Below are 72,089 nucleotides of genomic sequence, written 5' to 3'. Positions count from 1 at the left end.
ATTGAAAAATGCAATTCTAATTTTTAAGACTGAACTACTTTAAGATTATCCATGCACAGATTTATTAAATATAACATTATTCTTAATGACTAAATGGTTTGAATATTCAAACAATATCAATTCTGTTCATTAATACAAAATGTGCTAATTAAAATTCCTTAAAAGTAAATAATCAATAGACAAATCTGGAATGCATATCTTGGGTATTGCAAATAAATTAATTAAAAAATTACTCAACTAAGCAAGGACAGTGCATTTTCTAAGCAAAGATAATAATAGAGAATTCATTTTATAGCTGCATCATTCCGTAAAATTATCAACAATTTATATAAAAAAATGCAAGCTAATTTTTTGCTTACCTCCAAAGCCAATTCTCTCATTAGATTTTCATAGCAGCCTTTCTGTCTACGTCTAAGCAGCCATTTCCGAGACCACAATTTTCTTTTCGGTTTCTCTTTTTCTTTCAGCACTGTTCCCAGGATAATGCACAATAGCGCTGTCTCAGCAAAATCCATTTTGCACCGAGCAATTCAACAGAATCCAACAACTCTAGCAACAGAATCCAACGAGATATGAATGAGAAAACTGTAGGTATTCACTAAGTAGAAGCAGTGCAAAAAAGAGCGATAAATACACCATAAAGTAAACCTTTCTTTTTAGGTTTACCAGACAGCAAATGCTCAAATGACGTACACTTCGTCTACACTTTCGTGGTCGTTTGTAAACGAAAGTGCTGACGGTATTTGGCCGTGTGATAAGGCCTTAAGAAGTCCTTTTAACCATTCATTCAGTACCAAAGAAATAGCTCAAATTAAATTTGCATGTTGCGGTTGATGTCCTGCCATTCAGTTCGATGTTAAAATTTTTCTGCGTCCGTTTTAAAACTTTGTGAGGAAGGCTTCCCATTGTCAATCCTTAAAAATACATGCGAGCAAGTTTTTAAAGATGGATTTACATAAAACCTTGTTTTACCATGTGCAGATATCGCTACAGGATTTAATTCACACATCGTATTTCGAAGGCCATCGACAAAGATGTAATCACAAGATGGAATAACAAACCACTTCAGTGGTGACTTTCGGACTGCGTATGAGTAGAATGAATCGCATTTGAACTCTTGTTCATCAGGAAAATATGCGCATCTAAGCGTTTCCATTTCTTTTGGATCTACTTTCGTTTGGTGGATTTTTAGTTTCGGTTCTTAAATAATTTTCTTTGCGAATTCCTCGCAGTTGTCTACTTGCTTGGGACTAAAGGATTTCATGCAACCTGTCTGAGGTAAGTGCAGTGCAAATACCGATCTATAATAGATCGGATCTTGGTTTATTATGTGCGAAAGCACATTTAAATTAGCTGTTCCTAAACCCATTACAGAATCTGTGACGAAATAGAACTACGTTGTTTCCCACTTGCCGCCTGAGGTCGCGTCAGTTGTGCGGGATATTTTAATGACACCTGATATCGAAGATCCGTACTCTCATTTAAAAACAGAACTCACAAATCAATCTAATGAAATAAAATAAGTGGCAAGAAACCTTCCGAATTATTGATGTCCCAGAAAAATTCATGCTAGAATTATTTTTACAGCGTCTACCAACATCGGTACACATAATCTTAGGTGCCGTCACAGACTTAACATTAGATAAAGCAGCTTTAATTTTTGATAAGTCCTGCTTCGAAATAACGGTACGAGTGTATGCAGATCAGTGGATACAGGCGTCTACATTATTGAACTACTTCTCTTCTCTTTACACGAGACATATGTGACAGAATTCCCAGGGGAAAACGAAAACCCAGAACCTAAACAAGTGGAAGGCCTTGCGTCATCTGTGGCTTCGGTCGCAGCGAGCAAGTCCAGTGACTCCTCGTGCGGAAACGGTAAGAATCGAGAGTACTCTCGAGCTAGAACCGACCACTAGAGAGTGTAAACATGAAGCGGTGCAAGAGCTGACCGAGAGCTGGAGATATGTCGTTAAAATGACAGAAAGATTGATCAAGAGTATTCAGATGTCAGGGCCAAAAGCCCAAGATTGCAAGCCTAACCGAAAGGGATGCAAGCAACGAGTGGGTAAGCCGTCCTACTGTCAGATACATAAAAGCCGTTTTGCCGAAGTGCAAGAATTGTGGGACATTGCTCGTGACAAACTCATGACCACGATCATCGACGACGCCAATACCCGGATAACGCCGGACCTCAAGACAGCTGAAAAGCACTTTAAGGCACTCTTTGAAACGCGCAATGACTTGTGCGGCCAGCTTGAATACGCAGGGAGAAGCAAATGCACCCTTCCGCCTGAATTTACACCGGATGAGAAAAAGCGCGTCATCACAAGATGTCGCCTCCATGGAGCGAGTGAGCCGGATGGCCTACATCCCGTGAGCCACAAGCGGGTTCTTAAACGGGTCGTGGAGCGTGAGCTGACCATCCTCTTCAATATGTGGTTGAGGTTCCGTAAGGTGCCCATATTTCAGTGCGAGCACAGAACGGTCCTCATCCCGAAGGCGGGTGCGACGCGACACCACAGGACATTGCCAAATGGAGGCCGATTACCGTCGATAATCTGCTTCTAAGGGTCTTCTGTAGTGCGATTGCAAAGAGACTCTCTTGTAGAATGCTTATCAATGAGAATCAGCGCGGGTTTGCGCTATGTGACGGCATAGGAGAGAACAATTTTCTATCCGCCCGTTTGCTAAGAGAAGGGAATGTGTCAAATCCTGAGACGGCGATAGTACCCCTTGACTTCGCCTGCGTATTCGACTCAGTAGGACATGTCCACTTGTTCAGTGCTCTGGAACGCTTAGGGGTATGCAAAGCGTACCAAAGGGTTTTTCCGTTTCTCTATAGTACTAGTACTACTCGTATCCAAGTGGGACTCGAGTTCTCTCAGCTGATCTGTTTCGTGGTGGATATTATGCAGGATATCTCGACTAGTACGGAGTTATTCAAAGCAGTCCTGGAGCCGCTCATATGCAGGTTGCAACGTAGTGGTTTGGAGTTATGCTAAGTGGGACTTCCCAGCGACTGAGTTGCCTCTGTTTTGCCGACGACATGAAAATGAATGTTGTCGAAACCAATTAAGTATCCCACTTTCCTAACCGTCAAAAGAGCTGCGGAAGCGACCGGTGTTTCGACTAGAACTGTTAATCTTGTAAAGCGGGAAGAAAAGAATACTGGCAATGTAAAAGTCTCCCTCGAAACGAAGACGCATCAGAAAATTAATTTTTTAATCTACCAGTTTTTATGATTTTGACTTTTGTGTTAAAAGACAATCTGTCAGCGGATTTCATGCCAGAAATTAAGTGCCTTCTCTACGAACTCTTCTGCCAGCTGTTAAGGAAATGATCAATTTTCCCTGAAAAGTGGAAACACAAAGACCTGTTCTACAGAAAATTGGATTTAAATGGATTTAAAACCAGGAGTTGAGTGGAGTTAAACAGGGGTGTCCGTTGAGCGGCATTCTGTTCAACTTGGCCATCGACCCGGCAATAAGAAGACTCCAAGAAGACAGCAACCGCCACAGAGTGCTCGCCTTCGCAGACGACATCGCCCTGATTGAAGACACCCCGGCTCTCCTCCAGGCTAAGCTCGACGAACTTTTTCAAGAACTGTCCAGGATACAGCTCGAGCTTAACCCGGCGAAGTCGGTAGCTCTCCACCTTTCCGGACGCACGCCCGTTGGAACAAGAGATACTTCCTTCTCCATAGGCGGTGTTCCACTCGTCTCCCTAAAAGACTTCGACAGCCACCGTTTCCTGGGCAAGCCAGTGGGCTTCAACGTGCTCCCCGAGTTCGCCTCGCTTAACGAAGTGGCCAAAATTGGCACCAAACTGGTTGAGTCGGCGCTTCCACCATGGCAGCGGCTGGATGCGTTGAAGAGCTTCTTCCCGTCCACGCAGTTCGCCATGCGCACGGCCCAGTTCAAGAAGACCAATTGGGAAGTTGTTGACAAAGCGCTCAGGCCTGGAATCAAGAATACCCTCAATCTGCCTGAGAACGCCGCAAATGAATACATCTATGGGAACAGAAGCTTGGGATGCTGCGGGATCCCAATTGCAGCTGAAGAGTCGGACCTAAACCTTATTGACACGGCCTTCAAGCTCCTCACTTCCAAAGATGACTGCGTCGCCCGCCTCACCCTAGAACAGCACACCGCAACTGTTCGCCACCGGATAAGAAGGAACCCCTCGGACTTACGAGCTCGGCGACTCCTGCGGAACTGTTCGATAAAACAGAAAAAAAATTTCAAAAGAATTAGTTTCTTCAAAGAAAAAACCGGGGGATATGGTCTTAAAATTCTGCAAAGGAATGACTGCATTATGCTGGAAAGACAAAAGAGATGTATGTATGCTTAGTAACATGTACACTGCGTAAAAAATGTAGAAGAACAATGTCTTTTTGCAATTTAATATCTCTTTATTTTCTCCTAACTACCAGATATTTATGCAGATTTAGTTTAATGGCCCTTGTTTTCATTTTAGGCAAAAATTAAACATCTACCACTAATATTATTAAGAAAATTATTATATATAATTTCCGATGCGTAAAAAAAGTAGGACACTTACTAATATATTTAATTTAGTGAGTTGTTCTTTATTTAAATAGTGATTTTGTACTTTGTTTATCCTTTTCTGTCAAAAAAATCTAATTTGTTTAAAAGTTAGGTTGTTTCTCCGTTCTCAGAAATGCCTAAAGGAATACCTTTGAACGATTTGCAAAAAGGGCAAATTTCCGCATATCAAAATGATGGTAAAGGTGTCAGAGAGATTGCTCGATTGTTGCAGGTGAACCCCAATACAGTTTCAAACTTTATCGGAAATCCTTATAAAAATGGAAATAAAAAGAAGACTGGTAGACCGAAGAAGTTAACAACACGTGATGAACGAAAACTTGCTCGTGTGCTGAAGAACAAAGGAAGTGTTTCAAAGGCAAGAAATCGAGCAGGACTTAATCATGTGGCGAAACAAACAGTTTACAACTGTATTAAAAGATCAAAAAAATTCATTTTCAAAAAACGGAAACATCATCCTAAGTGGAAACAAGCTCATATTGATACCCGTTTAGCGTGGGCTAAGGAGCACATGTCCTGGACTACAGAATGGACTTCTGTGATATTTTCCGATGAAAAGAAATTTAACTTAGACGGTCCAGACGGATATCAGCACTACTGGTATTGTCTGGGGACTGAAGGCGAATACTATTCAACACGACAAATGGGAGGAGGGAGTTTAATGGTTTGGTTGGCTGTTGAAGGACAAGTCTGGTTTTCTTAAATGGTAGGCAAAAACATACAGACTACATTCAAGTGCTGAATTCCGAGCTTCTTCCTTATGCCTCTGACTTGGGGGGTGAAGAGTGGAGTTTCAGCAAGACGGAGCTTCCATTCGCACCGCGACTGGAGTCAAAAATTGGTTCCTAACAAATAATGTGGATGTTTTACCATGGCCAGCCACAAGTCCTGGTCTTAATATAGTGGAAAACATCTGGGCAATGCTAGTTCGTCGAGTTTATGCTGATGGAAGGCAATTTGATTCGCAAATTCAGTTTCGAGAAGCATTGAATGACTCGTGGGACAATTTTTGTCAAACTGAAATTCAAACTCTATACAATTCACTTCCAAACAGAATATTTGAAGTTATAAAGGCCAATGGGAAGACCATTCCTTATTAAAATCACTATTTTTTCATTCATTATAATGCTGTCCTTCTACTTTTTTTACAAAGTTTCAAAAATGTGAAACTATTTTTGTTGCCATTAATATTTTATGTTTGAACATCATAATTCTGATGTTAAAATTGTATTTTTGAAATATTTGTTAAATGTTTCTAATAAAAAATTTTAGTAAAAATAAAATATTTTTCGGTTATTGTTACAAAATCAAGTGTCTTACTTTTTTTACGCAGTGTATATGCCTCAAAAAGAGTTTGAAGGGGGAAAAAAGCAACAAGAGAAAATTCGAGGACGATAGGAGTACTTCCTTCAAACGGTAAAAGGTTTTACCCGAGCCAAAAATAGTCGTTTATCTTCGCATGGGTTATGTAAATTTCGGTGACAGAATGAGTACTAGCTAATCAATGAACCGAAGGACACAAAAATAGACTAAAAAGCTCTTCTTTCATTTGTTAGACTTGACAATAATAAATGCGTCTATTCTCTTCAAAAAAGTTACTCTCAAAAAGGTAACGCACAAAGAATTCAGGATGAACTTAATTACAACTTTGATTGGAAGTAATCCGCAAATACCTCGCAATGCTGTAAACAATTGTCATTGGCCGTTTGATGAAAAAAAAGAGAAAGTGCCTTATGTGTAAAATGGCCTGCAAAGACGCTCAACAGTTATATACACAATTAGCAATGTAGCTCTCTGTATTGATAAAAATTGCTTTATGAAGTTTCATACAACTTTGTTGAATGGAACTAACGTCTGAAACCAAGAATGATTTTATACAATGATTTATTTGTATTTTTATTGATACAATAAAAATGCAAATAAATGTTTTTCTTATCAATTTCAAAGTGAAGCTCAAACATTTCAGGCAAAATTTTGTGTATCTAAATTAAAAATTAATTGGAAAAAATTGAAAAATTTAAGAGATTTTTTTTGTATGTTGTTCTTAAGTGGGAAATAGCTAAATTTAATTTGCAATAAAAGTTACTACGGTAGCGAAACGAACTAAATAAAAAAAATAGCTATTTTTAGAACCAAAAAATGAAATAAAACTCCTTTCAGACAAACGGCTATTTTCAGAGCTTAAAAATCAAAGCAATTTCTGAGAGAGAGAAAGAAAACTATGTGTTTGCAGGATTAAAATTTAAACCAAAAATTTTTCTAGAGGTAAACACTGCTCTTCTCAAAGTAAATTGAAGTTTCTTTGAAACCAAAATAAATTAAAACTTAAAAGCTTTTTTTCAGAGCTTCTAAATAAAGCAATGGCTCATTTTACTGTAATTTCAATGACAGTAAAATGTGGCATACTTTTTCTTCAGAATAAAAAAGAAATGAAGGAAACGAAGACTCTGCTTAGAGAAAAATATTAAAAATAAAATATATTTTGATGGAAAAATTAATTTAGAAAATTAACAACACTTCTTTTCAGCCCTAAAAATTAAACAAATAACTACAATAATAGAAAAAATTCTTTTTTGGGAAATAATTCATTCTTTTAACTGATAAAAATTAAATAAAATATTTGCTTTCAGAACAAGAATTACGCCGGGGAAACATCGAAAGCTCGAAATGCAATATTGGCAGTTTTGATCTGTGTGTTCTTCGAAACATTGTGAATGAGTTTTACGCAAACAACAAAATTCTATCTTTATCTCGATTGCTTCCCGTGATGAAAGAAAGAATAAATTTTCCATGGAAAAGAGGAACTCTATGGAAATACCATATTGCACGTTTTCTTTAAAAACGTTGCAGAAACCAGAGACAGATCTTAATTTGAAAGATCGCACATTGTAGCTTGGAAATTTCGTTTTCTTAGGGAAATGAAAAAATTCCGAGAAACAAAAAGGAACATTGTTTATATAGATGAAACGTGGTTTGACAGCAATCTTTCCTTCGAAAAATGTTGGAGACATGAAAAAATTGGCGCTGCCATCAAAGATAGCTCAGATCATCGCCCGATTATGGTTCATGCTGGATCAGTATCCGGTTTTGTTCCAAATGCCGGATTAATATTTAAAGCTGGATCTGCAACAGGAGATTATCACGGGCAGATGAACTATGATAATTTTAGAAAATAGATAGCAGAGATGCTGCTACCTAATATTCCAATGAATTCGGTAATAGTTATGGGTAATGCAACTTATCAAACAAAAGTACTGGATCCCGTACCCACAAAAACTTCAAAAAAGGATAAAATGTGCGCCTGGTTAGAAAAAAAGCAAATCCCATATGATAAAAAAAAAAAATGTGAAAAATTCAGTTACTAGAACTGATTGCTGCAAATGCGAGTGGCGAAAAAAATATTTCATTAACGAAATTCTAAAAGAACATGGACGTGTTGTTTTGAGACTTCCCGCATATCACTGTGACTTAAACCCAATAGAATTGATTTGGGCGGATATTAAACGTTACGTGCGAGAAAGAAATGCGACTGCCGACATGAGTTTGCAGCGTCTTGAAAATCTTGCGTCAGAAGCCATCACAAATATTGGAAATATGAGATGGGAAAAACACTGCAAACATATCGAGCACATTGAAAAAAAGTATTGGGAAACTGACAGCATTGTCGAAGAAGTCGTGGAAAACATTTCTTTTTACATCAATACGGATTCCGATACCGAGAGCAATTTTAGTGATGATGACACTGATGATTGTTATGACGATGAACATTAATTCTAATTCCTACAGTTTTCATTTCCTTTGTTAAGAATGTCTTGATTATTTTTATTATGAAATCTTTGAATAAAATTTAATCAGCTCAAGCAGTATGAATAAATGCCTAGTTGATGTTTTATTTATTAAAAAGTTTTAGATATTACAAAGGTAATGCAATTTTTTTAAATGCTTATTTTTATTCATGAAATAATTTAAATCGGGATTCTTCATTATAACTAGATTCTGAAATATGTCTCATTCCAAAAAATAATAACTAACTTATTTATCAAATTTAAGAAAAATATATTTTAAACCAAATTTATATTTTTTGCAACTTTAAATAAATTTTATAAATGGAAATGTCAACCTCAGCAACAAAATTTCAGTGTTAACAAAATACTACGTATTGTATACGTAAGTGCACAGATTAAACATGCAATAATAAATTGTTTTATAAAAAAAAAAGTAGTATTGACAGAATAGATGTCTATCTCTTTTTAGAAATTTTGTTGATAATTTGGTATACGGTAATTAAAAATAGTTTCCAATTTTAAAAGAAGTGGTTAGTGTCATTGCTATATACATTACAGACAGCATATGGCAAGTTAATATAAAATAAATATATAATTAAATTTGTGAATGTCAATCAGTTACTTAAATAATAACTTTTTGCTCTCAACATGAAAGTTTTTGATATAAAATTTTTAAATTCATATTCTTAGCTTGTATTAAGAGTATTTAAATGCTGAATAAATACAATAATAAGTTTGCATCTGGAACACAAAAAATTCCTTGGCAACTGATTGACATTTTATATATAATATTAAAATGACACCCGAGTACTTTACCATTTATTATATTTCATTTCTCAAATATCAGTGTGTATTTAACTTAGTTTCATACGGTTTTCTTTTGGGTTGCCAGTCAATCCACTGAGTAAGATAATGTGTATTTAAATTTATTTCTTGTAAAAATGCTTCAGTACACACATCCCAGACATTCAGTTTTAAAATCATAGCAATGCAAAAACACCTTTTTCAATAATACATTTAAAACAACACATTACGAGATATTTCACATTCATAAGAATCTACCTTCACTTACACATGGTATTAATCTTTTCTCAAATAGCCCTTTTGTGCAAGATGAGTGCTTTTGTGTTTTCTTATACAAACCACATGAATATGATTCAGTTTTTGTATGAATTGCATAAATTTCGCCATATTAAGTTAAACATTATAACATAATATTATTAAGGATAAGTTATACAATAACATATATCTCAAAAGAGAATTTGTATCTGAGTGAATTTAAATATACTTATTCAATAAGCTCTTACTGAAAATGTTTGATTACAATATTCACACACATATAAAGTTCTCCTTTAGTATGTATATGATAATGCCTTCATAGAGCAGAGCATTCAGTATATGCAACATTTGCATACACAAAGGGTGATTACTTAGTACAGATGCAATAGTAACAAGAAAATGCTTAATCACATTCAAAAAGCTCTTTCTTTGAATGAGTGCTATAATGCTATATCACCAACAACATATCAATGGGGCTTTTTCATTTTTAAGATCATTTTTATTTGCACACTGTTCCCTCTAAAGTTGTAAATATAATGCTTTATTTATTTAAAGGAAGTGAATAGATATGCTGCTATTTATCAGGAGTGAATGACAGCAAATCTTTCCAAATATATTTTCAATAAAAATCTTTTATTACAAGCAACATTTGTAAATAGATTCTTCTGAAGAATGAACAACAGAATGTTCTCTTAACGCATCTTTCGTATTGAAAGCCTTTAATATAAATGGTATATTGTGCAATGTTTTACATTTTCTGGAATCATGGATAAAATTTAAAAGCTTCTTCCTTGATATACTCAAAATTTAAATCAAATACAGCTTTTTTTGTTTACCATTTCTATTTGCAGAACAAGAACATTCTTTCAAGACATTGCTTTGTTTTCAAAAATTGTACAATACTTTTATAAGTGCAGGTTTTGATGACTGAACAGCACAAAAGAATAAATGGTTTTCAAAAATGTGTACATGATTGTAAAGAGTTCATTTGCAGAACATCTTAGGAGATGTATAATTGTAGAATATACATAAAAAATATTTGATAATGAGTTCGTGAATTGATAAGGAACTTATTCCACGTTGAGAATCTTGGAGAGAAAATTCATTTGGCATGAAAGTTTAAAGATGATTGGACCATTTTCTCTCATTTTACTATCCACATTTCATAGGCAAAATTGTTTCATTTCAATTTTGTGATTTGATTTTTGTATGTTTAAAGTGAATTTCACTTTTATACTACATTTAAAAATGTAAGCCTTAATTGTTATAAATTCAAAGTTAAAATATTTATAATAACTGAGAAGTAAAATAATAATAATAATAATAATTGCTATGAAATAGAAATATAAGTTTCACTGGTATATAGAAGGGAAGATTAGAAAAGATACTGCCATCTCTGAAAATAAAGTCATATGATTTTGTACTAATATATAATGGTACCAACATATATTAGTACAAAAGTTTTAAAGAAATTTCAGATGCAATTTTTCAAAAATTTGATTCTTGACTTAAATTCTGAAATCAAGGGGTCGTTTTCCAGAAAAATTCAACCGGGACAAAATCACTTTTGAGATCATTTTTGAAGAATAAACAATGGAATGAATCACCAAATTGAGAGATCAAATCGAAAGATTAGAAAGGATGCTTAGCTGAATGGGATGCATAAGAATTGCAAAGATAACAAGTGAACTTTCCTCTAATTTAGTCAAAAGTTTAGAATTCAGCATATCAGCTGAGTATTCTTGTTGTAAATAAGTAAAAGCAATTTAAAGATCTTTGAATTGTTATAATCTAGATTTTTTTAAAAAAAAAAAAAAGAAGATAGTGAAAACTTGTTATATTAAATGAATCATTTTTCTATTTCTGCAGGCAGCATGTAAATGAAAATAAATGTCCAATGCTTATAGAATAAATAGAATTTATATCTTCAGCATTAGATGTAAGTAAATATTCACAGCTGAATAAAGACGACATCATTTTGTAAGGTAAGAATTTCATATTCTCCCTATTGTAAAAGCTGCAACTTTCATAGTATTATTTGAATCTAAATACCAGGATTTGCTTTTTTTTTTTTTTTTTTAGCTTGAAGAATAAAATTCTGTATTTTTACATTAACTGTACAAGATAGATAATGATTGAAGTACATTTGGAACCAATACCATATTTGGTTCCAATATTTGACATTCATTTCAGTCATACAGGAAAATACCAAGTACACGGTGTAGTGGTAATATCATAAGCCAGATAACAACTTCTGGCAGCGGAGGGTATCGAGACGAACCCAGGCCCTATTTCAACGAGCTTACAATTTACCTATGGAGGAATTAGTGACACCAAGGGAGCTGGAATCATTGCTCCATATTTGACCCCCAACGGCCTCGTCTTTACAGGCCCGGCATATGAAGTTAACCATGCTGTGAACAATAATAGTGTGATCCAGTTAACTAGTGCTAACTACGAAAACAGATTCAGCTATCAGCAAAGAGATGCGAGTTATCCACTAAAAGGCGCCTTTCTTTATCCAATGAAGATAGGATTACGCCAGACCATCGTTTATCAAGTTGCAAAACCTCGATATATACCACCCAGTGAAACCCGTAACACTGGAATAACTGACGAAGAGTCGTCAGATGTGAGAGGACGGAGTAGATATGGAAAAAGGAGAATGGCCCAAGAAGAATCTCCTCGTCCACTGTAACCTTATCAGGCAATAATTCATCAAATGTAGCAGCCTTTAATATTTTCTAATAACCCTAAAAGCAAAAAAAAATAATAATAATGCCTCATCTTGGTAATATATCAAATGTTTGCTCATTGTTTTTATTTATAGCAAAACAACAAAATGCCCCGAATTCGAATTCATGCTGGCACTGCAATTTCATTTGCTCCAAATTTATATTTCTCCTTTTGGGGGGTGTTAGTTTTAGATCAGCAATTATTCCACTCAGCTAAAGCTTTTAGAGTACCAATCAGTATTCGCTTTTCGCTTTACAAGGTACAGATGAATTGCCTGCTGGTTTGATTGAACTTTTTCAATTAATGAACGGGAACAAATGCATTGTTATTTATTTTTGTCTAGAAGTTGGTACGATTGCTTAGGAGTTAGTGTGTCCAACTTGCAATGAGAAAATGAGTTTGATTGAGAGGAATAACCAAGAAGATAATTTTAACTGGGTTTGTCACAACAGGATAAGAATGGCCGTTGTATTAAAAGGTTGGTTTTTAAGTATAGTAACCAGAGTATGTCGATAATTTTGATAAATAATTACCTGTGGGTAAAGAGACCAATAGAAAACAGATTTTTGAATAAATTCCGAGTGATGGTAAAACTGATAGTTGATGGGTAAATGTGAAGTGATTGGTATTGACTGATGAGAGTAAGTTCAGCAAAATCAAGAATAATAGGGATAAGAGAGTTGATGGATAATGGGTGCTTGATAGAATCTAAATAGTTTGTTTCCATTGTGTGGTAGATGATTGAACGGCAGAGACCATACATAAGACCTGGATCAACAATCTTAAACGAGATCTGGAACTCTTACAGGTTGTTGACGGAGGTAGGAACATATGAAACAGCATCAACCATTCTGTAAACTTCAAAGATCCTATCACAAACAGGATAGAAGATACCTGTAGTCATACTAAAGCAAAATTCCAAGACCAGAGCAGTAAATAAATAAAAAACTAATTTGGCAGTTACCTGGCAGCATTTATATGGCCAAGGTTATATACAGAAAAAAAATCAGAAATCTTTATTTCCAACATTTTTCAAAAAAATTTGTAAGTTGTACCCTTCTCGCATCTAGGACCAGCTTAGACCAGCAGAAGTGAGATCAGTGCTTTTCATTTTTCTCAACAATAAGTAATTTTAAATTTTCACAGTTCATTTTTCTTTCCTTAAATTTTTGACTAACTTTCTTTATCCATTTTTATGTCAATTTTGAAATAATTACATTTATTTCAACATTTTCTATGAAATTTTTATCCTTATTAATGTCAATTTAAGGATATGTCATATTCAATGTCAAGTTTTTTTTATGTCATATTCAATTATTTTACATTACTTTATGTCATATTCCATGACATATTGCTCCTATTGCTAATTTATTTCAAGTTATTTCTCTTTGACACTATTTGATGATGGTCATTTTCAAAATTGGTACCATATGCTATGTCTTGTAGCCAACCAAGATGATGGATATTTGGTGAGCTTTATGAACTTGGCAAGAAAACTAGTACCCGATTCTCCTGTTTTACTGACATTTCCTATGCAAATGGCATGTTTTACGCAGACAATGTATTTTACAGTAATTAAAAACAAATGGTTAAAAAAATAAAATCAAGATATAAAAAAGTTACTCCATATAAAACAGAATGATCTATTTGAAAAGTTTCATACTAAGTTTGAAAATATTTGTCAAAATATCCAAATTTGATTATTTTAAAAAGCATTACTGCAATAGTTCAGTTATGATCTGCCATATATAGAAATTTTTTGTATGTATTTACACAAACAATGATTGTTAATTTTTTCGTAATGAACTGTATACCATCAATTCGCCACGGAGGTTTAACAGAAGTGTTGGTAGAATTAAATGGACAACTGGAAATATGGAAACCAATAGCTTTTAAATTACAAAGACCTTAATTTTAAACTCATTCTTACAAACATATTAATAGCTGACATGCTAAAAGTAGAGCAGTAAAGTGATGCAATTCCACTTTATACTACTTCTTAGATAGTAAAAGAATGGTCAAAAGAGGTTAAGCAATTAATGACACAAATTTTCAATAACTGTTCCTAAAATGGCTTTTGCTTTATAAAATGTTTTAGATTAGGTAAGGTACATTGTTGTCACTTAAATCAGAGTAACTATCAGGATATAAGGAGTGACAATTTATGCAAGCATATAAAATTCATTCTTATAAAGTACAAGAAAAAATTACTGTTCAGAGTTCAGTTCCAAAATTTATATTTTGACGTAATAAAATATTATAAAGTACAGACTATTATGTTCAATAATGTTAACAATGAAACTGAATTGCAGGATGCTGTAGGACGATGAATCCTAGTTTCTTAAAGGCACATAAATAAATCTTTTGTCTGTCTGTTAAAAACTGAATTAAGTCAAAAACTACCTCTCCGGAATAATTTTTTAAATTAATAGACAATGAAGCAAAATGACCAGAAAATAATTCTAGATAAAGAAAGCAAACAAATGTGAATACTTCTCTGCCAATAAAATAATACAAATATAGCATAACAAAATCCTTTGTCACTTGCTAAAATGTAATAAGAAACCAACTGAGAAAGTAAGAATTTATAATTTAAAATATGATGATTGAAAAAATGTTGGGCCCTTTGTCTGATGATGCAATATTTCTTACAAAATCAGAAACTGCAGATTTTGTTTGTAGTGGTTATATGATACTTTCTTGTACAACGATACTCAAAACAAACAAAATTTAAATGTTTCCTTCCTTCACTTAGAGTACTTTAGATAGTAATTGATTTCTAGGATATATAATAATTTTGTCAATTTACTTAAAACATCACTGGGTTTCACTACACAAACAAGAAATAATTGTTTGATCTTTAAAATAATTAAGTACTTACCTCCTAATAATAATTTGATTAGAAGTTTAAATAGCAATGCATCTGATCAATGGAAAATTAATTTTCCTGACCAGCAAGATACCATAAGCAGAGGAGCTTTTTTTTTTTTTTTACACTATTATGTTTCTTAGTTAATCTTTAATTAGATTATAAAAAAGGCTTCAAAACTGTTTTGTTTCATTACAGTTTTGTGCAACAATGCATTTACATAAAATATTTCATGAAAATAAGCTATCAAAAATAGGAGACTCTAAAAGTTTTCAATTTAAAATTGTAGATAAAGTAAGTCTTTCCGATAATGTGCTGTGTGTAAATAAATAGGAATTACTAATTATGTGTAAAAAGTCACTAGATATGTATGTGCACAGGAGAGAAAATTACTGAATTAAGTCTCAAATTTTTCATGAGTTAACTGAACAATATCACTATTGAGGCCTTTCCATATAAATATTCAGATTTCATATAGTTGAGAATCATTCTTTGCTTTAATGCTTTTGGAAAATAAAGTAATAACTGTTCTTGGATGAATGATTTTCAAAAATGTAAATTGTTATTCATTAATATGAATTGCCATTATACACTACTTAAAAAAATACATGGTTTCACCATTAATTGTAAATATAACAAGGCTTATTTACAATAGATTTTCTTTTGGACTGTCAGTCAATCCATTATCCTTCATATCACTTTCTTGCAAACAATTTTCATCCATATTGTGTAATTTTTCTTTCAAATGACTATGATAATGCAAATTTAAATTTTCTTCCTGTAAAAATACTTCACTGCAAATATCACAGACATGGAACTTTTCTATCATATGAGTGCGACGATAATGCCTTTTTAAATAATCCATTTGAGAGAACACATTATGACATATTTCGCATTCATAAGAATCTACTTTTAGATGAACATGGCGATAATGTTTTCTCAAATAAGCTTTTTGTGCAAATTCTTTCTTGCACATATCACATGTATAAGATTTATCATTTGTATGAATAACATAATGAGAATTTAAGCCAGCTTCACTTGGATATTCATTATTACAAATATCACATACATGAGACTTACCAGAATGCGTTAAAATATGCTTCTTCAAATTAGCTTTTATTGAAAATGTTTGATTGCATATATCACACTTATAAGGTTTTTCTTTAGTATGAACACGATAATGCTTTCGTAGAGTAGACCGATCATAATAAGCCCTGTCACATAGTTCACACACAAAAGACTTTTCCTTAGTATGGGTACTATGATGAATATCACAGTCCTGCCTGGAAGTAAATGCTTTTCCACATACATCACATTCAAATGGTTTTTCCTTAGTATGAGTTCTGTAATGTCTATTTAATGAAGAAGTGTCTATAAACGCCACATCACAAACAATGCATTTATGAGGCTTCTCATTAGTATGAATACGACGATGTTTATTAAGATTACTTTTATTCGTACACTGCTTTTCACAAAAGTCACAAACGTAACGCTTTTCTACGGAGTGAATAACTGCATGTCTTTTCAGATATTCTCTAGTTAAAAATCTCTTATTACAAACATCACATGTAAAGAGCTTTTCTGAAGAATGAACGACAGAATGTCTTTTTAAGGCATCTTTCTTAAGGAAAGCTTTATCGCAAATGGAACACATAAAATGTTTCTCATTTTCTGGAACTGTAGACAAAATTAAAAAAGGTTCTTCCTTAACTTCCACAGAATTTAAGTCAATTGTTACGGTTTTCTTGTTGTTCTTTTTGCGAAGAGCCATTTCTAGTCACGGAAAACACGGAACAAGATATAGCTTTCAAAACACTGCTTTGTTTACTAAATTTAAGAAATCTTTTTAAAGTAGCAGAGTTGTTACTTTTCTTAACAGTTTTAATTTAGATTAAAAAACAAAATCACTATAAAAAAAAACAAAGAATCTTCAAATAGTGAAAAAGAAAGATAAGCTTACAAAAAGAACCTAATGTACCCACGATGTTCATATAAGAGCTGAGTTGAGGAATTTGTTTGCTGATCTTAAGCCTTCTTCGACAATTCCTTATTGTTATTATTTCTAAATCTCTATCCCAGCTATCTATTATTTCAATTTTTAAAAAATCTAATAAGTGTGCATAAATTTCTTTGTAAAAAAAATACTGTTATTCTCGTCGCCAAAGAAGCAAGAAAAATGTCAGATGTCAGAAATTGACTCTGAATTTCAACTCTATGAATTCGAGGTGTCACAAATTTGATTTGCACCTCTAATCACTCTCAAGTGAATATCAATGAACTTCTTCCCATAACAAGGGATGTCGAATATTTTACGAGCGATTATTACGTAACCAATATCAAAAAGTCACAAATACCAGTGATTAGAGATGCATAATCCACGATTTTTTGAATAACAAATAATATTGCTATTGTTATTTTTAAATATGCGTTCCAAATATCTGTTATTTCAATCATATTATTAATTAAAAATTATTACTTAATATTAAATATAAAATTTATTAATTGCAATTAATAATTAATTTACTAATTTAAGTAACGTGTGATTGAATTAATTTATCCGTTTCAGCTTATTTCTTAAATTTTATTTTTTTCTCAAAACTGTTTATTTAATTTATTTATTAGAGTGAACCATTTTTTGGAAAAGATGAGTTAAAAATATATGTCATTTCTTTGAAATGTTTACTTTAGTCCTATATTCTACCAAGATGGCACCAGCAGTAAACAGAGTACATGTAATCAAAGTCAATCACGTCACGAGCAATTAAAAATGATCTGTATGGAATAGTGCATCATCAAATACGAATATCGGTCACTCCCGTAAAGTGAAGCGGTGACTTCGCAATTTCCAGTGAAATCAGCGCTCCGATAAATTTCAGTGATATGCAATTCAATGATACGATACGATAATTCCAATAACCGGTCCGTTCACTTTTCAATCCAATCACAGATTTCTTTCGAGAGCTTCCATTGGGCAGATCGTATCGATTATTACTTTCCAGTGAAGTCACCGCTCCGGTAAATTTCAGTTAAATTGATTGTAACTTCCTATCGTGATTCAAAACCTGTAATCGAAATATCATCAGTAAGATCGTATGAAGGATTTGAATCAAATCCCTGTTTGAAAAGTATTGATCACTTGTATTTGTGACTTTTTGATATTGGTTACGTAATAACCGCTCTGAAAATATTCGTCATCCCTACCAGTGATGAATATTTTTCAAAGAGGGGTGCGTTTCAAATCCTTGATTCGATCTTAGTGTAGGGATGACGAATATTTTAAAGGCGTTATTACGTAACCAATATCAAATAGTCACAAATACCAGTGATCAATACTTTCCAAAGAAGGACGTGATTCAAATCCTTGATACGATCTTACTGGTGATATTTCGATTACAGGTCTAGGTAGAGATGCATAATCCACGATTTTTTGAATAACAAATAATATTGCTATTATTATTTTTAAATATGCGTTCCAAATATCTGTTATTTTAATCATATTATTAATTAAAAATTATTACTTAATATTAAATATAAAATTTATTAATTGTAATTAATACTTAATTTACTAATTTAATTAACGTGTGATTGTAACGTAACGTGATAATTAAAGTAAAATAACAATAGCAGAATTATTTGTTATTCAAAAAATCGTGGATCTCTACCCACAACGACATTTTTGATCGTTCAAATAAATTAGTATGCATCAATTTATATTTTTTATACTATTGTTTTCAATAAAGTCTTTTTATCATTGAATTTATTTAATTTTCTGGAAATAATTTGTTCACTGGAGCGTTCAATGATGAAATGGCATTTTTAATCAAATTGAAATTGCTGATTAGCTCTATACTCTACAAAATGTGTTATTCATCATCAAACAATTTTAAAAAAATACTTCTTTTAATTATTAGAGATCAATTGTCAAAATTCAAAAATTTTAATTTGTTTATAACTCTATTGATAAATTTTTATTTTCTTTGATTTGAGTTTCAACTTAACTATCATTAAAATACAGGAAGAATATGGAGATTATTTTAGATATCTTAACTTACCTGCTGTAAGTTAATGCGGTAAAATTTTTTGTCTGGTTGGTAGAACACCAGAATTTCGGCCCAAACATCGAGGTTTGCAGGAACTGAAGAGCCTCCCCTCAAAAGTTGGGAATTAGTGCATCCTAAAGCTGATTGGATGGTCATATGACGTCACTAGAAGCGCAGCAACCATAGAAAGTTAGGAAGCTAACTGGCTTTTTAAAAAAGGGTAGGCTGGGTATTTCTGTCATTGTCATGTATGTATCTAATGTAAAATAAATTATACGTGCAACTTATGTGATGTTCAATTCTATGAAAAGCAATATTTAAATTTTTGTCCCTCATCCATAAACAATCTGCAGAAGAACGATCTAAAAACTTTTCGTGTATTTATTGCGAGAAGAAATTTTCTTTAAAAAACACGACCAAACATCTAGTTACCAGTCGTAACATTCAAAATGACAGTAACTTGCCGATTCAAAGCCAAAAAAAAAAAAAAAGTTGCATTGAAGGATATTTTCCATTTAAGTCTACCCACCTCTATGGAAACTGTGCCAAAAAAAATATCTATTCTTTTAAAAAGGCAGTGAACAAATAAAGGAAATTTTGACCACTTATATCTTTAAACTTGTGTGCATCTTAAAGAAAATAAATTTGATTGCTAATTTTTTAAATGTATAAAAATGAATTGTTTATTATATAAATAAAGTATATGTATAGTATTTTCTTTATTTTTTTATTTGATATTTTGTGACATTGTCTTCACAATTTGTTTTTAAATAAAGAAAAGACGTTTATATCCTTTGACTTATTTCATTTCCATTTTTAAAAAATAAACATTAAATATTTTTCTTTTGCTTGTCGATATCTGTACTTATATATAAAGCTCAATGTGTGTGTGTGTGTTGGCGCTCTACAGAAAAGACCATTTGACCTACAGCTACCAAATTTGGTACATGTATACCTTAGAGGTCGGGAATGTGCACCTGGGGTCCTTTTTTGAATTTTAAAATAGAATTTTAATTATTAATTAAAAACTAACTTTCCCGCCAAAAACCTTTTCATTTTCCCCAACGCCAAATGAGTAAGGCTTCAGTTTTTTTTCCCAACAGTAATGAGGCTAAGGTTAACATTTTTCGGCCACTTATTTCAAACGATTCTGTTTATTTTTTTAATGTTTGATGCATTTAAAATTAAACATTGTTAATGAATCGATCTTTCAGATTCATTCTGAAGTACTTTTGAATTAAAATAACACCGAATAAAGGAAATTAAAAATTTCTAATCTGCATAGCGTTACCCCAAATGGCGTAGAAAAATTCACGCATTTGCGTTACCGTAATTGGCGTTGAAAATTCACACATGAGCATTGTGTTCTGATTGTTGACAATATTATCAACAGATGATTCTTGATTTAAATTATTTTTAGGTGAGTTGCATGCTTTTGTAATTAAATTGTATTTATGTTATTTATATATTTTTTGTATATGCTTATAGTTTTTAAGTACATCGTTTTTTAAGTAGTTTTTTAAAACCTGTTTTCGACCGATTATTTTAAACGATTCATTTTATATTCTTAGTGTTTGATGCATTTAAAACTAAACATTGTTAATGAATCGATCTGCTTATGATGAATCTGAGAAAATTTTGTTGACAAATTCTTGAGATATTAGATAAATTAAGAAAGATATTCTTTAGTGCCCATAAAGTTTAAACGCTCAGTGACTCTGTTATCAGTAATCATATTATAAAAAAATACTTTGTTTCAGTAAAAAATATTATTATATAAATTGCAGATTAATTCTTTCCACTTTAATTTAAAGCATAAATTCTACGGGAGCTAACAGAAAATTAGTGAGATACATATCACGTTATGACTGAAGGCCTTTATAATATTATGAGGGAATTATATGACTATCAAAATTTGAAGTTTTAAAATATTTTGATGATGAATCTATTAAAGTAGGATTGCGTAAAATATTTAATTATTAAAATTTAAACGAACATAAGATTGGCGAACCGACTGGTCGCCAAAGGCGGCTATTTCAATAATAAATAACTACCCAAAACTTTTTCATTGCAAATGTATAAAATTAGTAGATTTCAAATTGTATAGTTAAAAATTCGTTTTTTTTTTTTTTTTTTTTTTTTCTTTTTTTTTTAAATTTCTTGTATACAAAGAGAAAATATTGTAGTAAAAAAAAATTTACTTTTACATTTTGTGGAATCTCCATGTTTTACACTTTCCGGTAACTAGAAATAATGAACATAATTCTCAGATAGATAATTCCAAAATTTTCATTTTTGGAATTATGTCTATCTGGGAACACAATTACTCAAAAGCTCACTGAGTTATATTGTTAATATTTGATATATGATTTCGTTACAAAAATTATAGATTTCTAAAAAAAATTATTATCATTTTAGTTTTTATTTAAAGTAATATTTTCAAGGAATCAAATTCTTTAGCTTTAAAAATCACCAGTAGAATCTTAACTAGTCTTAAAAAATGTTATTTATAATGCCTGATCATTAGTGTTTAGGAACTAATTGAAATTTTGTCATAGAATGCCTTTTATATAAAAGAAAAGTTGCAAAAATAATGAAAGAAGATATTAGCCTAATATAAAACTTATAAAACTCACAAATTTTAACTCTTAATTTGTTACAGCTAAAATTTGTGAATTACATTAATTTAACCATTAAATAATGCTGCTGCCTTGTGTTCAAAATATTTTTTTTTTATCTTGAATTGATGAATTTTTGACAAAATATCTACTTTAATCATAATAATAAAACGAGTAGAAAGCACCTAAGCAGAGATGTGGAATGGGAAAATAATCAGAGATATATACCCAAAGCCTAGATACTTTACAAAATAAAAAAAAATTAGAAACCAGATAGACAATGAAATATCTACAGAGTCTTATAAATATCCTTCAAAAAATATTTTACAGACATAATGTGTTTTTGAATGGTCATTTAGCGGTTTGAGATGCGCTAGGATAGACCCTGGGACCTTGTGGTTCGCAGTCCAGTAACTTAACCATTATACAAAAACAATTATTCTGGTAGAAGAGTTGTTAACTGACTTATATACTATTCACCACAGTCATTCGAATTTAAATTTTAAGTTAGTGTTAAATTTAAATTAAAACATGTAACCAGACAACTTTTCCAACTGTCCACATAGCGGCCGCTCGATAAAACTTCAGTCTGTGGTCTGGAGTCATAGATGGAAGCATGATGTTTACCCCCGAGAATTGTACTTTTCCTTAAATGTTTGTATTAATTTTTTGTCCTATTATTGTTTTTCGTGTGTTATGTCCTTTAATGTTTCATTAAAAGATTTAAATCAATTAAGTTTCTTTCCTTAAAAGTTTTGTTTTTTCCTAGCAGGAAAAGTTTTGGCGGCCATCGGTAACTAGTTTTGTTTAAGGTTACATGTTTTAATTTAAATTTTAAGCTTTAAAAGTAAAATTAAAGTTTTTTCCCCCTTAAAATTGCAAATGAGTTTTCTTTTATTTAGATTTCAACTAAGGTATTTACATTAAATTTAAGAGTAAAAATGTATATTAAAGTTCATGATCTAGATGAATCTTGTCCATCAAAGAAACTGCAAAAAAAGGGAATGTGTGTTTACTATAGGGTCAATTACATACAATAGATTACATACAAAAAAGTAATTTGCAATCCTTGCTGTTGAAATCTTGTTACAAAAATACTTTTGCTGAAAGTAATGAATTAATATATTTTTAGAATAATTAACATTTAAAACTTCGAACTTAACTTATCAGAAATGGAAAGGGCAAAGAGTTTTCTCAAATTTATGCTCCTGAAACAAGGTTCATAGCTTGTGGCGAGTTAAAAAATATTTATACTTGATTACTAAAAAATTTATTTTTGAATTTATAAAAACTATCTAGTACTTTTATTTATTATTCCAAAAAGAATTAAAAACAATTACATATTACATTTTAGTTTCTATTATCTGCTAATTTTAAAACAAAACAATATTTAATTCCAATTCAAAAGGGATTAATACTTTTAAACCACATATTTTATGTAGGATCCATGCAATAAAATTGCATTTTTGCTCTTTCTGATTCATATTTTTGATTGTTATAGAATTTAAAAGATTCTCATATTACTAGTTTTCTTTTTATTAACTTATTGTTATTCTAAATATGTATTCTATATATATTTATATTATAGGGAAATATCATAAATCACAGCTGCAATTAATACTTCTAAAAATAGGTACTAACGTATTTTACATCACTACACATAGCAATATTAAAATCAAGAGTATTCAAAACACAAGTTAGAGATTAATTAATATGCTAGGCAGTAGTTATTTGAAATATATATATTAAAAGAAGCATATTCTATTTATTGAACAAATAAAGCCATTGTAGAAATAAAAAATCTATATATTTTTTTTCAATAAAATACCATTGTTCTTTATACATGATACCATTTGTTAAGTAAAAATATACTAAACCTACACATATGTCACATTAGAAATTCATTAAGCATTACGATAATTTAAATAAACAAAAACAAAATTCCTGGTACCCACTCCTTGTGATGTAATAATATTTTAAAGCAAATATAAAATTCCGAAAAAAAAATGGTTTTCTAAATGCATAGCGAGTTAGTTTGTTTGCCAAAAAGGCAGCAAACTGCCAAGATAAGTAAAATCTTGCATTTAGCTCACGTGATTTAGATAGCCAATAAACATTAAGATGCTTCAATCCGTGCTTGTGGTACAGACGCTTGTGCAAGAACCAGATTGATGTCGTTTCATTTTTTTTTTCTCCTGTTGATAGTATAATTAATCGTTTCAAATTTACATTTTGGATAATCTTTTTAAAATTTTCTCATAAAATATATTTTATTCTGTTTTATCTTTGTTTCCAAACCTAGAATTATATTTTTAAAAAAAATGTAAATTCTATATTAATTTAAATTCTCCACACGTTTCCAAATGCTCTGAAGCAAAAAGTATAAATATTCTTTTCATTACATCCTCATGAGTAAATACTAAATGGAGACAGAATGCAACATAATCTTCAAATACGGTTTTGTAATAAAGTAAGGTACCAGCAAATAATTCTAACTCTAAAGCCACTGTGGTTGCATTTTTTTAGAACATCACATTTCTGAACTTTCTTTTTTCTAGGGAAGAGAGAAAACTATCTTGCTACAAATTAAATTCCAATATGTGATGTGGTTAGACAGAGATCTAGAATTAATTATAATGATAAGAAAAATTTTAAGCAAGTAGCATAAAACTATTTTAGTAAGGTGTCGAAATCTTTTTCTTCAGATAGGAAATAAGAATTAATTTCTCCGAACTTACTAAATATTTAGAATTTTCACAATTTCAATCCAAAGAAAAAAAAATCTATTTCCAGCAATTTGAGAAACTAGCTTCTAATGCAGGGTTGGAAAGGGAAAAAAATTTCACAACTGTATAGCTCTAGGGCGACTGTATATAAACGACGACAAAATATGTATATAGTAATAGACTTGAAGAATGTTTGTGAACAATTGCGATATATACATTTCCCAAAGATAATGATGAGGTAGATTAAAAGAGGCGATCAAATGCATCTATACGTAAAATAATGCTCAAAGCAAATTCCTAAATTTCCTTTTTCCCTCTGCTTCTAAGTATGATGACCATTCTATTCGCAAATTTACATTATTTATTTTCAGATTTTCAGCAAACATTTATATTTATATTCTTAAAAGTAATTCTAGGAAGAGCTCGAGTAAAAGCAGGCGCAAGATAAATTTAAAACCGATTCGGATAGCGAAATAATGATTTATTCCATCTTATAGTCTTTTGCAATGCAAAAATAAATGTAGAACTTAAAAATATATAAGCAAATAATTTTATCAAGTACATTTTTCAGTCACATATATTAATCAATTAATAAATCAATTAACAAAAATAATTGTTCTATAAATTTATATAATGCAGTTTGATAAACAAAGCCTAACTGGGAACTGAACATGTTTAAAGGAAAACGGTAAATCTGTTGGAACGAGAGAAATCTTTAGTATTAAAACTGATTCTCCAGCACCAGAGCTGGTTAAAAGTACTGCCTCAATAAAGAATTTTTTCAAAGTTTTTATTTATAATCGAGTGCCGTTACATACTTTTGGAGGGTTTAATTACGTAGTAGTATAATAGGAGCAACAAGTTTTAAAATTAATTTGTGTGGAGGAAGACCAGATGGATTAAGAGAATTTAAAAATTCAATTAGATAATAAACAGCTTCTTCACTATCTAAAAAAAAAAAAAAAAAGAAACTTACTCAACACACAATACTAGGGGAGAAATCATAAGCCACCTAAATAGGTAGTGATAAAATATCGCATATTTAATATCTTTTTTACATTAGTTCATCCGAATTCCTTTTTTTATCACGAAGCGGCGGAGTAAAAGGCAAATAAAAGCTAGGATATAAAGAAAAAAGCGGAATCATCCCACAAAACACTAAAAGTTAATTCAATTTTTGCCTTGAAGTTGACAAAGCTGTAGTTGACATACCACAAAGTTCAAAGACATCTGCTATTCTGTTATAACAGTGATCGGTTATTCCATCACCTGCTCAAGAGCATGAAACGTCTGTTTACATTTCTCCGACCATTGAACCTTTCACCTGCTCCAACATTTTTTTTTTTTTTTTTTTTTTTTTGTCTTAACTTTGCCAAATAAAAATTTCCGAATGTCAGCAAACATTGTGTCATAATTTTTTTTTCGAATACTTTAAAGTTATGTATGACATGTTACTATCAAAGAGAAGGCCAAATGGCTTTTAAAACCGATCTACGTACAATCCCTTCTGCTTTTTTTCAGTACAATAACACAAAAACACCATTTAGTTATATAATTCTCTATACATCTCAAAAGCATAGAGCTTTATGGTTAAGTTTTAAGTTCATTTCTATGATTGTTTTTGAAAACTAGCATTTAAATTTGTAATAAAAACTTCTTAAATTCAACTTTTCATGAAATTATTTTTTTAAAAAAATTTCGTTTTATTCATGTTTGTATATATATAAAAAAAGCTAATATAAGATAAATTTTAGGTCTGTTTTTTTCAGAGAAATAAAAAAAAATAATTAAGGCTCAGTACACTATTTTAATTGTGCAAAGTGTCTATTTTATGGGATTCTTGAAATTATCAGTAATTGACAATCAGCCATTATTTATAATCGAAATCATCTTTTAAATTATACAAACGCTATTCCGTCAGTTGAAAAATAGAAATAAAAATAAAACATGTCGAATTGTGTGTGTTTTTTCTTTGTAATAGTTTCATTTTATTTAAATTTATTGGGTTGAGTCATAATTTTGGCGTAGCATGGTTATTTCTGATCATTGCGTCATCAAAATCGAACTACAATTCAATTTCTCGTGTGAATTGTATCTGTAAAGGATTATTATTTTAAAGAAAAATGAAAATATCTACCACTCTGTTTTCTAACGTAGTCTCTTTAAATAATTTTTGAGAAGAGAACACTATAACTTCGCTTGTGGCCAGTTTCTGATTCTATGTCAAAGCACACAGTTGTTATACTATTGTGCTTGCGTTACGATAGAAAAGCCTTTAGGCAAACTTTCCGATGAAATCACACATTCATTATTCCAGGGATTGTTACAGATTATCATCTAAACATATAGCAGTTTTTCCATTTAACTATAACTGATGGACTGTAAAAACGCCTACTAAATTGCAACTAATTTAACTCTTCATAGTTCTCTAGTATATATTCTTACAACCTAACTATTTTTTATAAGGTTCCAATAAGTATTTTAAAATGATAAATAGCATAATCAGATGCTTAAAATTCGATTGAGCCATCATAGTAGCTCTGAAAGGTTTTTAGTCTATAATTAAATATTGTTTAAATTCAAAAGTGGTAAACATGCTTACCACTGCCCATTCACGATGTAAGGAGTTTCATAGCGACATTAATTTTATGCATTTCTCATTAAATGTTAACTCCTGAAAAAGTTTTCAGACATAAAATACCACTGTGTTTTGTTTCTTATGTCTAAAATATTTTTATATTTAATTATCATTATTTGTTATTGGGTTTATTTAATTTAAATTCAATGTTCATTTTTTAAAAAGGAACGAAACTGTTGATGCAATTGGAATTTCTTAAAATTCAGATTCTTCCTGTTAATGATTTTAAGAACATTTTGATTTCAACTTCGGTGTATTGATAATTTGAATTCTGTAGTTTACGACATTTTAGTTTATTTCTTAAGGAAAAACGTGGCTAAGATGTTATTAATAAAATTGCATCAGATTGCAACGATTTTATTTTCATGCAATGTGGCAATCCGCCCAGCCAGTCTAATAAACGCAAAATGAGCGTCAAACTTTAATGTAACATATTGCTGAATTTGAATTACATGATTTCAAACTTAAAAAAAACTATATAATGTTGTTTTAAATCACCTACAATACAGTGACAAGTATGCTTACCACTGCGTTTTTCCCGAACGATCTCTGGTAAGTATATTTTAGCCCTTATTTCATAAATTAAAAGACAAATCAACGAACGTTTGATGTTTTAGTATTTGAATCAACAGTTTATATTGTATACCTAAAAGGTTTTATTTGCCAATGCCCAGGAACATGACCTTCGTAAAACAAAGGTCGTGCTAGGAATTATGCCCTAAAAAAGGTTAAATTACTTTGCGCATTCGAATCTACGAACCTCTCCCACGATTCGTAATCGAAAAATAAAATGGATTTATGGCCAGAAATTGACTTAATATCATATCGTTTCTATACTAGATAATTTTATTGTCTAACCAGAAGAGAAGAAGAAGAAGAGGGGCTTTTACCCTATTAACGATATCTCAGATATAGCTGTCACAGCGAGTTCGCAAATTGTACAGACTAAGTCTACGGCAAAGGATACCGACGTGCTCTGATTGGTTTAAGCCTTGGCATCTTTTTGGCAATGTTTTGTCAAAAAGATGCCATACCGAAATATATTTTAATAAAAATAAATAAAATTTGTAAATTTATCCCCCCCCCCCACCTATTTTTTACGGTTTGCATGTAATATTAATCTGGAACACATATACAGCAGAAAAGATCAAATCCTGAAACCTAAATTCAAGAAATATAAAAATTACAATTTATTAAAAAATATTTTTTGTGTGTATTTCTTCTTAATATTATTTTGATATAACTAAAAAAATTAGCTTCGAAATCACATTTTCAGTTAAAGCTTACATATTTATACGTTTTGGGCATTAAGTAATCATCTCCCCATATGTATTTGATGGGAAAGTAATAAAAGTTCAGCAACAAGTTTCAATGACTGCATAAATTATCTAATAAAGGCACGAAAATCATAAAAAAATAAGAATTATTTAATTGCTGCATCATATGTTGAGTAATTATTTTCATTTTCTTTTCATACTTCTGTGCATAAACAACATTAGTTACTTGTATTACTAGTTTTATTTGTAATATTTATTATTATTATTATTATTTAGTATCAGTAGTATTACTAGTAATATTTAGAGAAAACAATTATATTAATAAAAATTAGATCGTGTTGATATTCACTCGTATCTGCCATAAAACTAATGAAAGATACAAAATTTGAGCCAAATAAGCGAAAACTACACTATTATGAGTGCAAAACATTGCCAAAAAGATGCCAAGGCTTAAACCAATCACAGCACATCGGTATCCTTTGCCGTAGACTTAGTCTGTACAATTTGCGAACTCGCGCTGTCACAGATTAACTAACGAAAGTTGTAAGAGAAAGTTTCCTGCATATTAGCAGAAGGCTTGAAAAATGAATATATATATATATATATATATATATATATATATATATATATATATATATATATATATATATATATATATATATATATATATATATATATATATATATATATATATATATTGCATACTTTAGATATAAATAGATTAAAAATTTTGTTTCCTTATAGTGGGGTCTTCCCTATGCATAATGTTCACAAACAATTAAATAAAAAATATTTGCTAAAATCAGTTTGAAATGAATTGTGATCAATCAAACATAACAGAAAAGTTTCGTAAAATAATGATTTATAAACATAAGCCTAAATACGAAGATTTAAAATAAGTATGATAAAATGAAAAAGAAAATGAATAAATTTATACAAAAAGTGCTTGAGATATTGGAAATGCTGTAGAATTATTGATTAAAATAAAATTAATTGACCTTCAAAATTATAAAATTTGATTCGGAAAACGCTGAAATCCCTATTTCAGCGGAAATGCGATGCCACATGCCAAATCAAAAATAATGCTTAAAGAAAATATTAGCAATCATAAGCACTACCGGTTTCTTTTCAGATTAATATAAAAAGAATGCGATCTTTATAATAAAAACCAATTAACATGTAAGCTCGTACACATAAAAAAAATATGACGTCAAAGTAGAAACTGGCAAGATGCCAGTAAAACGTAATGAACATGAGTAGGAGATTATGCAAATTGATTTTATGAATTATTATTAATAATATTACAATTTTAATAAAATCATTTTATATTTATAGTATTTCTATTTAGCATTTCATTTATTAATTTGATACGAAATTAATGATCTTGATTACTAACTAATTTTTTTTCATATCATTAAAATCCTGTTTTTTATTTTCTCGTATACGTAGTATAGAAAAAAAATACAGTAATTGTCAAAAAATTCTAAATCGAAATTTTGACAAATCTCCACATTTTAGACCTCCTTCAATTCGAAAAACATATTTTTTAGAAAATGTTCGTCCGTCTGTCTGTCTGAGACAAAGACAACTCAAAAACGCTTTGAGCTAGAAGGGTGGAACTTGGTACACTGTCTGTACACCAAATTTGAAGGGTTCTTCCAAATTTTGAGTAAAATCCGTTTTGAGGAAGTCCATCTGTCTAGCTGTTCGAATATAAGTTAACGCGATAACTAAAAACCAGAAAAAGATAGATCAAATTTGGCGCACAGATTTAACATCGACAGTGTAGACAGCTATCAAATTTTGAGCCAAATCCAACAAAGGGTTGACCGTGTATTAGTTTGTACTTCTAGAAAGATGTAAATAGGATGATTTGAAAACGCAGTGACTTAACTATATCAAATTTGGTACAGGCCTTTGTGCCTATAAGTATAGTTTTGTGTCAAATTTTGGCTTCAATCGATTTTGAAAAATGCGTCTAAAACACAGATTTGATTTTCGAATGTTATTAACCGCATGCCAGGGATTAATCGCCAAGTATGGCACGATAGATTCAGTAAAACTACTAAATTGCGCCAAGAGTTAATATGGGCCATGCCCAGCTCGGAAATCTACAAAGCCCTCATGTACCCAACTTTCAAGCAAACCATTAAGAAAATAGCCACCAATTTCTTTAAAAAACTTGATGAACACGAAAATGAGGCAATCCAAGCTATCGAAAAATATATCCTCCAACCTCATATCATTAGACCAAGAAATGTATTGCTACTTTAAAATCTCTTCATATTAACATTCCCATCTGACATGTTTAACCAAACTTAATACCATCCCTTGTGAACGCATGCTGATTGGCTCTGAACGAACAATAGATTAACTTAACTTGTAAACAAAACTCTCTGCCGGCTACACACTCCGATCCGCACTGCAACCCAACGCACCCTCCCCACTGCAGCTAAATTCCTATTGGACGGAGTTCCACCCACCTCTCCCTCTCCATCAGGGGACTACTCTGCTACGCAGAGTGGAGCGAGTTCCACTTCAACCACCTCACACCAAAGAACATAGAAAGTCCCTGGCATTCATGTAAAGCCAAGTCACTTTACCTCAACTTCTCGCCACTACAGGAGATAGCTTCTGTGTGAAGCGGGCTCTCCTTTAACCACCACCATTCTCCACGCCATTGCTATATAAGGGCTCCTCAGGCATGACAAGAATATACGAGAGAGTAGCGCCAGTTCCACTTCAACCACCTCACACCAAAGAACATAGAAAGTCCCTGGCATTCAAGTAAAGCCAAGTCACTTTACCTCAACTTCTCGCCACTACAGGAGATAGCTTCTGTATGAAGCGGGCTCTCCTTTAACCACCACCACTCTCCACGCCATTGCTATATAAGGGCTCCTCAGGCATGACAAGAATATACGAGAGAGTAGCGCCAGTTCCACTTCAACCACCTCACACCAAAGAACATAGAAAGTCCCTGGCATTCAAGTAAAGCCAAGTCACTTTACCTCAACTTCTCGCCACTACAGGAGATAGCTTCTGTGTGAAGCGGGCTCTCCTTTAACCACCACCATTCTCCACGCCATTGCTATATAAGGGCTCCTCAGGCATGACAAGAATATACGAGAAAGTTTGGGTCGATCAATGAATGCCATGCTTTTGGTTAATAGTTCCTCATGAATTAATTTAATTTAATTTAATGACAGTGATCATACTATAATTTGATAATACACTATTTCGTTCAAAAAGTTCCATAATTTAATAAAAATATTTTTTTAAATGTAATCGTGCTTTTCTTGAACAATGGAAAAGTATCATGTGACAGATCAATCAGAACCGATTTCTTCCTTTAAAAAATGTAGATTCAAATAATTCGATGAATGACGATTAACTAAATCCTACAATGAAAAGTATAGTTGATAACAATACATTAGATTTCTTGTTTTATAATATAGTACATTTAATATAGTTTGTCATCTTCATTTAATTAACGAAGATTTCAGTTCAGATACATACCACAGAAAAACAAAAGCTTTATTAAATACAAAAGCACATTTCTGAATATATCGCCAAATATAAAATATTGTATAGTGAATTAAAAGGTATTTCCTTCCGTATAACATGTACTTATATGAAATTCCAAAAATTTCGTTCCAATAATAATAATAAAAAAAAAAAAAAAAAAAAAAAATATTTTTTTCACTTCTAAGTTTTTTTAAAAACTTCTATCTGACCTTATTAAGCTTTCCTAACACTTGGTGGCCTCTTTTTTATATTTTTAGTTATAGCTTTTTACCATAATATCTATAAAGTTTCTATTTAAACTTGCTTATTCAGATAAACGCATTTTATTTCAGAGCAACAAATCACTTTCTCTCCCCCCTCTCCCCCATCTGGATACCCAGAAGCAGATATAATAACCTGTTTTAATGGCCAACAACTTAGAGACAAAAAATTGCTGTTACGTAATATTTTTCATATTTTTAATACTTTTCATATCGATAAGACTGAACTGTTAGAGCCCTATCCACAACGCAAGTTACATTTAATTCACCAGTTTATCCTCCGATTTCTTACTCACAAATATCTATTCTCGAGCAGGATATCGCAAATTCGGACATTTTATTTTTTTTTTAATCCAGGAATATCAAAGAATTTTATCTGTTATTCGTTTCAGTATTCTGAGACGACCATTTTTCGACGATTCTATCTCATTAAGAGGGGAGACGCGGAAGGATGAGCGCATTTCCGGAATTCTTTGCCAATCTTTGACCTTGATTTTCGCCCTATTAGATACTTTTTTTGTTCAATTTTTTCCCCCCACGTATATGTGAATACCATGTCGTTTCTGGTCGTATTATTTTTATTCCGTCTGCGAGTAATCCGAATTTATTTTATTGTTAAATGTAAAAATCCCATCCTTTCATCTTTCCTCTCACCCCTATTTTGACGAATTAAACCCGTTCTAAAAAGTGCGGATGGAATCCGTTGTCAGACAATAATTGGCAGATTTTCAAATGCGCATTCGAATGAAAACAAGTTTATTCAATAGAGAGTTCGAAACAACCAACATTTTTTATTTCTAATATCGTTTTACTAAATTGAAAAAAAAAAAAAATCAAGCATTGCTGAAAAACTTTAGTTAATAGAAATAATAATAATTTCATTTCGATTTCTTGCAAAACAGGCGTTTCGAAAGAAATAGTTAATATTATTTTTTTTATTTTGATTTTTCATTTATGTTAGGAATTTATTTATTTATTTTTGTAACTTAAGTATTTTTTCCATCCAATTCTATTTTGTTTCTAATTTAGAGAGAATATTTCAACATATTTCATTACAGCATTGTCATAAATAAATGATTTACCTTTTCAAAAATTTATAATAATATTAGAATATCAGAACATTTCATTAAACTATGTATTGCGTTTGGCCATTATAAGTAGATACCCACTTCAGTTTGAAAAATACTTTAAATGTCGTATGTTGCCTTATCACTCTAAATATATACATTGTTGAAAAAAATTACTAAATATATTTATGCAGTCTCTTGCATTTAGTAATTAGATTAGACGCTTTTAGTAATCAGATGCTGGAAGGTAAAGATAAACTCCTTTACATCTAAATTACTATTTGGCAACATAAATGGTTGATGTCAGAAATAGTCAAAATGAGGGTGCGAAAATCACTTTTCAGCTACTAACTTATAAGATATTGCAATTATCGAAAAACTTAAGATGCAAAGTTTGTTTATATTTATGAGGCGCCAATTTGGGTAATTAGATTTAATTTTCTATCTTCAATATTAAGAAAGAGCTAGATGGATCATTTATGAACGCATCCGAGATTTTTACGGCCCACGGTGGCCTGGTGGTAAGGTCTCGGCTTCGGAACCGGAGGGTTTCAAGTTCGTGACCCGATTCCACCGAAGAACCGTCGTGTAAGGGGGTCTGTTGCACGTTAAATCCGTCATAACCAAACGTCCTCCCGCTGGTGTGGTGTGGCGTGGAGAGGGGGGTGCCAGTTCAGGTGTCGTCCTCGTCATCTGACCGCGGTTCAAAATTACGAGGTCCGTCCCAAAATAGCCCTAGTGTTGCTTCAAACGGGACGTTAATATAACCAAACCAAACCGAGATTTTTACATTTCTAACGAAATATTCCAAGCCAGTTAAAACCCAAACAAAATTACCCTAGTTTTTCTGTTCACAAGATAGCAGAGGGTTTAAATATATGTATAAACTAGCGTTGAATATGTATATAAACTTTCGAACGAAGGGTATTTTTGGGTTCGAGAGACCATGATCAGTGAAGAACTGAAGAAATTTTCCCGAAGTCTTGTAGTGAGAACCATTGCAATGGGTAGTTTTCATATAGGAATCTATCTAATATATGTGTGCGCTTGTGTGTGTAAAACATATTTTTTGAAGCAGTTTCATGGCCGAAGACAGAAGACACTTGAAATTTTAAAACTTCGCTTTATTGCATCCCGAGAGGCATCATTTATGTAGAAGAAACTCTGACAAAACTGACGTCCGTTCACCAGCGATGCAAAAGCCAGAAGAGCGAAAAGCGTAAAGAGAGATAAATATTTTTTTCCGGTCTTTAAATACCATGAGATTGTGATAATGATTTCTATACACGTGTCGATTTTGGTAAGGGAATTATAGGTATCTTTTAAAAGAATTCGCTTCGCTTGACAGACTTTTATCCCTTCACTCGGAGTGTGGGAACTTGTCGATTTCAGCAGTTTTTCATAGCTTGGGCAGCATTCATTAAATAAAAAAGGTGGAATTGGATCTGAAAATAAGAAAATCCCTTATCACATAAAAATTTGGAAATAAATTAGGATTTAATTTAAATTTAGAGATATTATATATGTTACCATTAAAGCGTGAAATCCATTATTTCATAGAATAACTAGGTATTTCATGACATAACTAGACAAGTCAGTTAAAGTATATAAAATTATTGAATTCTACGATTTAACTAGGTATTCTATAGAATAACGATTACTTGATCGTTAAAGTATGAAATGCGGCACTCGAAAGTTCTTTGAACCGGTTCTAGCTGTTTTTAGTCAGTTTTAAACCGCTTATACCTGCTTTGCAATGACGTGTGTATGTGTGTGTACGCTTCACTCCATTATTTTAGACGTAAAATTTAGACGGTATATTTATTATTTATGTTAGAGTTATATTATTATTATATGTTATATTATTTATCGATAATCATCCGCAATACGGATAAAATGTATTTTTTGAGAGATTTATGATAAATTAATTTATAAAATAACCTTTAAATTTTTTATTTTTCATCTATTATATACTTTAACTGACTTGTTATTTCAGGAAATACTTAGATATCAAGAAATAACTGAATTATACACTTCACGGTAGCATATATATATATATATATATATATATATATATATATATATATATATATATATATATATATATATATATATATATATATATATATATATATATATATATATTCTATTTTTCTATAAAAACGAACTGAGTAATGAGTTTTAAATTTCTTTATTTTAGACTATTAAACCTACCCGAGAAAATGGACTCAGTTGAATGTATATTCTCCATTAAATAACATAAAAAATAACCGAAAATAATAATAACAAAAAACAGACGCAATATTAGCTAGAATCAACACCAAAAAAAAAAGCGGAATTACAGTCATATGTAAAAATAATAATAATAAATAAAATAATAATAATAATAAAAATTAATCATCTAATCAAGACTTTCTCCTCCGAATTCTCCAAATTGTTTTTCGATTCCTTATCACATGATCCTTGAGAAGAAAATGTAATCTGTATAATCTTCTAAATTCTCTAATGGGTGTTTGGAAAAAATTACATAAATAATTAAGTGTTGCCATATGCTTTGCCTTTCACAAGATATCTAATTTTTCTAGCAAAATGATAAGCCTTTAGATGAAAGATCAACATCTGGATGAGAAATTTTTCAAGAGTTTCAGCCTTTTTTGAAACTTTATCTTTCGATTATAAGCGAGAAATAAATACGGAATACATTCATATGTTATGATACCGAATTTTTCTTAGAGTTTAGGTCATTCCAGAAAAAAACATGTAAGTTGATGGCTTTCATGTGTTTATATATTCATACATTAGGATTTATAAGGCGAATTTGTTTTGTCAAATGCTTATAAATAAAAAGGTGTAATTTTTAAATATAAGTTTATATTTAGAGCTGGTGATAACCAGATTTTAGCATCCAAATCAATTGTCTAAGATAAATCGACATTTTTAGACGTATCACAAATTCATTATTTTTATTGTATTTTTAAATGTAAATTACCTTTTAACATCCGGAATAAAAGTTAATCAGATATTTAACTTATTTAATTTATGTTTAGTTTAATAAAGATATTTTATTCTTTTTCTTCCAAAAAATAGTAATAAAACAGGTCGTTTATTTCTTCAATAGAAAGAAAAATGCCGTGCTTAAAATTGCATTTCATTTATAAAATTCAGAGCTTTACAATATTTTTTAACATTCGAATACTAACATACTTTTACAGAATGAAAGGATTTTTAAAACAGTTTCGTGAATTAAATTTTAATTTCTCTAATTCTTTTCAAACGAAAAAATTTCAGTAGTATCTTTTAAACTTTTAATACGGTACTTGCTAATACATCCAGAATCTAAAATCTAAAGCCTAATGTCAAAAAAAAATGCTGAAAGTTATGACTTTTCACAATTCTTTCGAATTTTTAAAAATTTAGATGTTAGACGAATTTTTATTCAATCCGCAAATTAGCCGATTATAATTTAAAATATTCTAATATACTTAACAGTATAGACAGAAAAATGGTAATCAAATAACATGCAAACTATTAATGACAAATATGTCAGCATATAAATTGATTTAAAAAAGAACGTTATAATATAAAAAGAAATTGTGACATGGTCTTTAATTTCTTAAGCAGTCGTGGGATATGCATAAAATTGTCAATAAAGAAAAAAAATATAGGAAATACACTCCGCTTTGACGAAAGTATAAACTCTTTGAAATAATAATTAAAAAAATACTGTTTTTGTGTTAGATTATTTTGAACACCAACTAGTACGTAATAAAATTTGAATTACAGAATGAGAAATTGGATCATATAAAATATGATGTAATAATTATATATTGAACATAAAAAAAGAGCTCTATCACAAGTACGGAATAGTGATTAGATGAGACATATATATTTCCAAAATTACAATCCTTTTCTTTTTTCTAAATTAATGTGACATCAGAAGATCACAAATTAAAAAAAATTGCATTCTATAAATGTAAATGAATAAAGAAAGTTAAAAAAAAAAACTTCTAAGAATAATAAGAAATTAAAGAAAATCATATATTCAGATAATATTGAATCTCAGTTTTACACTTTTTTTTTCAGTTAACATGCTTTCTTAATTTTTTTTTTAATTGGCATTTTTTCCAATTCTTTTGTTAAGATTTGTATATTCTTTCCAATACAAAATCTACTGTAAGACAGCATATTCCATTACTACTATTTCCTATTCATATAACAAATATTATTGGAAAAAGGAATTAGCAGTCCCTTAATTTTACAATACGGAACCCCTACCTTGAGTAGATTTTAGTTTGAACATTTTACTTCAATTTTTATTTCTTTTAGCTTTTCAATATGCTCGTCAGCTTCTTACGATAATTTATGGATTTTAAAACATTGCTACGAAATAATTAATATGGTTGGCATTGAAAAATATTTTTAAATTACTAAAAGTAAGTTATTTTACTGATATATTTCTACATTTTTTTAAGTAATATATACATACGTTGGATATATTTGTTACTCTGAATATGATTTATAGAATATTTTTGATAATAACTGGAATAGTGATAAAGTTCTATTATTGTTGAATTAAAGCTAGCACAATTTATCAAATTTTGACACAAGTTGAATTTATTCTAAGCTTTAAATGGCTTATGCGAACATCGTATTATACGTTCTATTTTTTTTTGTTTCTGCCTACAGTTATACAATCTTTTAAAGTCCCAAATTTTATATATTTTTTAAAACAGCTGCTAAGTAATAAACAGTGGAGCTCACAGAGCTTTTTGCTCATTAACAAAATAAAGAAGTATATGAAATCAACATTAAAAGTGATAATTTAAAAATATTTTAGAAAATTTGTTCTATTTCCCAGTTTATAATTGTTTTGTAGAAAAATATCCTTCCTTCCTTTCTTTTTATATATACTTTGTATTTCTAACATAAATCTTAAATTAAGTAACTGATTTTTTAGATTCTGATAAGATTTTTTTAATGAACTACATAAACCTTTTTTACTGCCGTAAGATATCAAAAAATAGAGAAAAATCTGTTGCCGAAAAAATATAATCTAAATTAGCTGACTTTTGGAACATAATTTATAAACTATTGCTAAAACTATTTTAATGCATCTTGAGAGTTAAAATGCCTTTTCAAAAACTTTAGAACTTGGGGAAAATTAACTCGAATCGAATCGGAAAATCACTTAAAAAATACAATTCTTTTACTACACTTATATAGCAATCGATAGGCATGCTGTAATTTTTTATGTAATGGACTCGGAAGTTATTTTAAAAAGCATACTTTTAAATGCAAGCATTTTAATTATAAATATTACAAAATGATTCTGTGAAAACTTCTTGCAAACATCGTACTGAAAATGAAAGACACAAAGAAGAAAATAGAACATCTGTGGTGTGAAGTAAAGAATGAATAAATCCTACTAACCCAAACATTCTTATTTTTTTATTAATAATCTTTTTATTATCTTACTAAAATATACTTTCCTAGGTGTCAAAAAAACCAGTCAGCAATAATAAAAAAATAAGAATAAAAAAATCTAATTTCAGGTCAAATGGTATTGTTAATAATTCCTACTTAAATCCTGAGAGTCAAGTTTAAGTAAAAGCAATTAGAATAAAGTTCCGATTAAGGAAAAATCATGAATCATCGAGGGACACGATGTATTGCCACGATATCAATAAATTGATTTTTTTAAACCGATAAAAATATTTATTTTCTTGAAGCACTGATTTATTTCGATAAATTGAAAATCGGTACAACCATTTTCACATTTAATGGAAGATATGCAATTAATCCTGTTTCTACATATCTTCTCCTTTATTTATAAATGATTCTATAAAACGAAAATTAATTGAAGCAAAAGTATGAATTCTCAGCCTCATAAATTGGTACAATTCGTGATTTTTCTTTTCTTGTTAATAGAAGCCAGAACATATATCCTGTCCCTTACACCCTATTTACACTACTGAATTAAGTTGACAATGCGTTTGTTTTTGCATGCCATATGTATTTGGGATGCGAGATAGGCCTATTATGCTTTAATTTAAATACGCGAACTTCACAAGTTCAAATTAAATGCTGGTTGATTTCAATGTGATCATAAATTATGGATATCAAATGCGGTATTTGTTTCGATATAACTAAAGAAATTTAATAAGCGGTTTCATGAATTTAAGGCATATTATAAGTCAAAAGCAAAAAGAAAAAATAAAGGAAGGAAAATACGATTGCTGACATATTGGAAATGCGTACTGTTCGTTTCAGTATCCCAAGACTACCTCTTTTTAACGATTCTACCTCGCTAAGGGGTGAGATGCGAGCGCATTTCCGAAAGCGTCCGACCTTAATTACTGCACCATTAGATATTTAATAATTCCTTTTTATCTCCACATGTTTGTTAATTTCATGCCGTGTTTTACCATACTATTTTTTTCGAATTCAAAAGTGCGTATTGATTGTTTATATGGCCAGTTCAACTGGCAAAAAGGCTTTTAAGAGTGGCCCCAAAAATATTTTATGTAATATCATTAAATGTGTTTCTGAGAATATCTATTACTGTCAATCTTAAAATGTTATGAAAAAATTCAGTGACAAAAAAAGTGTTTTAACATAAAAAGTTATTAATTTGTAAAAACGCACAAATTGCCAGATTTTAAGAATATAAATCTTCCATTTATTCATCATAATTTAATATTTAAGCTCCTTACAGTAAATAAAAATTGCTCTAAAATATTTTATTGTAAATTAATACTTTTTCCGACAACATTACGAATTAACCGCAGTTTTTACGTCTCCCAATTCCACGATTAAACCGAATTCACCTTATTGTTAAATGTAAAAATTTCCTCCTTTCATATCTCCTCTCACCCTCTATTTTGTCTAAATAAACACATCCTGACACATGCGTAAAAGCGCGGAAGGATTTCGAATCCAAAAACGGGCAATAAATAAAATGTTGCTGAAATTTTTATCAATAATCCTCTGAAAAAAGAAAAATGAATTTTCATTCATTTTCATTTACTGATTATATTTTTTGATCTCTATATAAATGTGGAAAGCATTTGTTATTTTCGAATTCCTATTTTAAGTGGAAATTGAAAATAATCTGTTCTTACGAACCAAACTGAATTCAAAATAGTTTATTGAGTACGGAAAAGATTATGTAAGAAAACAATTTCTTGTTAATTATCACAAATAAATGGGTTTTTTTTCTACTTAAAAATTATTTCTTCAACAGGTGGAATGCAAAAATTTCTTTCACTCTGCTTCTCTGTGCTGCTTTAACAGCCACAAAATCTGAAGCAGATTCATTGGCTTGCGAAGAAAAGGAAAAGAAGCTTGCAGTGTTAGATCTTGCTAAGGAATCTATAATAAAAGCAAAAGACCTTCATCCAACTTGTGGTGAGTATTAATATTTCTCCTGATATAAGTTTGCAATAAAAAATCAACTTTATAAAAGCGCATGCGAGAAAGGTTGCTTTATTTTCACAGCTCATAGATTGTACTATTATTCTAAGCTCTTTTCACTTATGTGCAGTATGTGCCAAAATATACAATACTGAAATGAAAAGATGAACAAAATTACATTATTCTCATCTGTGAGTTTATTTTTCCTCAAAAGAAATTAACATACATACATACATACACACTATTAGCGTGTTACTTTACCACGGTATGCATAATGTTTGTTTGTTTGTTTCTTATGGCACTTGCCACTGACAAGCCCGCTGTTACGAAGACAGCGATTTAAGCCTGAGGGGGACGTCTCTTATTTTTTATAGCAGCGCCAACTAGGGCCAAGAGTACGACTTTGCTACTCACGCATCACTCATTCGCTTGCACAACCCCTTTTTACAGGAGAGCACATTCACACATCTCACAGATAGAACAACAGAAGAACAACCATGCCCAAACCGGGAGTGGAACCCGGGACGCCCAGATCACTGGGAAGACGCGCTACCCCTATGCCAGGACGCCGGCATGCATAATGTAAATGTTCAAATTGTACACTGTCTCATTGTAGACAGGTGTGTAGTGTGCACCGCCTCGCTGTTCATATCGTTCGAGCAGAATTTCAAACATATCCTGAAACAAAGGTTGCTGCAGTTTAGTTTAGTTATATTAACGTCCCGTTTTAAAGCAACACTAGGGCTGGATTGGACCTCGTAATTTTGAACCGCGGCAGATGATGAGGACGACACCTGAATTGGCATCCCCCTCTCCACACAACGCTAAAGCAGCGGGCAAGGCTGCTGCAGACTCCTGCAAAAAGATGATTTTCTCATGTAATGCAGGCATAATTCTTGGTGGATCTTCACAGTTGAATACACTCTCATTTAACATTCCTCTTCCGTTGACAAAGTACACAAACAGAACGGCGACATTTTGTAACAATAGAAAGCATTACTGTATTACGTGGTGCCGTCTTATTAAATTTCTCTTGGAATTGTTCTGCCACCTTTTTTCAAACTCGCTCCACCTTCACAACCGCTTTCATATGAGCGGACATAATGTTAAAGTATAAATACTTTTTCCTCCGTCGAGAGACGCATTTCCAACAACAACTGCACAACACAACTTCCTTTTCACTACTGCGAACACGTGTAGCTGGAGCTATGCCTCGTCAACAAACGCAACAAGTGTTCGAGATGCGGGAGTTCCAGTACTGTATATTTTGGCGCATACTGTATTTTGGTCATAATACGGTCACCTCCCAACAAATGCCAGCAACTAGAGTTTGTTGGAAGATAACGAGCGGTAATAATAAACTTATCAGGCCAAAGAAAGCCTTGCATGGCAATGACGTACAATAGTTACGAAATATTGAAATTTGGCGTGAATTGAGCATTTTTAACGAATCTATTGTATGATCCTTGGCAAGATTTTTGGCGATTAGTCCCTGGCATGCGGTTAAGAGCAACCAAAAATCGATGTATGCTTTAGACACGTTTTCCTCGACCAAAACACAGATAAAAATTTGACCAACCCTGCACTTGTAGCCACAAAATCCAATACCAAATTCGACATATTTAAGTCATTGCGTTTTTGAGTTACCGTGTTTATAAGTTTCTGAGATATAGCACTATAGATGTTAAATCTACGTGCCAAATTTTACCTATCTAGCTCTCTTGTGTTATAGTGTTAGCTTATATTCGTATCAGCCGGAAAGACAGATTTCCTCTGAACAAATTTTACCCAAAATTTGATCGAAATTTGCAAATTTTGTGTAAGACCATATACCAAATTACATCCGTCTAGCTCAAAGTGTTTTTGAGTTATTTTTGTCACAGACAGAGAAGCAGATGGATATTTTCCTTAAAAGTATTTTTCGAGTGCAGGGAGTTCTAAAACGGGAAAAAATCGTCAAAATCTCAATTTTGAATATTTCGACGATATCTGCACTTTCTCTTTACTACATGTACGAGAAAATGAAAATTTCATCTTGACAACTGCTCACTCATTAAGGTTAATTTAATTAAATCTATCTACTGTATATATTGCGCATGCAAATTAAGAAACAGTATAACATAGAGAATCAAAGCGGAACTGAAAAATCCTACTTGAATTGAATTAAAATCAAAAGAAAATAATTATTTTTCATTTTTATTTTAACACTGGCAAAAGTATGGGATTTAATGCTTTAAAGGGTGAGTTTGAATGTCATCATATCATTAAAAACAGTGCATTAGATTGTGTTTCAAATTAAATTTTAAAAATTTATTGAAAACGAAGAAAAAAATTGTACGAAAATGATTAATAGGTAGCTTTTTCTTAAGTTTTAAGATAGCGCAAAACCCATTTTTGTGTGATAATAGCTTTGGAAAATATAAATATCAATTTTCAAAGTCAATCCATAACCATGACTATCTGGCGCCGATAAACATGTTCACTTCCACGATTTATGCTTTATGTTCGAATTGACGATCTAATTAGATGACCTTTTCCCTGCGAAGGAATTATCTAATTAAAGAGATATTCTATATAATTAGATAGCGGATATGAATCACAGGTGAATCACGCGGAAGAAGAGTTAAGTGACGATGTTAAGAAGCCTTTCAAATCTCCCGGAATTGCAGATTTGGGTTCAAGTAGATAACAGTTTTAGAGTTTCTGTAATGCTGTAACGTGTATTCAATTTAGATTGACATTTTTGCATTACATATTCAAGTTGTCAATACTAATCTTTTGATTTCTCTCTCTCTCTTTTGTATATTGCAGTTAACGATGACCCAGATATTTCTTCAAACTCAAGCAAATGTGGTGTCAAGGAAAAAGTTTCAGCGTACTTGGATATTGCGATGAATTTGATAGATGAGGCTAGAACGAATTATTCAGTTTGTGGTATGTAATTTCTTTTATTTATAATTTTTTTTCATATAATAATATTTAGAAGATTGTCTCCAAATTGCGTGTTACATTACATCGTTTGTTGCGCGATAAAGAAAATGTATGGAAAGAAACGTTAGGTTAGCGAATATCAGAGAAAGAATGTCCACATTTTCTTCAAAGGAGGGCCTTCTGCTGAGCGAAGTAACCGTCTCTCTAAATCACATTGCAATTGAATTACAGTGACAGAATGAATCTCGCCTGTCTGCTGACAGAGAAAAACATTTAAATTTGAGACAAAGGAAAAGAAGTGAAAGAACAAACGTTCCTGATATTTGGCCCGAAAAGAAGTACTCTGCTCTAAATTTCGATCCATGTGTGGATTACAGAAATGAGGTTTCGGTTTCAATAGGAACAATGTCTATAGTCTATCCATATTGTTCAGCTTTAGGAACAGCTTTGATATACAGTCATTTTAGCCAAAAAATAATTTATCGTCATATTTTAGCGAAATGACCGAATTTGGCGAGAACGGCAGCAATAGGATAACGGTAGCAAAAGCGCCACCGAAAAATTGCCAACTTCGCAAGGCGCAAAATGACTGTATATCAAAGTTTAGCCCAGCATAAAAATCGAAAGATGAATAAAAAAGCACGTGTTGTTTACAAGGGAAAATTGAAACCATTTTAACAGTCTAAATATGGAACGGCATTGATATACCGTCATTTTCACCCAAAAAATAGTTTATCACCAAATTTTAGCGAAATGTCTGAATGTGGCGCGAACGGCAATAATAGCGTTTTCAATCTTAAGGTTCCGAGGAAAGCTACAGCAAATTAACGGAAACATAGAAAAAAAGTCAATAAATGCAGTAAAATGAAATGTATGCAAAAAAACTTAATCGAAAATAATGAAAGTAAGTAGAAGAATTATGTGCAACAGGAAAATATAAAGGGAAATGAACAGGAAAGATCGAAATACAGTAGCATACAGTAACATAAAAAAAATGGCGGCCATGTAACCCAAAACAAAGCGCCACCGAAAAATTGCCAACCTCACAAGGTACCAAATGATTTTATATCAAAGCGTAGCCCTAAATATTTCTGAATATGTGCTATAAAAATTGTTTTGTAGTTATTTTTGATGATTTCTAAATATCTTTTTGATTTCGCATGATATTCCCATGTCATATCGGGTGGAGGCTAGATTTGTCTAAAGCTAATTTTTCGTCTTAGATGGTATGCCACGGGCAACGCTGTGTGGGTTCTTCTAATCTGTTCTAATTCTGTTAAAAATTATGCTTAACATATATTGCCTGTCAGTAACCCATTCATTTCAGTTGAGCGGAAGATAAAAGGCCGCTGGGCCTAGGTGCTTCAAAAGACCCCCCCCCTCATCCCAAACCATTGTCATTTATTCGGAAACAACAATTATACAATTTTATCTGACAATAGCGGAAATTCAACAAAATTGCCACTAGGAGAAAGCTTTCGCTGCAGCCATAATCATAATGGTAGGAGAAAGCATTCTGTGTTATGCTAAAAAAAAAATCTTTGTTTATCGTCAATCAAAGATATTTTTTCGTACGTCTTTTGACAAAGAACTTCAGCATCGTCATAACATCGAAAGGTAAAAGAAGCAGTTTCCGGCCATGAGAAACTTATTATGTAAGAAAATCAGCCCAGGAACCGACACCGCCTAAACCGAAGTGGTTGGGAAAATCTGTGTAACGTTCCCACAAAGTCCTACAAAATTAAGTTGTCTTGTGAATTCAAAATTAAATGGTGTCTCAAACAACGATTTTGCGTGCTTTAACAGATGTGTACGACTCGTTTATAAGAGATATTGCAGGAATTGGAATACTGCGTGGATATTTGGTGTGCCACAGAAGGGGCGGACATAGACAGATACAGAAACTTGGATCATTGTAATTTCATAGTAAATTTAATTTATCAAAATAAATTATATTACAGCGTTTATAGGTATTCTTTATAATTGTCCCATCCAATATGAATCCACTTGTATTTTTACTTTCTTGCATATGACGTTTACACCAAGTAGCTTTCAACAATGATTTGATTGACAATCTAACTTCGATTGATGTGACGTGCGATAATTTTAACCTTTCTTTTAAATATTTCTCATGTGAATCTCTCAAATAATCTCTTAAGTTTTAACATATAATCATACATGAGTTACTCTCGACTGCAGAAGTTTACGGGGAGCTCGAATTACAATTATCGCGTTTGCATAACTGGGTCCTAAAGGCCATCTCTGGCCACGACACCGGGCTTTCCGAAGAAGGTAAGTTCCATCATGAGAGTAGAGGTAACTAGACGCCTTAATATATTCACCTAGGAAGCGATAACCATCCGTCAAATTGGATTGGATTGGTTTAGTTATATTACCGTCTGTTCGGTGTTGTGAAATGATTGTATGGTGGCGCCCCCAAGGTGAAGCGAAAATAATTCTGTAACGCGAGAGTGGCTGTAGAGAGTGAGAGAGAGTGTGTGGAAAGCACGCGAATAAAATGGAGTTGTTCTAAAGTCTCTGCCATCTGATTTGTGTTGTGAGTTACATAAAATGTGTGCGTAGAACTGGCGAAATAACATGGTCCGTCGACCCGGAGGTGGCTGGGACCGAAGAACAAAAATTTTGAAAATAGTGCATCGAAAATTAATTGAAAACGAAAGCGATAGTCTTGTGTTCAGAGTTCAAGTTTGGGTTTCACGGAGATTCAGTTGTTATTGTTACTTGGTGAGAGGTTAGTTATTCAAATTTTATGATATTGATATTGTTATATCTAGTGTTTTAAGACGTAATTAATTTGTGTTTTATTAATTTCATTTGTGATTGAGTTAATTTTTGTGAAAATGAGTATTACTAAGTTTAAAAAAGTGGAGTTAAAGGCTATTGCCGAGGAGTTAAAATTACCTATACCTGATAATGCTAAAGTTCTAGATTTAAGAAAGTTAATACAGGAGAGTGAGATTTATAAAACAGATAAAGAATCGTATCAAACTATTGTTGACTGTGTACTTGAGGAAATAAAAGAGAGAAAAGATAAACTTGAGCGGGAAAAATTAGAAAACAAAAATCGACTTGAGCGGGAAAAATTAGAAAACGAAAATCGACTAGAATTTGAGAGAATTAAACTGTCCCAATTAGAAAGGGAATTAGAAATTGCAAAATTGCGTGAACAATCTCGAGAGAGTGAGCCATCACAAAATGACATTAAAACAATCGGAACAGAGTGTAATGTAGAGAGTTTGATTAACAGTATTAAAACTCTAACTATTCCGATTCCTCAGAGAGCCGAGTCATTTAATTTATTTTTTCAGTCGATTGAGAAGGCATTTAAAACCAAAGATGTTCCCGAGAAATTAAAACCCGAAATTCTTTTAAATATCCTTGGAGAGAAAGCGTGTAATTTAATGGTTTATCTTCAAGAAGAAGATTTGAGTAATTATGATAAACTTAAAGCCATAGTGTTAAAGGAGTTTCAACCAACACCCCAAGAATGTCTAAATCACTTTAAAAAGGCGCAAAGGTTACCCAATGAAAGTTATGTGCAGTTCGCATCTAGATTGAGTGCAACCTTTGAATACTATTGTCAGTTACGGGAGGTAAAAGACTTAAAATCAATTTGTGAATTAATAGTGTCAGATAAAATAATCGAGACGTTGGATAGAGAATTAACTACTCATATTGGCGTAAAACAAGGAGAGACGTGGTTTAAACCACATGAGTTAGGCCGAGAATGCGATATTTTCATATCGTCGAAGGGAAAAATTAGAGAACAAAGTTTAATACCTAATTATAAATCTAAATATGAACCGCGGCGTTATGATGTCAGTAATCAAAATAATAGTCGTGGGTCAAAAAATACTTCAAGTGTTTATCTGTCTTCCGTTAAAAATGCGAAATGCATTGTAAATAGTTGTAAAACAAAGGAATCCCACCCACTGTATTTGTGTCCTGTGTTCAAATCTCTTAGCGTTGACGAAAGAATAGATATCGTGAAAACTAATTGCTTATGTTATAAATGTTTTTCCTCAAATTGTTTCGTTAAGAAGCCGTGTAGAGCTAAAAATTGTTTTTGTGGGAAACCGCACAATAGATTAATTCACTATCCCAAAAGAGATAACTCTTCCGCTCAGACACAAACCGCAACAGGAGCCAATGATTCGACGCCGTTGAATCCAAATGCACATGCTTACGTCAGTCAGGGAGGGTCAGAAAATATTGCCTTCCCCCAAAGTGAGAGCGAGAGAAATGCATCAGTAGTGGCTACGAGTGTTTTGCAAAACAAAACAAAAACAGTTTTATTGAGTACCGTGCGATGCTTAATACGAGACAGATACGGCGCGAGACATGAAGTGAGGTGCCTTCTAGACGGAGGAAGCGAATCAAATTTTATAACGAAGGATTGTGCTGATAGATTGCAGTTGAGGAATGAGAAAATTAATTTACTTGTATCTTGTTTAAATGATTCATCAATGACGGTTAATGGGTGTGTTATGGCAACCATAAATAATCTTGATATGAGTTTTAAAAAAGAGCTTAATTTGCTAGTTGTCAAAAAAATAACCGATTTAATTCCTTCAAGAATGATTAATGTTTCAATTGATTTACCTAACGATATTGAGCTGGCAGACTACAAATTTAATATTCCTGGAAAAATTGATGTTTTATTAGGCGCGGAAATATTTTATGAATTGCTTAGGCCAGGTCAAATTTATACAGGAGATTCTCGACTACTTTTGCAAAATACAGTGTTCGGATATGTCGCTAGCGGAAGTGTAGATGAGGAGGTGAATAACAAAATGCACTGTGGTTTAATTCGAGATAGTGATTTAAATACAACATTAAAGACCTTTTGGGAGTTAGAATCAATAGGTGTTAAGGACGAGGGTATTACTAGTGAGGAGGACGTGAATTTAGAATTGTTTAAGGAAAATATATGTTTTAAAAATGGTAGGTATGAGGTGGGACTCCCGTGGAAAAGAGATAGTAATGAGTTGAGCGATAATTTTGATTTAGCAAAAAGACGACTCAGCAGTCTTATGAGAAAAATGCAAAATGATAAGGTGTTGTATTCTGAGTATTGTAAAGTTTTAAAGGGTTACCTAGATGAGGGGATAATTGAGAGGGTAACAAATCCGTTTGCTTCAACAAATAACCCAGTGTTTTATCTTCCTCACCAAGTGATAATAAAAAATGAATCTCTAACAACAAAATTACGTATAGTTTTTGATGCTAGTGCACATGAAATAGGACAATTATCGCTGAACGATTGTTTACATCAAGGAGTTAATTTAAATCCAAACATTTTTGATTTGTTGATATCCTTTCGCTTGAACAAAATAGCCATTTTAGCTGATATGGAAAAAGCCTTTCTCCAGATTTCTTTGACTCCAAAAGATAAAGACGCAGTTAGGTTTCTTGTGGCTAACAGTGAAAACGATGTTCAAGTGTATAGATTCAATCGAGTTCTTTTTGGTGTGAACTCGTCTCCATTTCTATTGGCCGCAACTATAAAATCCCATATTGAGAAATATAAGGAACAATATCCCGCTACTGTGCGGACACTCGATAGTTGTTTTTACGTGGACGATCTCGTCGCTGGTGAAGACGACGTATCATCAGCATTTGACTTGTCAAACACAGCAGCGAAAATCATGGATGATGCAGGGATGAATTTGCGGAAGTGGATTTCAAATGACTGTGATTTAATGAAACAATGGCAGACAGAACATTTCGACCATTTAAATATTAACGATTTCGTGAACCAACCACATCGTGTTTTGGGACTTTCGTGGAGTCCTCAAAATGACTATGTTAGTCTTAATTTAAAAGGTCTATTGGACTTCCTTCTGAAAAGGAAAAATACTAAACGATTCTTGTTGATGGCCGCAGGCAGAATATTTGATCCAATGGGATTTGTATCCCCCTTCACTATAAGATTTAAAATTTTATTTCAAGAAATCTGGCAAAGTAAAACAGACTGGGACGAAGAGTTACTGCCAGATGTTAATGAGAAGTTTGAACAGTGGTGTTCAGAAGCGTCTTTCTTAGGTAAACTTCAGATTCCTAGATATGTCCTTGAGTGTGATAGTGAGAATCCCCCAGAGTGTGAAATACACACATTTTCCGATTCTAGCATTAAAGCGTATGGAGCTGTGTCATATTTAAGACTGAAAACTCCTAACAAAATTTGTGTGTATCTTTTAGCTTCAAAATGCCGTGTGGCTCCTCTAAAGCCATTATCCCTTCCACGTTTGGAATTAATGGGTGCGTTACTTGCTGCGAGATTGGCAAAAGAAGTATCAAGAGTCCTCAGTGAGAAAATATCAACAACCAACCACTTTTGGACAGATTCCACTATAGCCTTGAGTTGGATTCAAGGTTCCAGCAGCAGATGGAAAGTCTTTGTCGCCAACCGTGTGAAGGAAATACAATCCTTGACAAACAAAGATATGTGGCACCATTGTCCTGGAAAGGACAATCCATCTGATCTTCTTACGAGAGGCATCAGCGCCGACTCACTGTTGAACTGTGAGAAGTGGTGGAATGGACCGAGTTTCCTACATGAAGAAAACATTGTCCCTAAAAATGATGACGTGATACTTAGTGATGACAGTGTGTGTCAGGAAGAACTAAAATCGTCTGAGAGAAAAACTTTGGCTGTGACTTTGGACAATAGTTTTTTGAACAAAATTCTTTCTGTATCTAATAATTTCCAAAAAATTTTATGTGTTCTTAGTTATATTTACAGGTTCATCGATAATTGTAAGCAACCATTTAACAAACAAACTGGACCATTGAAGATATCCGAAGTCCAACGAGCGGAAACTACGCTTGTGAAGTTGGTGCAACAGGTAGAATTTGAATCAGAATTAAAGGACTTGTCCACTAAGGGTATGGTTAGCCCTCAAAGTGAGATAAAAAATCTCTCTTCATTTCTAGACTCTGAAAAGGTACTAAGAGTAGGAGGTAGACTTTCACATAGTAATTTAAATTATGACAAAAAACACCAAATAATTCTTCCTAAGAATCACAAGTTAACTAATTTGATTCTTGAATTGACTCACAAGAGACAATTGCATGTAGGTCCACAAACTTTATTGTCTATTGTTAGACAGAGATTCTGGCCCTTAAATGGTCGTAATATGTGCAGGAAATTAGTTAATAACTGTACAATTTGTTTTAAAGCAAAACCCGTTACTTGTTCACAAATTATGGGTCAATTGCCAACCGAGAGAATTTCTCAAAATTTTCCTTTTAACAAAGTGGGAGTAGATTTCTGTGGGCATTTCTGGATTAAATATCCTAATCAGAGAAAAGGTGTTTTCAATAAAGTTTACGTGTGTGTTTTCGTGTGCATGGTCACAAAAGCATGTCACCTTGAAATAGTTTCAGATCTAACTAGCGAAGCCTTCATTGCGGCTTTAAAACGATTTTTTAGTAGAAGAGAAAAATCTGAACATATATTTTCAGACAATGCTTCCAACTTTGTAGGCACACAATTAGAGTTAAAGAGACTGAGAAAAATTCTGAGTAATAGTAACAATAATATGAGTAAATTTTTGTGTGATGAACGTGTTGAGTGGAGTTTCATTCCACCAAGAGCACCAAATCATGGAGGCCTCTGGGAGGCTGGAGTCAAGGCCGTCAAATATCATATAAAGCGAATTATGGGTAATTTAAAATTCACTTATGAAGAATTTTTAACGATTCTTAACCAGATTGAGGGAATTCTCAACTCACGTCCCCTCTACCCTTTATCATGTGACCCTAACGATTTTGATGTTTTGACTCCTGGTCATTTCCTTGTTGGTCGTCCGATTTCAGCAATTGTTGAACCGAGTTTAACTGAACTGCCTGATAACAGGTTAAAGGTATGGCAAAAACTAACAAAAATTGTACAACAGATTTGGAAACGTTGGTCAAATAACTACCTAAGTACACTTCAAAATCGAAATAAATGGCTTTTTGAGAAAAATAATGTAAAAATAAATGATATGGTAATTTTGAAAGAAGAAAATTTGTCTGTGTGTAACTGGCCTCTTGGTCGAATTCTTGAAGTGTATTATGGTAAAGATAATAAAATCAGAGTAGTGTTAGTGAAAACTAAAAATGGAGTTTTTAAACGTCCTATTACTAAAATTTGTATTTTACCCATCCCAAATGAGTAATTTGTGCGAAAATTTCTCTTTATGTTATGATCACTGGTTGTTTTTGAGTATTATACTTGTTACCTTTGTGTGAATTCAACTGTGTATATTTGATAAATTGAGTATTTCTTGTTTTTGCAATGTTGTATACTGTTTATTGTATTAAGTGGTATGTGTTCATTTGTATTGTTGTTGTTTACTTTTAAGTTTTTGAATGTATCATTCAACCCGGGGGTGGATGTTCGGTGTTGTGAAATGATTGTATGGTGGCGCCCCCAAGGTGAAGCGAAAATAATTCTGTAACGCGAGAGTGGCTGTAGAGAGTGAGAGAGAGTGTGTGGAAAGCACGCGAATAAAATGGAGTTGTTCTAAAGTCTCTGCCATCTGATTTGTGTTGTGAGTTACATTAAATGTGTGCGTAGAACTGGCGAAATAACACCGTCCTAGTTTAAAGCAACACTAAGGTTATTTTGAAACGGACCTCGTAACGGACCTTTGAACCACGGTCAGATGACGAGAACGACACCTGTGCTGGCACCCTCTCTCCAAACTTCCGCACCACACTAGTGGGCCCCGATGGATGTAATGTGCACCAGGCCTGATGGCGAGAATCGGGGCTCGAGTTTGGAACCCTGTAGCTCCGAGGCTGAGACTTTGCCGAAAGACCATTGCGGCTCCATAGCAAGTTGAAAGTTTCTCATCTCTATATCTGAGATATGAAACATATCAAAGAAAATTTTTCTTCAAGGTTCAGTGATAAATAATAAAATAATTACATTTTAATTAATTAAGAATGTAGAAATAATTTTATTCCGATCAACGCTGGGAATATCAGGTAGAATGAAAATATACCCAAAAAATAAAATAATATAATTCTTCACAATTCCTGCTCATCCCCCGGAAAGCTTCAGTGTAAACCCATTGACTAATGCAGCCAAATTATCTGCTTTCGAATACCAAAATTATTCGATTGATTGTTGGGTTAAGTGTTAAGTCCAATTTAAGACTAATGCTTTTTTTTTTTGGTATATATTAGTTTTTGGGTCAATTTAAAACAAATGAAGTCTTGGCAATTTTTTTGATTTAAATCTAAAAGCCGTTTGTAATCATATTTTACCCACCCCACGAGGGGCAGCTCAGGTATAGGAATGAGAAGCTTTCAACATGGTAGTTGGTCTTCGTCAACCACATGACCACCCGTCTACCCGAAAGGGTGTAAGTCCTTGAAGATTGCCGGGGAGGAAACCATTATTTATTTATTAAAAGGCTTAGAGTCACCGCTAGACGCTATGGGTGGTAAATAAGCTATACGTTATATAAGGGTAACATGGTGGTTGGTTCTCGCTGCCTTGGTGGAGATAAAAATGGTATGGGGTTGCGTACCCTCTACTGATGATTTGACGTATCTCCTGTAAGATGTATACCGTGTCTGGTGATGGCCCTTAAGATTCAATCGTAGTTCCCGACTATGTTGTCACGTCGTTCGCTCATTCAGATTTTATCCGTACGTCTCAAGGCGGCTCGGCGTATTTCATCGTGATATAGTAACAAACGAATTCTGCGAGTTTTTGAAAGTTTGCTTGTCATGCTTGGCGAAAAACCGAGCTTTAATCTTAAGTCTTACCAACAATTTAATTTATTTTTTGCTTATAAAATCATACGTAAATAGTTGTTGTTTCTTATGGCACTTGCCATGGACAAGCCCGCTGTTCGAAGACAGCCGATTTGAGCCTGAGGGGGAGCGCCTCTTGTTTCTATAGTAGCGCCATCTAGGGCCAAGAGAACGACTTAGCTACACACACGTCACAACCCTTTTTACGGGGCGGACTTCATTCACACATATCATTCACTCACAGATCGTAATTTAGACCTGAATCAGAGAACGATCACCCCTGATCCAGTACCCCCAGTGGTATTACTCTCGACATGGAGGACTTTGTGACCACGACAGATTTAACGCGCGTCAGCCACCAAGCACGCGGGGAATCTTCGGCCGGCGGGGTTCGAACTCGCAAGCTAAGGGACGCGAATCCGACGCTCTACCAACCAGGCTATAACATTCCGGATTAAAAATTCCAATTTCCAGTAATTTTTGATGATTTAAGGAAATCGTGTTGCACTAATAATTTAAAACTAACTTTTGTCTTTCAGATGATACCAGGAATATTACAGAAGTCGTCATTATCAGGAATCAAACAGAAACCATACTTCTTCACAAAAAGCCCATTGACTGCTCGCAAATCCTGGAAAATGGAGACACTGAGAGTGGAATATACACGATTTGGCCCAATCATCGTATCTTAGGAGGCAGGCCATTACGAGTTTATTGCGATATGGAAACTAATGATGGTGGATGGACGGTAATATAGAAATGTCTTGTTACTGAATTATAAAGTGGAAAATTTTTTGCCTATTCTCGGTTTTCGGATAATTTGATACTTAATTTTTTGCATCCCTCTAGATTTTTTTGGTATTATTGAAATTCAAACTTCCATTCTGCTTCAAAAGAGGCATGCAAGGTTATTCTTAATAGATATCATGCTTTTTTTTATGTATATGGTTGTTATAATTAATCATCTGATCAAATGATTCTGGAAGCGGTTCTGCGACTCCAAAATGAAACTAAATCTCTTTAATATTTAATACAAAATGATAATCTCTAGGGAAAACGAGAGAAAATTAGAGAAATCCAACACTTTCTTGCACACTCACACTGGTCATACCAGAGAATACCATGATGATGATGTCGTGTCCGCGTTACCACGGAAAGGAGGTGCAGTAGCTTCTGAGGGTAAAGACCCCTGAGCACCCGAGGGCAGAAGTATGACTTCTGACTCATATGAAGATGAAATACACACAATCGCTTGCACAACCCCTTTTTACAGGGGGGCACATTCACACACCTCATAGATAGAACACAGAAGAACAACCATGCCCGAACCAGGATTCGAACCCAGAACACCCAGATCACAGGGAAGACGCGCTACCCCTATGGCAAGACGCCGGCAGAGAATACCACACCATGCAAAATAAACTTCTTATTCTAGAATACGCTTTGCATGAAATTGGCGTACAATAGATACGAAATAAATTTTGACGTGAATTTAGCCTTTTTGCTGAATCTATCGAGTGATCCTTGGCGAGTTATTTGGCGATTAATCCCAAATACTGTTAAGCATGCGGTTGATAGTATCCGAAAATCGAATTTGTGCATCAGATGGGTTTTTTTTAACCGATTGAAACAAATATTTGACAGAAAGCTGCACGTGTATTGACAAAATACCATACCTATTTCGATATCTTTAAGTCACTACGTTTTTGTATTATCGCGTCTGTATGTTTCTGAAAGTACCGACAGACAGACAGTCAACCCGTAATTGGATCTGGCTTGAAATTTAACAGGTGTCTACACTATAGATCTTAAATCGGTCTACAGAATCTTATCTACCGAGCTGTCTTCGTTTTGTAGTTATCGTTTTAGCTTATATTCGAACAACCGGACAGACGAAATACCACTGTACAGATTTTGTTCACAATGTGATAGAAATCATCAAAATTGATCTAAAGACCATACACCAAATTTCATCCTTCTAGCCTAAAGCGTTTTTGAATTATCTTTTTCATAGACAGATGACTGGCAGACATTTTACAAAATTGTCTTTTTTCAACTCAGGAAGCTAGCTCTATAACTTTGAAATCCGTGAAAATCTCGAATTCGAATTTCTTTTGACGATTATTATACCTTTTTTATACTACATGTACAAAAAAAATTACAAAAAAAGGTAATACTCTCATTATTTATTGGCACCTTTCCAGTATGTAAGGGGATTTTATTTCATTACTGTTAAAATTATATTTCGAACATTTGGAATGCAATTGTAATGATGAACAAAGCAATCAGCATTAGGTATTGTAATGTCTTGATCTAGACTGATCAAATAACGAAGCAGAATTTCCAGACAATTCTTTATTTTACTGCCCTATATATACAAAAGAACAACTTGTTCTAATCTTGGTTAAATAAATATTATTTACACCTGTAGTAGGAGATACAACAGTCGAAGTCGAAGGGTTTCTTGAAACTCGTGGGCGTAGTCCAATAGTCTCCTCCAATTCGTTTCTTCTCTTCCTCTAAAGAAAAAAAATGTCCGCACTTTATTTCGGCGACAATCTCCGCCTCTTAATTTACATTGGTCATTTGAGCTCTCTTTCGGCCAATCGGGGTTCAGCAATATGCTCTCTCAGCGGCGCCAGTGGGTCGTGGGAAGGTCCTTTCACAAAGAGAAACATCTAGCATCCAGATGTTTAGACATCCCTTTCTCTTTGAAGGTACTATCAATACTTCTTGGACGAGGAATTCCACATGTGGTCTTTCACTGTAGTCTCTAATGAACAGATACGAGACCACCTAGGTGAAAAGATCCACCATTTGGCTATCTCGAGGAGTTTAGTAAGTAACAGCTGGCTGTAAATGTCTTATCGGTATTGGGAAACGGGGAATGTTACAGTATGCTTAGTAAATCCTCCATTATTTTTATTCATGCTTTCCATTTTGAAAACTTTGTATTCTACTGCCTATTTAAAAGAGTCATGTGGAATTGAATAAGTGCGAAGTTTAATAGCAACCTTCAGATCAGAGATAGTCTCACATCTATATTTTGCGAATGTATGGGATCATCTGTGTTTGTGAAACTATGCGAACATCTACGTTTGTAATCTTTAAGAAAAAGCATTCACTCTCTGACATTTATGGTGTAATGTAGTTTATAAAGACTAGAGTTAGACGAATGTCATGATTAGATTTCCTGCAAAAAAAAAAAAAAAAAAAGTCCTGTAAGAAATGACATTTTAAGCAAGTGTGACCACACAGTTTAAACTTAAGACAATAATTTGAAAGAAAAATCTTATACATTCAGTACTTAATTTTGGTTGTATTTTGAATTCAACTAAAAAAAATTGAAATTAACTATTCAATTTTGCTTCAGTAATAAAAAAAATCTGTAAAAATCGCTACAAATATCGCCACAATGTCACTTATTAATGAAAATATTAACTAAATTTTATTTTTAATTTCGCATATTCTGAACATTCTTAATACTAGCTGAAAAGCGATATCTGCAGAAACATATTTTAATCTGGAAGTCGTCTTTTAATTAATATGGAATTCTAGTCAGCAAAATTATGTTCCTTCAAAATTCATTTTGGCATATGGTGACACCAACTTTGCTTTTGTAAATTATAATTGTTTTATACTTTACTAGCAGCCTTTGGCGACCAGTTTGTTCTTCTAGGTTATTATTAATTTATTAGGCTGTTAAATTATTAATATGGGATGCATTTTTTTAAAAAAATATTTCGCCTAGTTATATAACACGACTAAAACATATAAATTCAATTAAACAGATTATTGCAATTTACAAACTGTATATATTAATAAATAAAAGCGCAAATTCTACAACGGACTGTATGGCTGGTAAAAGCACGTGCTTGAATGCTTTGATGGAGACTTTCAATTCCGTAAAAACATTGTTTTTGATATTGTATCAAATTGAATCAAAAATATTATGAAAGTATTATTAAATAATATTATGAAAAAACGTACTAAAATGAACTTTATATAATTAAAAAGATAATTTTTTTTTAGTCTTAAGATAAATCAAAAAGATAAAAACATTTTAAGATAATTGTTTTCGAAGATTTGAACATCAATTTCCGAAGGCAAGTAATAGTGATTACGGTTCGACATAAGAATAATATACGGATGCCAAAACCGAACAATGTTTGAGCGATTTCCGTATTAATTGAATCTATCTTGTTTATTGGATATTTCAGGTGATCCAAAGAAGAGGAGATTTTTCACCCAAGATTGACTTTTACCGAAACTGGCACGATTACAAACATGGGTTTGGAAACATAACGCAGGAATTTTGGATAGGTGAGTATTTATTTCAATTTCCCAAATGAAAGTGCAATCGTCTTTTGCTACAAAAAGTACATTCAAAATAAAGTTAATCATTTTTTACTTTCTCGTATGCATAGTACAGAGAAAGTATCGCAATCGTCAACAAATTCAAACTCGAAGTTTTGACGAAACCCAGAGTTAGATCTCCCTGAGTTTCGAAAAAACACATTGTTGGAAAATGTCCGCCTGTCTATAAAAAAGATAACTTAAAAACGCTTTAATCTAGACGGATGAATTTTGGTACACGGCCTTTTTAACATATTCGTAGATTTCCATCAAATTTTGTACAAACTCCACTTAGAGGAAGTCTGCCTGTCCGTTTGTTCGAATATAATTTAACACGATAACTACAAAACGAAGAGAGCTAGATAGATAACATTCAATGTACAGAATCAGCATCTATAATCTATACACCTATCAAATTGTGGCCGCCTGTCTGTCTGTACTTTTAGAAAAATACGATAATTCAAAGACGAAATGATTTAAAAATATCAAATTTGGTACGTGATTTTGAGGCTTTAAATGTACTTTTATGTCAAATTTTTCTTTCAATCGGTTGAGAAAAACGCATCTAAAACACAGTTTTGATTTTCAGCTACTATTAATTGTATGCCAGGAATTAATCTCCAAATAACTCGCCGAGGATGACACTATACATTGAGTAAAAATGCTAAATTCAGATCAAAGGTTAATATTTCGTAACTATTGTACGCCAATTACATGCGGGGAGTTTCCTGGTTTAGTTTAGTTTAGTTATATTAACGTCCCGTTGTAAAGCAACACTAGGGCTATTTTGGGATGGACCTCGTAATTTTGAACCGCGGTCAAATGACGAGGACGACACCTGAGCTGGCACCCCCCTCTCCAAACCACAGCAGCTGGAGGACGTTTGGCATGACGATTTCACGTGCCACAGACCCCCTTATAAGACGGCTCTTCAGTGGAATCGGGTCTCGAACCTGAAACGCTACGGCTCACAAGCCGAGACCTTACCACCAGGCCACCGCGGCCTGAGGAGTTTCCTGGAGTAACATCTTTATTAGAGAGCAAGCCAGAAAATTTGAGAGAGACCCCTCTCGCTGGGCTTTTTTAAATGCAAACAAATCTCTCATTTCCTTTTCTCATTCGAGTGATATTTCTTAAAAAATAATGGTAAATATTTTGTCACCATACTTTGGAAGTTATATCACACTACATAACAATAAGCGGTAAACAAGCAGGAGATATCTCTCCAAAACGTTCTCATATACGTTCTAATAAAAGCATTATCCCAGAAACGTTTTGTATGCCATTGGCGTAAAATATCAACCTTCGGCGTGAATTTAGTATTTTTACCGAATCTATCGTGCCATCCTTGGCGAGTTTTTTTGCCGATTAATCCCTGGCATGTGGTTAATAACATCTGAAAATCTAATTTTTGCTTTAAATGCGTTTTTATGAACCGATTGAAACAAAAATTTACACAGAGTTACACTTGTAGCCACAAAATCACATTCAAAATATCATATATATTTAAGTGATTGCACTTTTACATTATCGCGTCTACACGTTTCTGAAGGTATACACCGACAGGCGGTCCACACATTAATGGATTTGGATCAAAATATGACTCCCAGGGGGGGGGGGCACCTCGAAATGAGGATGAGAGGCTTCCGGTATAATAGTTGAATTTCATCACCCTGGAGTAGGGATTGCAATACCGGTATTCCGGGATACCGAATACCGGTATTTTGAGCCATTTTACAATTTTGTAATACCGGTATTCACAAGTTTAAATACCGGTTTTTCGGTATTTACTAGAAATTTTTTAAATTGTCTCCACTATATGTTCAGGGATCGCGAACATAGCAAAATAGTATAGGTTTTTGTTTTTATGCCTTCCTAACGGGCGAAGTTAATTAGCTAATGAATGGCTTAATGAATTGCTTAAATCTAAATTAGAGAAACATTTATTATCCCTGAATTTGGTTTGGTTTGGTTATATTAACGTCCCGTTTGAAGCAACACAAGGGCTATTTTGGATTATCCCTGAAAGAAGATATTGTATCCATAACGACTAATGGAACAACAGTTATGAAAAAAGTTGGAAAGTTGATTGGTGCAAATCAGCAATTGTGCTATGCTCATGGAATTCAGTTAGGAGTAATAGATGTATTATACCAAAAAAATAAAGAACAGAAGAATCCAAATACTGTGGTTATAGAAACTTCGGATTCCGACATTGAAAAGAGTAAGAGTGAGAGTGATATTGACAATGAAGATAATGACAATGTAATTGTGGAAGACGATATTGCTAATGAGGATGAAATATTAACACATCAAGAATTGCTTCCTATAATTTATAAAGTTCGAAAAATTGTTAATATATTTAAACGTTCCCCTACAAAAAATGCCATATTACAAAAATATATACTAACTGAAAATAAAACAGAACATATGTTAATAATATATTCTAAGACACGTTGGAACAGTTTACTCCTAATGATGGAAGGGTTTTTGAAATTTAAACATCTAATCCAAAAAGCAATATTCGACTTAAACCTGTAAATTAATTTTTCAGATAGTGAATTCGACTTAATATCCAGAACTATATCAGCTCTATTTCCAATAAAACTGAATATAGAGGCATTGTGTCGGAGAGATTTTAATTTATTAACAGCTAATGTAACAATAAATTTCATAATGCAGTCATGAAAGAACAACACACATCACTATCTGAAGAATTATATATTACATTGAAAAATCGCACAGAAGAAAGGCATACCGAAATAGAATATGTCTTATGATATTTACATAATTATAAGGATTTTAAAAATGAAAATGAAAAAGAAAAGAAAATAATCAATGCAAATCTGATTAAGTTTATAGTAAATTTTCTCACAATTTTTTACTCACAAACCTATCCACATTCAGAAGAATTCGGTTCAGATATCGAAGATTATGATGACACTAATATCGATAATGAAAATGAATTGTCTCTTGAACAAAAATTAGAATTAGCGATAAATAAAAAAAATTCAACAAACCAAAATACAATACAGAAATCAACTATATCCAAAACCATCCGACGAGAAATCGATTTATTTGAAGATGAGGGATTTAGAGGTAAATACTTGGAAAAAGTATATCACGCATTGCTAACAGTACCACCAACTAGTGTAAATGCCGAAAGAGCGTTTCCGACAGCTGGTAATTTTACACAAAATTACTTTTCAGGCTTAATGACAGTACAATGGATGCATTATGTTTTTTAAGATCACATTTCAAAAATTTGTAATAGTACCACAGACTAAATAGTGATATTTACACTTTTTTTGTGATTTAAATAAGTTGTTCTTTTACTTTTTTGTAATTCTTTATATACTGTTATAATTTATAAGTTACATATTGTTTTTGTGATATTTACACTCTTATAAAACTGGCAAATAAAACAAAGAAACGCCTTGTTTTCTTTCTTTTTCTAAAATTTCTAATACCGGTATTAAAACCGGTATCCCGGTATTAAGATCTAAAAAATACCGAATACCGGTATTGAAATTTTGGTCCGGTATTGCAATCCCTACCCTGGAGGGTACACAAATAGGTGGGGGATCTGACTCCTCCCATCGATGACGGGACGTACTTCCTTCGGGGAGGGTTATACCGTGGCCGGTGATGGCTCTTAGGACTCAATCCCAGTTTCCGCCAGTGTTGCTGTTGCGGCGGTAGGGTCATTCAGTATTATTTATTCGTGTGCCTTCGGCTGGGTTGTAGAGTCAGTGATATGACTTACATGTATATGCTACAGATGTTAAATATGTGTACAAAAAGTTATGTATCTATCTCTATACATTTTGTACCCATTGTTAACTTATATTCGAATAGTTGGACTGATAGGCTTCTTCTGAACCGCTTTGTTTAAAATTTGATTGAATTATACAATTTATATGTAAAGATCATATATGAAATTACATTTTTCTTGTTCAAAGAATTTTTGAGTTTATCTTTGTCACAGGCAGTCAGACATTTACTAAAAAAGCTTTTTTTCGAACACAAGGGGGGGGGGGGTCTAAAACGTGGATTCGTCGAAATTTCGTGTTAGAATTTTTCGATGATTACAATATTTTCTATATACTTCGTATAACGTGAAAGTAAAAAAATTGTATCCGAGAAGAGAAAATAGCAAAAGAGATATGTGTATCTATGAAGAATTTATTGCAAATCTTATTTGATTTTCTATTTTTTTTTAAAGAATCTTAATCCCAATAACTCATTTACTTTTGTCATCATGACAAATTTCTGTATCTGCGAATAAGCGATGAATGTTTCTTCCATTCCATTTTAGGTAACGAGAAAATATTCGCCTTGACGAACCAGAGAAACTACGAGGTGCGTTTCGACATACAGAGAGTAGATAAGCAGCGCTTCTTCGCTGCATATTCCTCATTTTACATTGACGATGAAGATTCTGGTTATATGCTGCATTTTGGAAACTATACTGGCACAGCTGGTAAAGACATTTTTTTTTTTATCTTTTTGTTTCCAGTTGTAGAAAAACAACTAATAAAAAAGCAAAAGGAATTTACTTCTAAACAACAAAATTGCCTCAACGTATCATTATCATGACTGGCTATTACTTATCGTATTCGTACACATTCGTATACCATTCGACAATGTGTACGAATATATTCGTATACATTATGTCTAATACAATACAGCGCCTATGTTCAATACCATACAGGGATGTATCGTATTCGTATACATACCCTAGTACCTATGTCACTGTTCACTTCCATGGGGAGGGACACCTCAGATATGGGGATAAGAAACTTCTGGTACAGTGATTGGTTCTCGCTGCCTAGGTAGATATGAAAATGATACAGTGTTGAATACTCTCTACCGATGACGTGCCTCCTGGAAAGTATGTGCGGTCAGCGATGAACTCCTGCCGGTGTTGTTGCGTGTTGTGTTGCCAGTGGGTCATTAGTTTCTTCCATGTCTCTTCAAGACGCTATACAAGTAGTTTATGATTATAGTACAGTCCATCAAAAGAAAATATTCGGATATTTGTTACTGCTCATAATCTCTGAAATTTAAATTCAAGGTAAAAATGTCATTTGATTTTGAAGAATGTCCTCTTTAAAAGAATATAAGTTGCACTAAAGTAAGATGTATATGCATGTGTGTGTGTGTGTGTAAAAACACACATAATTTTCTAAGGAATTTCGCAGCCGTAAAAAGAGAAGACACTTTGAATTTTATAAACTTCGCTTTATTCCATCCCGGGAGGCATACTTTATGTACAAAAAGCGAGGACAAACTGACGTCCGTTCACAAGCGATACAAGAGCTAAAGAGAGCGAAAATAGATAGAAATATTTTTCCCGGTGGTTTTATACTATGAGATTCTGTTTGGGATTTCTTTGCATGTGTCGATTTAGGTAAGGGGAATATAGGTATCTTTTAAAAGAATTTGCTTAGCTTCACAGATTTTTATCCCTTCACTCGGAGCATGAGAACCGCTGATTTAAGCATTTTTAGAGAGCTTCTATTACATTAATGAAATAAAAAAGGTGGAATTGGATCAGGAAATAAAAGAACATTATAGAATGAAATTAATATAGGTTAAATTAAGATAAAAGGAAATTAATTAAGTTTACATTATATATATAGCATAATCTTCAAATTTTCCATTTGCAATCTATAATTTTTCGTTTTTTAGGTTATTCTGAATAATGAGAAATCCTCAAATATAAGATTTTAGAAAATTCAGTTCAAAAACTGCGGAGATATAAGAGAAAAAAAATTAGATGATGTTTTATTAAATGCAAACGTAACAAATAATTTTTTTCTATTAACACCTTCCTTTTTTTAAGTTTACATTGCAATCTTTAATACGGTAATTTCAAGAAAAAATAATATTTTTTCAAACGCCACGTGATTAATAATGAAACAAGACTAAATAAGAATTCAAAATCTATTCTTTTATTTCCATGTTTAATTGCAAATAAATGATAGAGAAATAATGGTTTCGAGTCATATTATTTGTAACAATCAAATATTTTGGATAAGTTGAACAAATAATAAAACTAGCTTAAGTTTAAAATTTTGAGAGCAGTCGAAAAATAAAAGTCGTATGCTTGTTTAATGAAATATTCTTTTTTTAACTGAAACAAGCAAACAAACAAAAAAAAACATTATGCTGTTGATTTGCTAGTTAAATTTTCACCAAACGATATTTTAAATTATTTTAATGCATTTTTTTATTTTTAATATTTTTTAACTGTAAAACATATTAAATAAAGAAAATAATTGCTGAAACATTTGTAAACTTTTGTTTCATTAAAAGAAAGGATATTTTATGAAAGTCTAGTGGCATTTATAGTCAAGGAATTACTTTTGTATTTTATTCATACATTTCAAGGTTTGTACATAAATAATAGAGAAATAGTATTTTCAAAGCGCATTTCATTTTAAAAAAAATATTTTTGGATAAGTTTAGCAATTATTAATAGAATTAGCTTAAATTTAAAATTTCTGGAGTAGTCGAAAAGCAAAAGTCAGATGCTTATTTTATAAAACGTTCTTTTTTAACAGAAAAAAAAACTCGTTGTACTGTTTTTTTGCTTGTTCAAGTTTCCATCAAACGATATTTTAAATCACTTTTATGAATTTTTTTATTCTCAATATCTTTTAATCTTAAAAAAAAATAAAGAAAATAATTATTAAACATTTATAAATTTTTGTTTCCTTTTTTTTTTTAAAAAAAAAAGAGATTTGTGAAAGTTTTATGATATTGTATTATCTAAGCCCGAGGAATAGCTTTTGTATTTCATTCAGTAATGCTTTATTTATTCATTCATTTCCCGTTTTAAAAATTTTGTACTTATACAGAATTTTGGTCCCGTGCTTTTTTCAGTAATTAAAGATCTTACAAATCATTTCTTCAACTGCAATCAGCTCCATTTTTTTTAAAGGAGACTTCGCTTGAAATATAATCGGAGTTAGAATTTATTACATGTGACAATTCTTTATCCCTCCTTCCTATTAGAGTTTATTTTAAAAAATCTTAAATTAAAGTAACCAGTTTTGTTTTCCGTTCCATTTCAACCATTTTTTATTCCTATTAAAGAATCCTTTTGCAGAAATGAGACGTTCCCCAAAAATTCTGAAAATTACGCTGTTCTGAATGCTTTTGGTTATTGCGGCATATCTTAAAAACTTTTTGGTTTAAATGGATGAGATTTGGAATGATAATGTTTCATGTCTTGTTCCTTCGATTTAGATTTAATATGTTTATGATTTCCTATGAAAAAACTTTTAACTTGTAAATTTAATAACTAATTAAAAATATAAAACACATTTTCATATTTTTAAAAATGCCCAAATTTAGTTTTAGCATTTTTATGTTAAAAATTTAATACTAAAAAAATGTTATTGTCCGAGACTTCTTATATCTTGAAACATACTGAAAAAAAAATCTCATTTTTCATTAAGAATCCAAATTTGTAATTGCTTGTAACTTATCAATAGTTGATTCAAATTTAAAGCATGAAATCATAAGAATTTTAAACAGATGAAATAAACTTTGACAAACTGAAATGATAGGTAAAAACTCAAATAGAAAATTAGGAAATTTGTTTTATTAAAAATAAAAACTATTTTTATATTGTGTATTAATTCAAATGATATAGTTACAACGACACATTAGGATTGATATACAAAGGTATTTCATTGCAGGCTGAATATCGACATCAGTTTTTACTATTTAGTAACTAAAATTATTAATTTATTATCAAATTTAAAGGGGATTCAGCTAAATCAAATTGACCTTTATTAGTCATATGATTGATCCAGAGACAGATCTCTTGGGATTTCAGCCAGGACGCATTTTGAATCTATCAGAAGTTTAGTCTGCCGAAGTTGGTATTATGCTCGTATATCAAATATGTCGGAAATTTATGGTAGGAATTTAAGTTCTACGGAGTTTTTAGATGATAATATAAATTAACTTTTTTTTACACTTTCATTTAATTTGACATTTTTCATACTTCCGAGGATGGAATTTTGAAATCAATTATTTCAATCACTTATGATGTCCTAGAACTTCCAAATTTTGAATATTTATAACTCCCAAGGAAATAACACTATTTTATTGTCTCCAATATTAAATTATCCATTCATGTATATAAATTGCGATTTAAGACCAGTGGTACCACCTGGTAGTGAATTAAAGAATGAAAGTGATTCAAAAATTCGGTTATATTTAAACTAAATAATGTAATTGCCAATTAAATATTAAAATTAGAAACAATATAATAAAAAGATTTCTAAATACATTTTACGAAATTTATTTATTTAGGGGATGGAATTGAAACTTCGAATAACATAAAATTTTCAACAAAAGATAAAAGAAATGATATCTGGAAGATAAAACCTTGCACGGATTTGAAAAAAGGCGGCTGGTGGTACTCTGAATGCGGCGGCAGTAATCCAAATGGAGTAAATGATCCTCAAGCTGATGGCGCGGAATATGTCAATTGGTTCCCACAGGGAAAATATAAAGCTTTACTTGCAATAGAAATTAAGATAAGACCAGAAAACTGATAATCGAGTTAAAAAAAGGTTTGTGTTTTTGTATTTTCATTGTATAAACCAATAATTCTCAATACAAGCATCGACACGAAAAAGTGTAACAAATGAAGAAAAAAATTTAAAAACAAATTAACCATTGATTGGAAAAAAAAATCTAAAAAAGGAGCATCACTCAATCAATTCGGAAATCGAAATACATTTTTAAACATTGGGAGATAAATTGTAGATTATACATTCCTATTTACTTTTCTAATAATTTCAAAATTACTTTTTTAATGATTCCTATTGAAAGGTATGTATATATAATATATAAGCAACATATTTGAATGATTTAATTTACAAAAAATATATATTTGTTAAAGTTATAAATTTAACCACGATATTCGTTTTAATATATAATAGAAATTTGTATTCGAAATTAAATCTAAGAATAATTTGCGTATGCGTTAATTTTTTTAGATTAGCTGATAGATTATTGGAATGCAATAGTTGTTTTAGCTGTGCAATGCCAGCATGTATTTTATAAAATCGACGAAAAAACTATTTGTAATCATAATTCAGAAATAAAATCGTTTGATTATCGTAAATTTATCATTAATTTATTTATATTTATTGAAATAATATGCCAAATTTTATATTTTTCGTAACTTTTTCATTATTAACTTTTTTTTTTATTATTTATCATAACAGCTTATTTTTAATATAAATTTTTAAATACTTTATAGAATAACCACAATTAATGCTTCAAGTAGAGTGCTTGAAAATAAAAGAACTTATATCGGAAGTTATGATCTCTTGAGATGAATTTGAGTGTAAATAACATAACCAATCCTTAATTGAGTATTTTTACCAATTCTTTCGGTCAGATTTACCAGCCAATAGTGGAAAACAGCAAATACGTCCAATAATAATGTAATGTGCGAAAAAAACTTACGGTGAATCTTTGTGGAAGATTTTAGGTTAGAAAAATGAATAAATAGTCAAAAATATTTTTTTAAATTCCTCTCGGGAAGCTGGAAAGCAAAAGTAGATTCCTTTACATCTGAATTACTATCTGGCGACACAAATTGTTGATATTAGAAAAAGTCAAAATTATTTTTCGAACCCTAATTTCTAAGATACTGCAATTATCGAAAAACTTTAAATACAAAAGTTGTTCGTCTTAATAAACCGCTAATTTGGCTAATTGGATTTATTTTTCTATCTTCAATATTAAGAAAGTTATAGTGAAATGAAAATTTCCACCCCCTTTGAACTAGATGGGCCATTTACATTTTTACATTTCTAACAACATGTACCGAGCCAGTTAAAATTCAAAAAAAGTTATTCTAATTTACCTGTTCACAAGATAACATAGGCAAAGCGTTATACACATATATATTGGGACCATGATCGGTGAAGAACAGTAGACATTTTCCCGAAGTCTTGTCATAACCATTGCAATAGGTTGTCTTCCTATAGAAATCTACATAAAAAAATTTTTAAAAAAATCTTTGAAATATATTTTGACATAAAATATTTTTTGACTTGTTCGGACACCTTAAGATAAAATGAAGACCAACAGTTGCCAATGCGGGGTAGAGGTCTGGGGGAACACATAGATTCGCTGGACTTTCATCTCCTATTTCGGCTATAAAAATGAACAGTTTGGAAATTCTTGAAGCCTCCTAAGCAACTCAGGAAAATCGATTGCAAGCAAAACTGGAGGTCTGTAAATCGTATCCATCAATAAATATAACTACGATAATAATAATAATAAAAAAATGAAATAAATTGAAAAAAATATACAGTGAGTTTAACCTAAGGCGAGTAAACTTAAAATGCTGTCTACTTGAGTTAATAATGTTATTCATTTCTTTGCAATATTTGCAACAAAATTGCTTTCTTGTACTCTTTATTCACTCCTTTACTTTAGAGTGACGTGAGACCGCGATGACTACGTGTAATGTCTCGATTATGAAGTCGGAGACACCCAAGCATGAAAGCCGATTTCACCAAAAAACAACCGTGTAGCTGGGCCACAATCCCCGATAGAACACAACAGATCAAACGAATTTCTATTCCTTATTTTTAGTAATCCAAATGATTTTTCTTGCAAATAAGAAAAGGCGCTTCCTGTTTACCCAAACACAGAAGGGCCACTGGCTAAAACATGGCGTGGGAAGCGAAGATTTCGTTTCTTATCAGTATACTTGATGAGGGTGAAACTCCTCCCTCGGTCCCCCAATTCGCACCCATTCGTGTAACCTCTCGGGGTGACGTCATTACTTTCTGTGACGTAAGTGTTCCGGCCTTGTCTATCGAGGGTTGAGGCTGGACTTGGTCCCCCCCCCCCAAAAAAAAAATCTGTCGGAGCCAATCTTTCATCCTCTATCGGTGCAGTACAACATTGACTAGCAGCATAAATGCCGATATGCTTCGAGTCACTGTCGAAAACCTCGTGTACCGCATGCAATTACTGGAACATCAAGTTGGTGGTCACCTTGAGCAAAATTTGTAAGTTGCTATAATAAACGGTTTTTATTGGAATTTGATGTGTTTCTATTTACAATTTCCTTTGGCAGTTATGCATTCTTTTTCAACACATTATGCGCTTGCAGCACCAGAATTTCCCCTATCGGCGTTTATTGGTACTAATTTTCTTTCTTTTTTTTAATTTTTTTTTATTGATAAATTGAAACTGCATACTTTAATGTGTATGGTGGCCAAATTTTGTTATATTTCGTCCAGTATATAAAACGTTAACAAGACTCTGAACATCTCCTGTTATTTTTTGATCACGCTGTATCAACGCGTTTTAGGGACCCTAGAGATGATTCCTTATGACAAATCCCTTTTAAAATGCATTATTACCGGTAATGAAAAAAATTATACTTTTTGTGAAGAAATATCTCAACAGTCAATTAAGTAGCACTTGAACGGTCAAACCGATCTTTGACGTAGTCTTTTTGATTATGTCAAAGTCGTTCGGCTCAAAATTCATTATGAATCATTATAAAGTAATATGACTTAATTTTATATGTTAGTAGTATAAGTTCTATATCATTCCATCAAGCCTATTATTGGATTGTGGTCTGCTCTTTCTATACGTGAGGTTGACGTAAAATTGACTCGCCTCCGTATAGGACATACACGCTTCACGCACAAACATCTTCTGTTTGGTGAAGCTGCACCGAAGTGCCCCAAATGTCGTGTAGATTTTACTATGAAACATCTTTTAATTGAGTGCCCTGATTTTAACTCTCATCGTATTCGCTTTTTTCATTCAACTTCATTGACTCTTAAGGACTTGGTGGGTGAAAAACACCACCCAAATATCTTTAAATTTTTAAAAGCTATTAAATTTTATACTTATATTTAGTGTAATTAATTAGTATTTTATCTCAATTATCCCGCCCACCGTGATCAACAATGATTTCATACCATATCCTTTGGATTTAAATTGATGGTTTTATTTTAAAACTCTGAAATTTTTTGATGCATTGTCACATTTCATAAGTTTTTTTAAGTTCTGAGTTTATATTGTATTTTACTCCTGATTTTATATTTTACCATTTGCATGGCGCAGCTTAGCCAAATGTGGCTCTTGCGCCATAAAACCTCACAAATCAAATCAAATCAAGTTCTATATCATAAGAATTGTACCACAGTTGAAATAAATTTTAACAAATTTAAATGACACGTAAAGATGAAAATGACTAATTAAGACGTTTATTTAATTAAAAACACATACACCATACACTTTCACATTTTATATTCATTCAAATGTCATATTAACAGTGATACATTGTGGGTGACATATGAAGATGTTTCATTATAGTTTGTATATCAATATCAAATTTTATGATTAAGTATTTCGAGTTAAAAGCGGATTCAAGCAAATTAAACTGAACTTAATTAAATACCATTATCCTACCGCAATAAATACGATTGATCCTGATAATTGAGATTTCAGCTATAATGGAATTTTTAATCTATTGTAAGTTTAGTCCGAAATTGAATCTACAGGTATTATGTTGGATATCAAAGATTAACGGCAAATTTTAAGGTATTTCAATTGTATGGATTTTTTTCTAGAACATAATAACATATAAATTATGCTTTTACGCGCTTTCATGTAACTTGACATTTTTCATGCTTGCCAAGATCCTGAATCAATTATTTTTTATTCATTTCCTAATGTCGTTGAGCTTCCAAATTCTGCATGCTTATGTGTCGTCAATAAAAATACACTATTTTAATATTTTCTATATTTAGTTATCAGTCAATAGATTGATGTAATTAAATTGTGATTCAAAATCAGTGGCGCCACCTGGTAGTGAATTGAAGAAAAAATCATTTTAAAATGACATCATAATTTTAGTAATTAATTGTAAAATTCAATACTAAAAGTAGAAATAAAGTAAAATTTCCGTATAAACTGCTTTATCAAATTTGCTTTTATTTATTTAGGTGATGGAATCCCAACTTTGAGGAACATGAAATTTTCTACAAAAGATAAAAGAAATGATATATGGGCGGTAAAACCGTGCACAGATCTGAAAAAAGGTGGCTGGTGGTACTCTGATTGTGGTGGTACTAATCCAAATGGAATAAACAATCCTAAAGCTGATGGCGCGGAATACGTTAATTGGGGTCCTCTGACAAAATACAAGGCTTTACTAGCGATAGAAATTAAGATAAGGCCAGAAAATTAAAGATTGAATAAAAAATTCTTTTGCCTTTTTGTTATGAGTCCTATTGATTCTCAACATTGACACGAAAAAATATAGCAAATACAGATGGGGAAAAAATACTCTTGGGAAGAATTAATCAGTAACTGGAACAAAAAAAAAAAAAAAAAAAAAAGATGCTTTCCATTAGTTTGAAAATCAAAATCCATTCTTAAATTTTGATAAATTCTAAATTACTTCAAATCCAAGTTCAATTATCACCTTCTCTTTTCTGATAATTTTAAATTGCTTTTTTTTTAATGATTTCTATTTAAAGATATATTTCCATTAAAACCAGAATTTATTCATTTTGCTTACAATTCTTCACTTCTAAATTCGTCTTACTTTATTTAATTAACATTTATTAGATATTAGCTAATATTCCCAGTTTTAGTTACAATACTATTAAATGTGTACATTTTTATACGCATATTTGAAATTTTTATTAAAATGAGAATATCGTCTGAAAATTCAAAAGCAGTTCAATTAACTATACGATATCCAAATCGGGGAAATATAAGCAAACGATAAGGGATTACAATTAATATTTCATCAAATTACAAATAATAAATTAATACATGAATTCTTTTAGAAATCTTTTTCAAATGCAATCTTAATTATTATCTGCGATTGCAATTTTAAGAATTTAATTAAAACAAGAGGCAGAAGATAAACCTTAACATATTAATTAAAAGGGTTATAACATAAGCAATTAATTAAAACAGACTTTAAGTGCAAACGATAATAAATTATAATTAATTGCACAGCAATTTAAATATAAAAAGAAACAGGCATTACGAAACTTCATAAAATTAAATGTTCCCATGATAAATTAGAATGTAAATAATCCATTGCGCATGCGTGAAAATAAGTTTCAATTTTCCCCTCCTTTAGGGGCCATAAAAATTAGATTAGAATTTTTTTAAATTTTCTTTATTCTTCTTTAATTTAATACATCAGAATAAATCTGAAAAATGGAATTAATAATGTTTGGTTTTTAAAGCATAAAACATTTTAAAAATAAATATTTTCCATTTAAGCAATAGGCAAAACACTTTTTAAGCCTTGCCGCATTAGCGTGGGAAAAAAAAAAGAAAAAAAAAAAAAAAAAAAAAAAAAACGGAATCTCTTAAATTCTACAGGCGGGAAAAATAATTTAATA

General features: G+C 32.0%; 3 protein-coding genes across 4 annotated transcripts in view; 1 reads left to right on the top strand and 2 right to left on the bottom strand.

Annotated features, from left to right (window-relative positions):
- The window catches only part of LOC129957252 (uncharacterized), a 5,132-nt gene extending 1,149 nt beyond the window's left edge, over positions 1–3,983 (bottom strand). The window contains exon 1 of the mRNA XM_056069505.1: positions 360–3,983. Coding sequence (XP_055925480.1) covers positions 360–515 — 156 coding nt within the window. The 5' untranslated portion in view covers positions 516–3,983. The remainder of the gene's footprint in view (positions 1–359) is intronic.
- An 8,173-nt stretch (positions 3,984–12,156) lies between these two features.
- LOC129956751 (oocyte zinc finger protein XlCOF19-like) lies at positions 12,157–16,788 on the bottom strand. The gene is made up of 2 exons (XM_056068691.1): positions 15,808–16,788; positions 12,157–12,165 (listed from the first exon to the last, which is right to left on the bottom strand). The coding sequence occupies exons 1-2, from the start codon at positions 16,786–16,788 to the stop codon at positions 12,157–12,159; spliced, it is 990 nt and encodes a 329-aa protein (XP_055924666.1).
- Positions 16,789–35,827: 19,039 nt separating this feature from the next.
- Positions 35,828–70,941, top strand: LOC129957054 (techylectin-like protein). Of its 2 annotated transcripts, XM_056069183.1 has the most exons (8): positions 35,828–35,931; positions 40,415–40,578; positions 43,396–43,518; positions 53,832–54,040; positions 57,513–57,615; positions 61,967–62,131; positions 65,983–66,245; positions 70,668–70,804. In XM_056069183.1, coding segments are annotated over exons 1-7 (1,011 nt in total). In that variant the 5' UTR covers positions 35,828–35,929; the 3' UTR covers positions 66,228–66,245; positions 70,668–70,804. The 2 variants fall into 2 exon arrangements, with proteins under 2 accessions (XP_055925158.1, XP_055925157.1); XM_056069182.1 differs by lacking the exon at positions 65,983–66,245 and having other exon boundaries at positions 70,668–70,941.
- Positions 70,942–72,089: the final 1,148 nt, after the last annotated feature.

This window comes from Argiope bruennichi, chromosome 11 (assembly GCF_947563725.1).
Source record: "Argiope bruennichi chromosome 11, qqArgBrue1.1, whole genome shotgun sequence".
Taxonomy (NCBI): domain Eukaryota; kingdom Metazoa; phylum Arthropoda; class Arachnida; order Araneae; family Araneidae; genus Argiope; species Argiope bruennichi.
Note: the sequence above shows the minus strand (reverse complement) of the source record. Positions and strands in the feature narration are given on the sequence as shown.

Excerpts from the sequence above, each read along its gene's own strand:
- LOC129956751 (XM_056068691.1), bottom strand. The coding sequence starts at position 16,788 with ATGGCTCTTCGCAAAAAGAACAACAAGAAAACCGTAACAATTGACTTA.
- LOC129957054 (XM_056069182.1), top strand. Across the intron at positions 40,579-43,395 it reads AGACCTTCATCCAACTTGTG|TTAACGATGACCCAGATATT; the intron begins GTGAGTATTAAT and ends TGTATATTGCAG. Across the intron at positions 54,041-57,512 it reads CTAATGATGGTGGATGGACG|GTGATCCAAAGAAGAGGAGA; the intron begins GTAATATAGAAA and ends TGGATATTTCAG.